This window comes from Solanum pennellii, chromosome 1, assembly GCF_001406875.1.
Source record: "Solanum pennellii chromosome 1, SPENNV200".
In the NCBI taxonomy this organism is placed as follows: domain Eukaryota; kingdom Viridiplantae; phylum Streptophyta; class Magnoliopsida; order Solanales; family Solanaceae; genus Solanum; species Solanum pennellii.
Genome location: NC_028637.1, coordinates 42,409,517 through 42,481,605, shown reverse-complemented (window position 1 = coordinate 42,481,605; position 72,089 = coordinate 42,409,517).

Sequence of the window (72,089 nt, the reverse complement as noted above, 5' to 3'; positions counted from 1 at the left end):
GATTACAATGTATCTCTACTTGATAATGAGACTAGAGTTCATAAAAACCCTTCATATTCCTTAACCATGTGCTAAATGGGATTTGTCTTAGTTCTACACTTGGCAAGTAGAACACCCTCATCAGAGTAGATTAGAACTCAAGAATCCATGTCTAACTATAAATGGACTATGTCAGTTATTGTCTATTCTCATCATATGGGATACCTAATAGCATTAGAGAAGTTCTATGAATTCAAGGTGGATGGGACTCTATCTAGACATTGCACAATAGGATTTGAAGGTGTTAGTTAGAGTCCCTATGTCTTCTCCAAGACCGTGCTTGAATGTCATTATATGATGAATAAGTCTTAAATGAACTAATGAATTTAATGACAAAAGTTATAAAAAGAATTTTAAATGAATCAGTACTTATCAAGAGTAGTTAAGGTGTGAAGAGGGCATAAGGATGGTCACTTCGTATCTTACCGAGATAAGTCTTAAGAATGACTCTATATAGGGAAGATGGTTGATTATGTGGACCTGATATAAGCCTTAGGTAGTCTTAATCATTACATAGGTAATCTTGAAGAGGTCAATCATGCATATTATCTTCTTAATTTACTTAAGTAGGTCATTTGATAGCCTTTGGAAGAACAATGTCATATTATCTATGCTTTGATGTATTAAGTGAGAATGACTATATCTTAGATAGTCTATAGGATCTCTTAAGTGTGTGTGTAAGGGATTGTATGGGTGTTCGGTTCACAACTCACTCAAGTGTTACTTAGAATAACCTTTGGTAGAATAATCTCATGTTCATATGTTTGTTGTCTTGTATGTGTGTGTTGATCTCATTAATTGTGCTCTTAAGGATCATTTATGTGTGCCTAGTGAGGTTATATGGCCAATATCTCTTTGTCTTACTTAAGTGAGTCTTATGGTAGCTTTTAGTAAGAGGATTACATGGTAGAAGGTCTCTAAATTGAAGCTAAGGAAACATCACTGTAACAGTGAAGTAGTTAAATGTACAGTGAAGTAAGTTACTGTATTGTTGCTTCTAAATATATGATAAATGGTCTAAATGATTCCTTGTGTGTTTCTATGTTGTTAAATGTTGTTCTTATGCTTATAGTATGATGTTTTAATCAAAATTAATGAAAAACATATATTTACTAAATGTCCCTTTTTCATGGTTTTTACATGGTTTACACATTTAGTGAATCTAATGTGCTAACCCCTTCTTTTCCCTTTTTGACTTAAATGTAGGGAATCGAAAATCTTGATATGGTATGGTGGATGAATAGTTTTCTAAGGGTTTAATATGAAGTATTGGTGAGTCCTCATCTATTCGAGGACAATATCCACATGTTCTTTTATGTCATATCCTTTATTTTATGTCTTGTATAGGCTTAGACCCATGTTTTATATACTCCAATGTTTAGATGGTTCATTGAGATGTTGTAAAGCTTAAATGTTTTAAATAAAAGTCTTCCTCTTTCGTATTGATTATGGAAAGAGTTCTTCGTGTGTGAAGAAAGTTTTAAATTCTTACTCATATTAGAATGTTTATTATGCAATGAAAGATATGAGTGGCTTTGATGAGGCTTCTTGAAGTCTCATTTGCCGTGTTGCAACACAATGATGTTCTAACTTCTACGGTGTACTTGCGGGTTGTTACAAATTTGGTATCAGAGCCAGGTTTAGGAGTGTCTTAGTTGTCTCATGAACCACATCTAGTAGAGTCTTCTTCATAATGTAAAGTGCACCACATTATGAATAAGAGGCTATCGGGTTCTAGGAAAAGTTTCACTTCTTCATTCATCTTATCGTGCCTAAGATCTTTGTATATGTGACTCTCCCTTGTTTCCCTTGTGTATTGGTCCATTGACGGTGACTTTATTAAGAATGTGTTGAGGGATAGAAAAGATGAGATGTGACTTGTTAGATGAGGTGTTAAAGATGGTGTTGATGAACTTAGGTTGGTTTAGTTACCTTTTTGAAAGGTAGTGTAGTTGGAAAAAAATGGTATGGTATATTGTTAGAAATGTGAAGGAGTTAATATTGAGATGCTTTGAAGTTGTTTAAGACATAACCATGGAAAGGAAGGTGAGGAGATTTGAAAGACTAAAGGTGGGGATTTTTTTGGTAAGGGGGATGTAGTGGTTACATGATGAGACCTTTGAGAGTCTTTAATCTTGAGGAAATTGACTTTGATGAGAAAGCATTTGTAAGGTTTAAGGTGCCTTAAGGGAGTTCTTTGTAGTAGATGTTATGTTGACCTTAGAATGGGTTTATCTTGAGTGGGGAGTATGCTGAAGAGTATGGTTCTTGGGAGTGAGGTACCCTTAACTTTTCTTTATATATTTATTCAAGCCTAAAACAAAGAGTTCTTAGTAACTTGATTATGTAGGAGTCTATTGTGAAAAATGAGTTCCAAACATTCTCCTTACAATATATATGTTTTGGTTGAAGTTTTGCTGAATGAGAAAATGAGTTTTCATGCATGGTATCTTCCTCATGGTCCATGTGCATCTAGTGTAGGTTGCTAATTGTTTCATATAGATGAACAGTGAGAATGTATAAATGATTATATGAGATGTATTTGTTGAGAAATTATATTGAATGTCTTAAGTGTTGCATTGTTAGATTATGAAGCATGTTCACTGTAAGTTGCCAGGGATTCTGCTCACTGTAAGGTTTTGAAAAAAAATTGACTAATTCTGTCTTTGATAGAAATATTATATAAGGTGGTTTGAATTGATGTATATGATCATTATAATGAATATATAATGAGGTTTTGCTAATTTGACTTAAAGATATGAGCCTTATGGCATAATGAGTTGTAGAATTTATTCTAGTTTCTGTTGTGTTGTGATTCTCTTAATCTAAGTTGTATAATGTGTTGTATGGTGTTGTCATGAGCTGCTAAGTTGAGTCTCTAATCTTGGAAGTGTTCGGAGAGTGGTAAGTGTCACTCGAGGAAGAATATTATCAAATTAGGGGAGACTATAATACCTCCGAAAATTACTTAGGTGAAACTAGAGCCTAATATGGTTCTCATGCCACGGCACTCTCAGAGTGCAACCGGCGTACTCGACCTCTCGGAGGTCTAACACAAGCCCTTTCATATCGTTCATCGCATATACATAGTGAAGAGTAGTGAGGTATTAAAATTTTTCACAAAAATATTCATAGTCTTTAAAAAAAAATTCATATAATATCATAGGAAATACTAAGTTTCAATCTCATCAAAGCTTAGACACGATATTACTTTGGGACACTGACCACACACAATACGATTATAGAAATACTTAGTCTATTACAGTAATACAATAAAGAAAGAAAAGACATTTTTTCCCTCGAGCCAAATGAGGCCATACTTCAACTTAGCTTGAATAATGCTACTATCCAAGTCTTGCTTCTAAAATGCTCCTCACCTACCAACCACCATAGAGATAGACAAAAGCATGGAATTAGTACAACCACTTGTACTAAGTATGGCATAATGCATAAAAATCATGAAAATGGACATTCATTGGAAATATGCATATTTTCATTTAAATATCTTAATATAATCATACAAACAACATTTATCAACTTAGAAACACTTAAGACAACATTTTAAACCATTTATCATATTTTTGGAAACACTTTATAGTAAATGCACTTCACTGTACATTGATGTTTTTCACTGTTACAGTGAATTTACTTACCTTCACCTAAGACACCTTGTAGTATGTCCCTACCTCACTACAAGTTATCCTAAGACTCATTAAGTAAAACAAAGAGATACCGCCCATACACCCTCTCTAGGCATGCCTAAATGATCCTCAAGACTACTTATAATGAACCACATACACACTTACATGACACCATACACATGAACATGAGGTTCGTCTACGAAAGTTGATTCTAAGTCTCACTTGAGTGAGTTGTAAAACGACCACCCATACAATTGCTAACACACACACTTAAGAGATTCTATAGACTACCAATGATCAAATCATTCTCACTTAACTCAACAACAACATATAGATAATATGACATTCTCTTTCCAAAGGCTAACAAAAGACTTACTTATGTAAATCAAGAAGATAACGTCTATGATTGACCTCTTAAAGATTACCTAAGTAATCCTTAAGAGTACGTAAATTTATATCATGTCTAAATATTCAACCATACTCCATAACTAGAGTCATCCTTATGACTTATCTAGGTAAGATACGAAGTAACCATTTTTATTCCCCTTTTACACCTTAACTAGACAAATCTTAAGTACTCGAGATACGTACTTATTCATTTAACATACTTTATTGCTTAAGTCATTATATTCATGAGTTCATTTAGGACTCATTCATCACATAAAGACATTCAAGTAATGATCTTGGACACGACCTAGAGACTCTAACTAATACCTTCAAAGCCTAATGTGCAATATCTATTTAGCGTCCCATACCACCTTCTAAACTTCATAGAACTTCTCTAATTATAGTAGGTATCCCCTATTATTAGAATAGGCAATAACCGACATAGACCATGATAGCAAGATATGGAATTCGAAGTTCTAACCTACTCCGATGAGGTTGTTCTACTTGCTAATGGTAGAACTAGGACACATCTCATGTAGGAACATTGTTAAGTAATATGAAAGGCATGCTTTGTACTCTAGTCTCATCCTTTATCTGGAACTACTTCCCATACCATACTAACTCGGTGCTAGCCTATGTTCTCACACAGTAATTTTACACTTAAGGTTCATATAAAGGGGTTTCCATATCAATTCCATAACCCAATTACATTTACCCTACAAAAGAGGTCCTCTAGGGATACCTTTAAATGGCGAGAAGAAGCTCATGATGAATTTACTAGGGTTTTACATGATGCCGTTCCAGTCAGTCAACCTTAAGTCTATCATTCCTTTACTTAAAGGATACCATTACGGCTTTTTATATCATTATTCATACCCTTACCGCTAGGTTCAAGGTTTCACATAAAAGACTCTCTTAACATCATTTAAGGTCTCATGTCATTCAAACGTAAAAAAAATAAGAGGCTTTAGCATCCTAAATCAAGGCATCTCATATTGACATTCATACATGCATCAAGTAAGGGACACAAGTCAAACAAGACAAGACACAACATACTTCACCTTAACATATATTACATGTAATTCCAAAGGTACATAGAAGTAACCATATCCCCTTTAATTCATATTATACATATTATAAAGTCATCAATATGACCATCATAGACTCACATACTCAAGTGGAATAACCAAGCATCAACCCTAAGACTATACACACAAAACAATAGTAATAGTCTTACATGCTCAACTAAATAACATCAATAGAAGAAGAAACATAAATTCACATTACTTATCATGTAGGTATATATATATTCATATTTCATATAATAAACTACACAAATAATCATAATACTTAAAGTATTTGCATACAAGTCCATGATCATTATAATACATAAAGTAACGCCGACAAGGCCACATCAAATGCAAGTAAAGCACATAACACCACAACCATAAGTGGACCATACAAATAAAAACATAATTAAAGTCTAAATAACATAAAAAGGGTAATTAGGACATATTAACACCACTTCATCCTCAACACCTCAATACGATGCTAAATCATCCAATTCAATACCATAAGCTTCTTACCAATGGCCATGAACATCAATTCAATATAAAAACTATCATACTCAATGAAACTAGGTCAATTAAATAGAGATTCATCAATATAATACAACATAGTTATCAACTCAATACAATTATTAGATCAATCAATAGCCCATAAAAAAATACACTAGAATTCATAAGCATTAAGTCTATATTAAGTAACCCATGATTTATCAATACATGGTTTCGTAGGTTAATTAAGTTAAAATCATCGAGTTAATAAAAAATCATTCAATAATCATTTCTTAAAAACCTTTAATGCAAGAACCCATTGATAGATCATGAAATTGGACAATTCAACTATGAAAACTTTATAAAATATCGTTTACAATTGGGCTCCTTGATGAATAGAGTTTCAAGAATCAAAAACCACTCCTCTATGAAGATAATTCTTCAATTTGATGAAGAATATCCACTAAGATCTCCAATCCAAACCCTTCCTTGAGTTTTGGCTCCAATGGAGTTCTAAGGAATTTCTAAGGGAATTTGGGTTTTGATTTTGATGAATGAAATCTTCTAAGTGTTAAAGAATATATACATGATTAAAATACCCAAAAGACCCTATATGAATCTCCCTTTCTTTTAGTTTTGCGTAGAGTGAATTTACAATCTCACCCTAACATTATAGTGAACCTACGCAGGAGAACAGGATCACAAACAGATGGCCATCGATGACACATCGCTTGACCAACGGACCATACTTTTTGTCCGTTTTGGGATAGAGGCTGGTCTTTGGCCTCTCCTCTCTATCGCCTAAGTTCCCATCGATGAGAACTCACCTACGGGATGTCGATTGACCCACTGGGCGTCGATTGCTATCCGTAGGTTGGCTATCTTGGACAGTCTTGGCCATCAATCATGGGTCATTCCTCAAGGACCCTTGGATGATCCTTGGGGATGTTTGCCTGGACGTTTCCAACCCATACATGTTTTTACATGATTTCATATCCTCTCCAATAAATTTAATAAAAAATGAACACGTAAACTCAATGAAACACGCATAGACACACTAGCTCGTTTCCAAGGCAATACTTTCGAACATCTTTGACGTTTGACCTTCAAACTTAAAGAAACTTGACACACTGCCTATAAACACTATAATAACTAATTTAATGACCTTATAAACTCATTAATCTCACATAAACATATAGAACCACATATGAGGCACATAGGTGACCTAGTCGTCGAATGTCTTCGTTGTTTCTTGACGTTTGACTTCTAATGCCCCTAAACTCCTAGACATTGACTCAATACCACATTATAGAACAATTTAGGACCTTAGACCATCATAAAAAATATTTTACTCTCTAGTTAACCTAAGTAATTTTCGAGATATTACAGGTTGTTTTGGGTGTTTATGGGTATAAGTCAAAAAATTCTCATTTAAACCCTAGCACCTAAATCAAAACACATTCCCTCCCAAAGTTTCTTCAAAAACCACCACGAGAGCTCAGGGAGAAGATAGATCTTGAGGTTGGATCTTCAATGGAGTTTCTTCTCCAATTATCATTGAATTATTTTAATAAGGTATGAGAGTTTTCATCTAAATAATTCTATCACCGTAGAGTCAATTTCAAAGATGATTTTCAAAGCTTTCAAAAAAATGAAAAAGTACAATTTGAACTCTAAGTCTTGGTTTCTTGAATGAAATGTTTTCAAACATTAAGATATTATATTATTGATGTATAATTGATGTTTTCCAATGAAATTATTCATGAACCCTTGACTCTCTCGAATCTTCCAATTTTACTAAAATATGGGTTATTTGATCATGCTTTGATATTAATGAATTCATATGTAGATTTTATGGGCTTTTGATTCATGTATATATTATCATTGTATGGTTTATAGGTTTTTTCAATTTGATCATTTGAGTATTGTATATTCTTTGGTCTATTGAATATTATGCTTATTGAATTGATATTGATTTAACGTTTATGAATTCTCTAGTGTAGTTTTATATGGCCTATTGAATAATGTAAGGATTGTATTCAATTGATGTATAATTGGTCTTAGATTGATAAATCTATATTGAATTGAACTTGATTTATTGAGTAGGATAGTTTATTTATTGAATTGATGTTCATGGCCATGGGTAAGGGCCTACTGATATTGAATTGGATAATTTAGCTTTGGATTAAAGTGGTGAGATGGAATGGGTGGTATGTTGACCGAACTCTCTAAATATTATATATTGCTTTTTTAATATAATGATGATTTGTATGGTCCACTTATGGTGGCGTTACTATATGAATTGATGTTGCCTTGTCCGCATTACTTTAGGGAATATTATGATCATAGCCTTGTTGCAACTACTTGAAGTACTATGATGATTTGTGTATTCGAGTTATGTGAATTATGATCATGTCTATATACATGTGAAGTAATATGAAAGTATGTGTTACATCTATTTATATTAGGAGATCATGTTAGACTAGAACAATGTGCTTATATGTGTAGTATTAGATGTTCGTGCATGAATGTACCTACTTGACTATATGAGTCTATGATGTTTATATTGATAATGAAATAGTAAGGTATAGGATGAGATAAATATGATAGGGGTCATTCCTAAGTGCTACAAAGAACGATATGCTATATTGAATAAAGTAAAGAATGTTGTGTCTTGTTTTGGTAGACTGGTGTCCCTTATTTGATACATGTGTGAATGATCTGAGAATAGAGATGTCTTGACTAGGAAGGATTAATGAACCCTTGTCATGCATGAATGAATGATATGTGAGACCTTAGATGATGTTACGAAGGTGATGTACGTGGAACCTTGAACCTAGTGGTAAGGTAATTAATGTTGAAGTCGAAGAGCCGTAATGGTATCCTTCATGTAAAGGAATGATAGACTTAGAGTTGAATGGCTGTAACAACATCATATAATGCGTAGAAAAGTCCTAATGAGCTATCTATGTCGCCATTGAAAGGTAGACCTAGTGGACCTTTTTAGTAGGGTAAAAGTGATTAGGTTATGAACTAGATAAGGAACCTCTTCAAGTGATCCTTTAGTGTAAATTACTCTATGAGAACAAATTCTATCACCGAGTGATTATGTCATGGGAAGTAGCTCTACTTGAGAAGGAGACTAGAGTATAATGTAGCTCTACTTGAGAAGAAGACTAGAGTGGATGAAAGCCCTTCATATTCCTTAACCATGTGCCTACATGAGATGTGTCCTAGTTCTACCCTTGAAAAATAGAACACCCTCATCAGAGTAGGTTTGAACTCCAGAATCCATGTTTATCTATCATGGACTATGGCACTTATTACCTATTCTCATCATGTGGGATACCTACTAGCATTAACGAAGTTCTATGAAGTCTAGGTGGTGGTATGGGACCCTATCTAGACATTGAACTATATTTTTTGAAGGTGTTAATTAGAGTCCCTAGGTCTTCTCCAAGACCATTAGTTGGATGTCCTTATGTGATGAATGAGTCTTAAATTAACTAATGAATGTAATAACTTAAGTTAAAAAAGAATGTTAAATAAATAAGTACTTATCTAGAGTAGTTAAGGGTTGTCTAGGTAAGGTGTGAAGGGGGCATAAGGATGGTCACTTCGTATCTTACCTAGATAAGTCTTAAGAATGACTCTAGTTAGGGAGATGGTTGACTATGTGGACATTATCTATACCTTAGGTAGTCTTAGACATTACTTGGGTATTCTTTAAGAGGTCAATCATGGACTTTATCTTCTTGATTTACTTAAGTAAGTCTTTTGATAGCTTTTGGAAGGAGAAGGTCATAGTATCTATGTGTTGATATATGAAATGAGAACTATTCTATAATAGGTAGTCTATAGGATCTCTTAAGTGTGTGTGTGATGAATTGTATGGGAGGTCTCTTCACAACTCACTCAAGTGAGACTTATAATAACCATTGTTGAAGAATCTCATGTTCATATGTTTGTTGTGTTGTAAGTGTGTGTTGAACTCATTATATATGGTTTTAAGGATCTTTTAAGTGTGCCTAGAGAGTTTATATGGGCGGTCTCTCTTTGTCGTACTTATATTAGTCTTAGAATACCTTTTAGTGAGAGGATTACATGCTAGAAGGTATCTAAAGCGAAACTAAGAAAACTTCACTTTAACAGTGAAGAAGTTCACCGTATAGGGAAGTAAGTTGTTGCACTGTTTCTTCTAAAAATATGATAAATGGTCTAAATGATTCTTTATGTGTTTCTTTGTTTTTAAATGTTGTTATTATGCTTATTGTATGATGCTTTAATCAAAATTCATGAAAAACATGTTATTTACTAAATGTCCCTTTTTCATGGTTCTTGAATGGCTTCCAGACTTACTTCATCAAACGTGCTAACCCCTTCTTTTCCCTTTTTGACTAAAGTGTAGGGAATTAGAAGTCTTGATATTCTATGGAAGATGGATAGGTTTCTAAGGGCTTAAAATGAAGTATTGGCGAGTCCTCTTCAATTCGAGGACAATACCGACATGTTCCTTTATGTCTTAGTCTTTATCTTATATCTTGTATTGGATAATACCCAAGTTTTGTATACTCCAAAGATTAGATGGTTTAATGAAATGTTGTAAAGGTTGAATGTTTTAAATGAATGTCTTACACTTTTGTATTGATTATGGAAAGAGTTCTTCTTGTGAAGAAAGTTTTAAATTCTTACTCATTTTAGAATGTTTATTATGCAATGAAAGACACGAGTGGCTTTGATGAGACTTCTTGAAGTCTCATTTGTCGTGTGGCGGCCAAGGATGCTCTAACTTCTAGGGTGTACTTAAGGGTTGTTACAAAGTTGGTATCAGAGCCAGGCTTAGTATTGTCTTAGTTGTCTCATGGACCACATCTAGTAGAGTCTTGTTCATAATGTGAGGCACGCCAAATTATGAATAGGAGGCTATTGGGTGCTAGGAAAAGTTTCACATCTTCATTCATTTAATCCCACCTAAGAGATTTTTCTATGGTGACTTTATCTTCTTTCCCTTGTGTGTTGGTCCCTTGAGGGTGACTTTATGAAGATTAGGTTGAGGGAGAGAAAAGAGGAGATGTAACTTGTTAGATGAAGTGTGAAAGATGGTGTTGATGACCTTAGGTCGGTTTAGTTACCTTTTGAAGGGAAGTGTAGTTGGAAAATAATGGTAAGATATATTGTTAAAAATGTGAAGGAGTGCTTGTCGATATGATTTGAAGTTGTTTAACACCCAACCGTAGAAAGGAAGGTGATGAGATTTGAAAGAGTAAAGGTGAGTTTTTCATACTAAGGGGAATGTAGTGGTTAGATGATGAGAACTTTGACAGTTTTATGTCTTCATGAGATAGACTTTGGTGAGAAAGCATTTGTAAGGTTTAGGGTGCCTTAAGGGAGTTCCTTGTAGTAGATGTTATGTTGACCTTAGAATGCGTTTCTCCAAAGTGGGGGGTATTGTTAAGAGTATGGTTGTTGGGAGTGAGGTACCTTAACTTTTCTTTATGTGTTTATTCCATCCTAAATTAAAGAGTTCTTAGTAACTTGATTATGTAGGATTCTTTTGTGAAAAATCAGTTCCAAACATTCTCCTTATGATATACATATTTTAGTTGAAGTTTTGTTAATTGAGAAAATGAGTTTTCATGCATGTTATCTTCCTCATGGTTCATGTGCACCTAATGTAGGCTGCTAATTGTTTCATCCAGATGAACAGTGAGCATGTCTAAATGATTATATGAGATTTATTTGTTGAGCAATTATAAGGAATGTCTTAAGTGTTGCATTGTTGATTATGAAGCATGTTCACTGTAAGGTTTTGAAAAATATTAACTAATTCATTCTTTGATGGAAAACTTTTTTAAGGTAATTAGAATTTATGTATATGAGCATGACAATGAATATAAAATGAGTAAAGGATATGAGACTTATGTCATAATGACTTGTTTATTCTAGTTTCTTGTGGTGTTGTGATTCTATTAATTATGTGAAATTCATGTTTCACCCTTGATTGGGTGTTGTATGGGTTATGTGATCATGCTTTGATATTAATGAATTCAAGTGTAGATTGTTATGGGCTTTTGATTCATGTATAGATTATGATTATATGATTTATAGGTTGTTTCAATTTGATCAAATGAGTATTGTATATTCTTAGATCTACTGAATTTAAAGATTATTGAATTGATATTGACTTAATGCTTATGAATTCAAGTGTGGTTTTCTATGGGCTATTGAATCATGTAAGGATTGTATTTAATTGATGTCTAATTGGTCTAAGATTGATAAATCTATATTGAATTTACCTAGATTCATTGAGTATTATAGTTTATGTATTGAATTGATGTTCATGGCCATGGGTAAGGGCCTACTAATATTGAATTGGATAATTTAGCTTTTGATTGAAGTGGTGGGATGGAATGGCTGGTATGCTTCCCTAACTCTCTTAATATTATGTATTGCTTTTGTATTATAATAATGATTTTTATGGTCAACTTATGGTGGGGGTGCTACGTGAATTAACGTGGCCTTGTTGGCATTACTTTATGCAATATTATGATCATGGCCTTGTCAACACTACTTGAAGTACTATGATAATTTGTGTAGTTGAGTTATGTGAATTATAAGCATATATATCTACATGTGAAGTAATATGAAAGTATGTGTTACTTCTATGTATATTAGGAGATCATGTTAGAATATGACTATGTTCTTATATGTAAAGTCTTAGATGTTGATTCATGCCTTTTCCTACTTGGCTACATGAGCCTATGATGGTTATATTGATAATTATATAGTAAGGTATAGAATTACATAAAGATGATAAAAGTCATTCAACATGCTTCAAAGAATGATATGCTATATGGAATAAAGTAAAGAATGTTATGTCTTGTTTTGGTAGACTTGTGTCCCTTACATGATACATGTATGAATGATATGTGAATATGTGATGTCTTGTGTAGGTAGTCTTAGTGCACCCTTGTCATGCATGAATGAAATATATGTGAGATCGTAGGTGATGTTACGAAGGTCATACACGTGGAACCTTAAACCTAGTGGTAATGTTATGAATGTTGAAGTCGAAGAGTGGTAATGGTATCCTTCATGTAAAAGAATAGTGGAATTAGGGTTGAATGGCTGGAACGGAATCATATAATCCTTAGGAAAGTCCTAATGAGCTATCGATGTCGCCATTGAAAGGTAGCCCTAGTGGACCTCTTTGGTAGAGTGAATGTGATTGGGTTATGAACTAGATAAGGAACCTCTTCATGTGATCCTTTAGTGTCAATTACTCTATGAGAACAAAGTCTAACACCAAGTGAGTGTGTCATGGGAAGTATCTATAATATAGAAGGAGACTAGAGTACAATGTAGCTCTACTTGAGAATGAGACTAGAGTGCATAAAAGCCCTTCATATTCCTTAACCATGTTCCTACATGGGACGTGTCCTAGTTCTAACCTTCGCTAGTAGAACACCCTCATAGGAGTAGGTTAGAACTCCAGATTCCATGTCTAGCTATCATGGTTTGTGTCGGTTATTACCTATTCTCATTATGTGGGATACCTATTAGCATTAGAGAAATTCTATCAATTCTAGGTGGTGGTATGGGACTCTATCTAGACATTGCACAATATGCTTTGACGGTGTTAGTTAGAGTCCCTAGGTCCTCTCCAAGACCAGTACTTGAATGTCCTTATGTGATGAATAGGTCTTAAGTGAACTAATGAATTTAATGACTTAAGTTAAAAAGAATGCTAAATGAATAAGTACTTATCTAGAGTAGTTAAGGGTATTCTAGTTAAGGTGTGAAGGGGGCATAAGTATGGTCACTTCGTATCTTACCTAGATAAGTCTTAAGAATGACTCTAGTTAGGGAAGTTGGTTGATTATGTGGACATGATCTAACCACTGGGTAGTCTTAAGCATTACTTATGTAATCTTGAAGAGGTCAATGATGGACGTTATCTTCTTGATTTACTTAAGTAAGTCTTTTGATAGCCTTTGGAAGAAGAATGTCATATTATCTATGAGTTGATCTATTAAGTGAGAATAATTCTATCTTAGGTAGTCGCTTAAGTGTGTGTGTAAGGGATTGTATGGACGGTATCTTCACAATTCACTAAAGTGATACTTGGAATCTCCTTTGGTAGAATAATCTCATATTCATATGTTTGATGTCTTGTAAGTGTGTATTGATCTCATTATATCTGGTCTTAAGGATCATTTAGGTGTGCCTAGAGAGGTTGTATGGGTGGTCTCTCTTTGTCTTACATAAGTGAGTCTTAGGATAGCTTTTAGTGAGAGTAATACATCCTAGAAGGTCTCTAAAGTGAAGCTAAGATAACTTCATTGTAACAATGAAGAAGTTCACTTTACAATGAAGTAAGTTACTATAATGTTGCTTCTAAAAGTATGATAAATGGTTTAAATAATTCCTTATGTGATTCTATGTTGTTAAATGTTGTTTTTATGCTTACAGTATGATGTTTTAATCGAAATTCATGAAAAGCATATTATTTACTAAATGTCCCTTTTTCATGGTTTTTGCATGGCTTTTATAGTTAGTGCATCTAATGTGCTAACCCCTTCTTTTCGCTTTTAGATTAGAGAGTAGGGAATCAGAAGTCTTGATATGCGATGGAGGTGGGATGGGTTTCTTATGGTTGAAGATGATGTATTTGTGAGTCCTCATCGATTCGAGGACAGTATCCACATGTTCCTTTATGTCTTAGTCTTTATTTTATGTCTTTTGTGGGCTTAGACCCAATTGTTATATACTCCAATGTTTAGATGGTTCAATGAGATGTTGTAAGGGTTTAATTTTTAAATGAAAGTCTTCCGCTTGCATATTGATTATGGAAAGATTTCTTCGTGTGTGAAGAAATTTTTAAATTATTACTCATTGTAGAATGTTTATTATGCAATAAAAGATGCGAGTGGATTTGATGAGACTTCTTGCCTTCTCATCTGCTGTGTGGAGACACAAGAATTCTCTAATATCTAGAGTTTATTTGCGGATCGTTACAGAAGGTAGGTTAACTATTGTTCTCATGATATGGATACTACAATGCAAATGTGCATAAAACAGTTTATAGCAAATGTCCAATTCCTTAACTATGTGCCCCCATTGGAAGACTAGCTAGTGGATCCACCTACAATACTATGTTCATATATCGTTCTACCTGGGTTAGTACAGCACCTTCTTTCTGTGTAGGGTTTCATGACACGAGATTTCATGTTTAGGTCACATGGTCTATTTTTGGTTATGAAGAATGTTCTCGCAAGTAAATGAATTACTGAAAGTATTAAAGTTGGAGACCAACTAGGGTGACTTAAGAGGTACTACTTAGTGTAGGTAAAGGTATGGGACTTTAACTTTGTATTCCACATTTTGGCCTAGAGGAGTTTCCTATGAGGAGTTCTTATACACTTACGTTATGAATGAAATGCATGATGTTGGTTCTATATGATGTTGCTCTTATAGGATGTTGGTTTAATTTGATGAACATGATATTGGTTAAAATTGTTATGTATAGTGATAAATACACATGATATGATGTTATATGAAGTATGGGTATTACTTATGGTCTCTTTTATAGTTTACTTGGTTTATGTGGGGTTGTGGGGCTTCACATGAGCATTGCACTTGTCGGCTTGGGTTGGGATTGTAAGGGTCTAGTATGATTTGATGATATGAACTTTAGAACATGAAATGTTTGTATGACTTTATGATGATATTATTATAGTTTATGAATATTAACATGCCTTAATAATGTTATTACTATTGACTTATATATGTTCTTGTTTGTTCATAAAGGCTTTCAAAATGCTTAATTTACTATTATATAATGATGGTGATTGGATTATTGGATAAATTTTGTGGAATTTATGGTGATATCCTTAAGCATATTCTTGGAAAACATTGGTAAGACTTTTAATCTAATGAATACTTTACTTCAAGTATGTTTGTCTATTTTTGATGATATTCAATAGAAGTATGAATATGTGAATAGAATAGGAATATTATCATATGATGAATGTTATGGCATGTTATGAATATTTTGAATGTGTGATCATGATAGGGTTATGATCATGCAAGATTGAAAGTTATTCTCTTGTGTACCTTATTATTATGACTATGATGTGATGATCTCACTAATGTTGGGGTGTGATGAAAGGAAGTTCTCATTCTAAACCTAAAGAGAGTGACATGATTATACAAGGTGTTAGTCTCCTAAGTCCTATACTATAATCTAATGTTAAGGATGGCTTAAGGACATTTCAAAACGGACTTTATCTTAGCACCAAGCAAACTAGATATGACAGGTGTCCCTTCCATATAGGGAATCTAAGGTAGGTTCACCATTGTTCTCATGAGATGGAGACTACAATGAAAATGTGCATAAAAGAGTTTCTAGCAAATCTCCTAGTTTTTTAACTATGTGCCCCCACAAGAAGACTAGGTAGTGGATCACCTAGAATGATATGTTTGTCTATGGTTCTACCTTGTAAAGTAGCTCACCTTCTTTCGGTGTAGGGTTTCATGATACCGGATTCCCTTGAGCTTAACTTACATGGTCTATTATCGGTTATGGCAATTTTTTCTGAATGTAAAATGAATGAATGAAAGTAATAAAGATGGACACTAACTAGGGTGACTTAAGAGGTACTACTTAGTGTAGGTCAGTTTATGGGACTCTACCTATCCATTTCCCATGTTGTCCTTGAGGGGAGTTCTAGGAGCAGTTCTTATGCACTTATGTTATGAATGAATTGCATGATGTTGGTTCTAGATAATATTGCTATTATTTGATGTTAATTTCATTTGTTTAACAGTATATTAGTCTAAATTGCTATGTATTATGATATCTACAAAAGATATGTGATTTTATATGAATTATAAGAATTTCTTATGCTATCTATTCTAGTTTACTTGATTATGTGGAGTTATGGGGCTTCACATGAGAATCGCACTAGTTGGCTTGGATTGGGATTGTCAGTAAGGGTCTTGTATGTTTTGATGATATGAAATCTAGAATATGACATGTTGATATGAGTTTATGATGATGCCATTCTTGTATAAGAATATGAACATATGTTAATGATGTTTTTATTATTTACTTGTATATGCTCTTGTGTGTACATAAAGGTTTTCAAAGTGTCTTATCATATTTTTTAAGAAAATGTCCCTTCGTGCATATATTCAAAGGTTTTACCTGGATATGTTTCCACACTTAGTACATGTCGTCTTTACTAACACATATTCTCTCTATTTCTACAATTATGTAGGTTCGGGCCGTTATAGAGCTTTAAGGCCAATTTCAAGAAAGACTTGGATATTTTCCCAAGTTATTGGTGAGTTCTAAAGTCCAAGGATGATGCCACTATTCTAGCTTTACTATTGACTATGTCTAAGACAATTGTTCTTTTCTTATCTTTTGAGACTTTGTTGTAAGTCCTATATGAGGCATATTGTAATAATGTAATGGCTATGTCCCAAACTTTGTAATTCTCTAATAGATGGCTATGTGTGAGATAATAATAGACTATGTTGATGAATTTTACTATGTTTCTAAACATGAAGTCCATGAAAACATCATATAATGATAAATGAGAAGTCTAAGTATACTTCATATGCGATGTTTGCAATTTTCCACATTTTCTATACCTATGATATGCCATGATGTATGCTAAGGTCTAGTCTAAGGCCTCTTCGAGGACGAATACACCGATTACATCTAGGCGGTGCTCCCCTGTCATGACAATATTCATTGAAAAATACATTGAATAATACGGAAAGTTAAAACTTTTCAACAAACAATATCAAAATCTTTAATTTAATGAAAAATAGAGTATCTAGACGTCATTTTATAAACCATTTAAGTAAAACATAATAGTCTCCAATAAGGACCATAGGCCTTTACCATAAATTGAATAATAATTGGAAGTACATGAGTAGTCTATTACAAAATAGAAAGAACATAAGTGGCTTCATGTTGTCTTCAGACTTGAGGACATCCCAAAGTCTTGGAGATTGCAATCCAAGCCTTCCTTTTTAAGAATAATAACCTACTAGCTAGAACCTACATGTGGTAGAAAAATAAGAGAATATGACTTAGTACATTCAACTTGTATTAGTATGGAAACCATGCCATTAAAATCATTTTAACATGCACTAAAAGGAACTTTTGTTGAAAACTTGCAATTTTATGTTAGAAGCCATGATGCATATTCAAGTAAGACAAAATTTGTCCATGACATAAGATTAAGAAACATTTCATGATATAAGTAACCTCATACATATACGTAATTCATATCTCACATAATTGAGTTCAATTAAAAACATGCCATGAAGACACCACTGATGACACTCTTTCATGTTTACTTGTGTAATGTACATACGAAGTCACATACCCCAATATATACTAACAAAAGCCTTGAAGAAGACATAGGTGTAATCACATACAAAATCAACATCATAATAGGTGAAATCAACCTAACATCATATATCGTCCATCATGCATAAAAGACTTACATAAGAACGAGTCAAGGAACCCACTTGTACAATGCATAGCTAAAGTCTCGTACACTTACCTACACTAAGTAGTACACCTCAAGAATCCATAGTAAGATTTCATATTCATATTGGTAAGTCATATTCGTATCTCTGTTCATATTCGTAAAATATAGAGAGATTACCCATAATCGACATAGACAAGTGAGATAAATCGAATCTGGTGTTTTACCCCCACACCTAAAATAGGTGGTTTACCTGCCTAAGGTGAAACAGACATCCCTAACTATAATGTGGATCCACTAGCAAAGTCCTATGTGGGAAAATAGTTAGGGAACAAGGAGATTCCTACTAGGAACCCAGAATTGATAAACGTAGAAGGTTTCATCTCATGAGACAACATACTTTATTGGGAACCTAGACATGCTAAACGTAAAAGGAACCAATATTTGAAGTTGGACTTGCTAAATGTAAAATCTTCTATCTGATGTTCATGATCATTGGGTGCTAAGCACAGTTCCCTCAAAAGTATCATTAAGCCTTTAGTTAATCATTTCTTCATAAAGAATGTCTTAAGGCCTCAACTTCTCATATAGTGTATAGCTCAATAGTTCCAAAGATGACAACAACCCTTTCATTAATGGAAATAAGAACATGTGACAACGTCCTACATATCATATTCATATAGTGTTTAGGATAATTTCCTCATATTAACACTAAAGTAACCATGTCATAACATAACATTCATATAATAGCATAATATTCATGTTCATAATATATCGTAGCATAATATTCATGTTCACTGCATATCATAGCATACTTGTTCTTAACTAGGGTTCTGGGTAAGAAGTACAAGTCTCCAAACCACAATTCATAATTCAAGTAAACACCTCCACCATAAGTGGATCAACAAGTCAACATTTAACTATAATCAAATTGAAAACCTTCATTCATAGACTTCAAGGATTTCTTCAAGATTCAACCCTAACTTCATGATATTCATTCATCATATAAGGTGACATCATAATAAAATATTGAACTACATAGAAACATACTAGATTAACATCATCCATTCATCAATCAAAGCTTACTAGTATTTAAAGTTGAAAAAGAATGAACATTCATGGGTGTTGTGGGGATTTGCTCAAAAACCATATACATTAGGTTACAACTTTAGGAGATGGGGAAGCTACTGTAAAAATGGGCGAACAAAGGACCACCAAATGGGGCAGCTCTTTAGGAGATGGGGAGGGACAATGGGAGAATCGCAAACCCTTAGGCGACCCTCAGCCTACTTCACCTTTGTTACAGTAGTTAGGAATAGTGAGGAGGTTGTCCATTAGGCAAAATGCCCATTTGAGCGCATCGCCAAGGCTCATGGGCGAAGCTACTGCCAAACGCCGAATGGAGTTCAGGTAAGATTTTTTTTCCTTTAGATTTTATTAGATATTTTAGGGTCCTACCCTTTACCTTAGATGCTTAACTCTTCCCTATAGATCTTATTTAAGTTCTAAGCATATCCATCTACTTATTCACAAGCTCAATATAAGACTTCATCAGGCTACTACGCTACATGTTTAGGCTCTATCATATGTCATTAGATTAACAGGGTGTTACATTATCTCCCGGTTGGGAACATTCGTCCCCGAATGTCGACCAAGATACTACAATATGCTAGAAATTCTAAACCAATAGTCCAACCAGCATCTATACCAAAATGTACAAATACTTCTAATGAACAACTCTTCATAACCACTTACATCAAAGAAGAAAACTTTAACTCCAAATAAAGGCATGTCAAAGCAATACGAGGAAGTAAGAACTTCATATACCAACTCATTATTTATGCAACATATTATATATCATGTTCATAGGAGTAACTACCTTCTCCAATCAATGACAAGTTCAAGATCACTATATGGATTCAACATGTCACTATAACACAATCTAGCATATTCATGAATTCACCTCGTAAGTCAACTATTATTTATCATATAAATTAAGCAATTCAACTAGAGGGACAAATAATTCATGAGAAACTTCAAGTTATGCAATACATATTTCCTCACATGGATTCACACCGTATACAAAAATCACTGACAAACTCATATGATACACATAGTTCTCAATTCACTACAAAACTCCAGAGAAACTACTTATCTCAAAAATGAATAGAAGTAAGAGGGAAACGATGAGGTTAACGGGAGATCATATCAGCGTCGGCATATAGCACTCTAAACTAGATTGTTCTTCATATAAACAAAACAGAAACTACCTCTTTATTCCTCAACCTCTTCACTTGCAGTACTAAAATCTCAACCTGGACTTCTTCATACGAAAAATTTTCATTAACTACTAAACCTTCTAGAGGAAGGATAGATACATGATAACCTATGCATTTCTTAAGCACTGAAACATGGAAAACCGGGTGAACTAGAGCCAACTTATTTGGCAAATTCAACTCATAGACAACCTTTCCAACACTCTTAAAAATATCATATGGTCCCACATATTGGGGACTAAATTTCCCCTTATTTCCAAACCTTATTACCTCTTTCATGCAGAAGTGTTCAAGTAGACCCAATCACCTACCTCAAATTCAAGATCCCTGTTTATATTGTCGGTATAAGAATTTTGCCGACTTTGGGTCGTCTTCAACCTATATATAATAGGTCGGACATTCTCAACAGCCTCATAAACTATTTTGGGAATGATAAGATAACACTCACCGATTTCAAACCACCCAACTGGAGACCTACAACTCCTCCCATAAAGGGCTTCAAATGGATCCATGTAAATAATTGAGTGGTAACTATTATTGTAGGTGAACCCTATCAATAACACAAACCCTCAACATATCCTCTATGGTTTTGATGGTTCGTTCTGCTTGACCATCTGTTTGGGTATGAAATGTGGTACTAAGTTTCACTTTCGTACCAAGGACATATTGGAAAACTTTAAAAAAATAGATGTGAATTTAGCACCCTTATTCGAAATTATGGACAAGGGAACCCCATACATCCTCACAATATATTTAATATATATCTTGGCATAGTCTAACGCTGAATAGAATGCCTTGACGGGAATAAAATGGACTGATTTTGTCATTCTATCAATGATGACCCAAATAGAATTGTATTATCTTCGTGTGCGAGGCAAACCCACAACGAAGACATATTAACATCCACCCTCTTCCAAGTGGTAATACCTATATTTTGTGACAAACCTATCGGCTATAGATGTTCAGTCTTGACTTGTTGATAATTCGGACACTTGGCAACAAAATCTGCTATATCCCTTTTCAAGACATTCCACCAATAGACATCTCGTACATCACGGTACATCTATGTGATTTCCAGATATACAAAATATCAGGAATCGTGAAACACTTCCAAAATTTGTTTTCTCAAGTCATCCACATCTGGAATACACAACCTACCTTGATATCTAAGTACCCCATCTCCCCTTTGGGACAATGCCTTCATGGATTTATTAAGGACGGATTCTTGAAATTCCATCAAGATGGGATCAAGGTGTTGCTCAGACTTCACATGAACTACTAAAAAAGAATCGAAGAGATGTTGGACCATAAACCACCCCTTGGAGAATCTATTAGTTGAACTCCCAACCCGTTCAACCTATGCACATCACAGACTAACTCCTTCTCGTCTTCTACATGTGCCACACTACCCATGTACATATAACTTAAAGCATATGTAACCACATTGGATTTGGAGGGATGGTAAAAGACGCTTATATCATAGTCTTTCAAAAACTCTAACCACCTTTTTGCCAAGGATTCAAGTTATTTTGAGTAAACACATATTGGAGACTTTTGTGATCGGTAAACAAATCTACATTGACCCCATGATGATAATGTCTCCATATTTTCAAGACAAACACTATTGCCGCTAGTTAAAGATCATGTGTTGGATATGTCCTTTCATGGACCTTGAGTTTCCTTAAGGCATAAGCTATCACCTTACCGTGTTGCATGAGAACACAACCCAACCCTACTCGAGAAGTGTCACAATACACTACAAACCCTTCATTTCCTCCAGTGAAGGTCAATAATGAAGCGCATGTAAGATTTTTCTTCAATTCTCGAAAGCCTTTCTCACAAAATTCCATCAACTCAAACATAGATTTCTTTTGGGTTAGGTCCACCAAAACTAATCAATTGAGGATAATCCTTCAAAAATCTCCTGTATTAGCTGGCTAAAGACAAAAAGCTTGTAATATTGGTTGGGGATAAAGGTCTAGGCTATTTGTTGACCGAGTTCATCTTCTCTATCTCAACCTCTATACCCTTGCTTGACACTATGTGGCCTAGGAATACAACAAATTTGAACAAAAACTTGCACATAAAAATTGGTGATCGTTGAGGGATTGAAATAGAGTTCTAAAATGGTTCATGTATCATCCACACTTCTAGAATATACCATGATATCAGCGATAAGCACAATGACGAACATGTCTAGATATTTCTGGAAATCACTATTCATAAGGTCCATAATTGCCGTCAGGGAATTAATTAGACAAAAGGACATCACAAGAAACTAATAGTTCCTGTACCTAGTTTAGAAAGCCATCTTAGGTATATCATCCTCTCTCACCCTTAGTCGAGGTCGCCCAAACAAAGGTCAATCTTTGAAAAGTGACAAGACCATTGCATTTGATAAAACAAATTATCAATTATTGGATGAAAATACTTATTCTTTATACAGACCTTGTTCAATTGGCGATAGTTATACACATCCGTAGGAACCCATCCTTCTTTTTCACAAATAATACCAGAGCACCCCTTCAAGATATGCTTGATTGAATGAAACCCTTGTGTACCAAATCCTTGAGTTGAGCTTTCAATTACTTCAACTCGGTCGGGGCCATGTGGCAAACAGGGATCGATATGGGTTAGTATCTGGGAAAAGATTAATGCCAAAATCTATATCCCATTTGGGAAGAATCCCGGGCAAATTATTGGGAAAGACATCAGGAAACTCCCCAGTTCATGGAGTGACTCTAATCGAGGGACCTCGAGTTCAATATATTCTACCCTAACAATGTGATAAATGCACCCCTTTGCAATCATATTTATAGTTTTTAGCTATGACACAATTTGACCTCTAGGCATAATGTTTCCCCATTTGCAATCTACAATAGATTCATTACGGAATTTAAATCTAACTACCCGAGTTCTACAGTCAATAGAAACATAAGATGTATTCAACCAATCAATCCCCAATATTACATCAAAATCAAGCATGTCTAGTTCTACCAAATCAACTAAAGTAACTCTATGAGATAATGATATAGGATAGATCCTATAGACACTCCTTGCTATAATCGAGTCACCAACCGGGATAGACACCTAAAAATAGTTATCTAAGACATCGAGGAGTACATCGAATTTCATAGCCACTAAAAGAGTTACAAAAGACAGAGTGGCACCGGGGTATAGCAATGTATAAATAAGAATACTTCAATATACTGGTAACAACATCCAGAGAGATCTTTTGTTCACCTCAGGATTGGAGAGCATAGAAGCGATTCTTCTTAGGAGCATTGGAATGGGCACCACTTACATGTGCTATTTTGTTCTCCCTCCCTTGAACTTTCAACATAGGGCAATCTGTCCTCATATGAACACTCTTCCCAAAAGAGAAGCAATTACTCATACTAACTAGGCACTTTCGTCTATGTTTCTTACCACACTTTTCACAACTAGGTATTTATACATAAGAATACCACTTTTTCCTCCTTTTTGCTTACGCTTAGACACCCTAACTTTTGGTGACCCTTGAGCATTAGAAGGGACTTGGTTAGAAAAGCTCTTTATAAACCTTGGCTTGTCTTGGATCTCAAATTTACCCTTTGAAGAAACTCCATCATTGGACCTTTCCCTCTTGGCATCATTAGTCTTCTTTATAAGCCTAGTCTCCTCAAATTGTTGGGCATGCACCATTAGACGTGAGATGTACATATTATCATGAATATTATTGACAACATTCTTTAACAATGGCATAGGACACACCCGTCTGAAAGTGACTCATTACAACTCTAAAATTAGAAACCAAAGACAGATCATAGTTGGAAAACTTAGTGAACTTCAAAGTATATTCTTGAACACTCACACCCCCTTGACGAAGGTTGATGAATTCTTCAACTTTAACCTCCCTTTTCTCCCTAGGGAAGAGCCTATCAATGAATGTCATCCGAAAGGCGTCCCAAATTATGGAACCCGCTCCTACAACCTTATTGTCTTTCTATTGAGTGCACCATGATTAAGACACGTCATTGAGTCATACGAGGCTAGCTCGGCATTCTCTTTAGCAGTTAATCCCATAGTATGCACAATATTATAGATCTCGTGTAGAAGGTCTTGGGGATCCTTATTTACCTTAGACCCAAAGAACATTGGAGGGTTCATTATTATGAAGTCCCTCAATATCAAGGATATGGTACTCTCACTTGGTTCACACGGAGATCAACCTCCCGATTCACTTGTGCCATCACATCTTGACCTTGTGCAATTATGGCTTGAGTTTGAATGTCCATAACTTGAGTCAAGGTCAGGAAAGCCGACCTTATCTCTCCATCCGTCATAACTAGAGGATTGACCAAAACATGTTCAACTTGAGGAAAATTTGGAAGGACTTGATTTTCTTGGGGAGGAACTCCCTCATTAGCAATCTCGTCCTCGACTCTCCTCGCGGCTTCCTTCCTAGTAGTAATTTTCTATATGCACAAGATAAGCATTAGAAAAAAAGGACTTCATAGCGTTAAGAATCTTAGGCATGACTTCAAGAATAATAAAATAATGAAAGTTCCTAAATGTCCAAGAGAGTCTCATTCATAAGTATGGTGCGGCTCACACCCATGTACAAAACTTTACTTGATGAACTTAATGAGACATCAATTCTACTATTATCCCAGAACCTTATTCTCTGATACAAAGTCTGATACGACCTGAGAGCACCCCCTAGTCGTAATATGACGTACTTGACCCTGAAGGGGGTCTCATTCAAGACCTTAGCATAGTCTTCATAGCATAAGACATTGAATAGTTCGGAAATTTAAAACATTTCAACAATCAATGTCAAATTATTTTATTAAAGGAAAAATAGAGTCTCTAGATGTCATCTCATAAACCATCTAAGTAAAACATAAGAGTCTCAAATAGGTACCATAGCCCTATACAATGTAATGAATCATTATAAGAAGTACATAAGTAGTCTATTAAAAAATAAAAAGAACATAAGTGGCATCATGTTGTCCTCGGAACTTGAGGACATACCAAAGTCTTGGAGAATGCAATCCAAGCCTTCGTTCACCACAATAACAACCTACTAGCCCTAACCTGCAATTGTTAGAAAATAAGAAAAATAAGGGTTAGTACATTCAACATGTACTAAGTATGGAAACCATACAATTAAAACTATTGAAATATGAACAAAAAGGGCCTTTTGTTGAAAACAAGCTATTTCAAGTCAAAAGCCATAATGCATATTCAGGTAAGGCAAAATCTATCCATACAATAAGATGACAAGACATTTCAAGATTATAAGTAACCTTATACATAGCCATAATGAGTTCAATTAAAATAATTCCATAAAGACACCACCCAAGACCCCCTTTCAAGTTCACTTGTGCAATGTACGTATGAAGTCTCAGACCCCCATATAGACTAAGCAAATCCATCAAGAAGACATAAGTATAATCACATACAAAATCTACATCATTATAGGTGAAACCAACCTAACATCATATATCATGCATAAAAGACTCATACAAGAACTATTCAAGGAACCAACTCGTGCAATGCATAGGTAAAGTCTCATACCGTTACCTACACTAAGTAGTACCCCTCAAAAATCCCTAGTTAGATGTCATATTCATATTCATAGTCTGATTCGTATTTGAGTTCATATTCGTAAAACATATGGAGATTAACCACAACTGACATAGACCATGTGAGCAACATAGAATCTGGTGGTCTACCCCCACACAGAGAAGAGTTGTTTCACTTGCCTAAGGATAAACAGACATGCCTGGCTATAAAATTGATCCACTAGCTAAGATCTTGTGGTCACATAGTTAAAGAATAAAGAGATTTCTATTTGAAACCTAGACTTGCTAAATATAGAAGGTTTCCATCTCATGGGACAACATACTTTATTGGTAACCCGGACATGCTAAACATAAAAGGAACCCATATTGGAAGATAGACTTGTTTAACGTAAAAGTTTCCATCTGATGTTCATCTTCACTCGGTGCTTAGAACAATTCCTTTTAAAGTAAGTATTGGTTCATAATGAATTCCTTAAGGACTAAACTACTCATATAGTGTATATCTCAATGATTCCAAAGAAGAGAACAATCCATTCATTATAGAAGCAAGAAAATGTGAGAATGTTCCTCCGCATAATCTTTATATAGTTTTTGGAGAGTTACCTTTTTATTTAACATATCAACACTAACATAATATTACCATAACATAACATTCATACTATAGAAGAATATTCATGTTCATAACATATCATAGAATACTTGTTCATAACTACAGTTGTAGGGAAAAGGAACAACGCTCCACACCAAACTCAAATTTCAAGTAAGCACCTCCACCATAAGTGGATCAACAAGTCAACATTAAACTATAATGAAATTGAAAGCCTTCATTCATAGAATTCACGACTTTCTTGAAGATTCTACCTTAATTTCATGATATTCATTCATCATATAGGTAACATCATAATATATTATTGAATTAGATAGAAATGTACTAGATTATCATCCTCCATTCATCAATCTAAGCATACTAGCGTTTAAAGTTGAGAAAGAAAGAAACTTTATGGGTTATATGGGGATTTATTCATAAACCATATACATTACATGAATCCATACATGAACCTTCAGATACAATCATAAATAATCAATTTAGATCAATGGAAACAAGTTTAGAAAGAGACCGACGAAATTGATTGAAAACCTAGAATTTGGGGAACTTTGAAATCCATATATGAGAGAACCTCTTGGGTAATATATCCCAAGAGTGAATAGTTTCCATCCCTCGTATCAATTTCTTGAGAAACGATCAAGAGTAGTTGAGTTCTTGGTGCCCTAGTTTAACCTTGGTCTTCTTTAATGTTGTAAGAGAGAAAAACATTACAAGACAGATTGAGTTTCTTTTAGTTGAGGTGGGAGTTGATAATTGAAGGAATTTGACCCTCTAAAGTATTTATACTTAATAGGAAAAGAGGGGAAAAGTCTAGTTTCACATTTTTAAAGTATATCTAAACAACCTGACCCTCTAAAGTATTTATACTTAATATGAAAAGAGGGGTAAAGTCTAGTTTCACATTTTGAAAGTATAGCTAAACAACCTAACTTAAAACTTAAAACTCACCTAAGTCATGTTGTAGGTTGCCTTTTGAAACACCTTGCCTCTCCAAACACTTAGGCAACACGCCTTTTTCTCCTTTGATTTCCCATGTTAATAGTAGCTTCCCCAAATAGGGCAGATCACTGGGCTATGGGGAGGGACAGTAGGCGAAACATCAACCCATTGGGAAACCCTCTACCCACTTCGCCCTTTGTTACGGTAGCTAGGACTAGAAATGAGGATGTCCATTAGGCATGCTCATGAGCGAAGCTACTTCCCATTTTCGAATGGCCTTGAGGCAAGAATTTTTTTTCCATTAAACTTTGTTAGATAGTTAAGGGTCCTAGCCTTTACCCTAGATGTTTACCTCTTCCTTATGGATCCTAGTTAAGTTCTAAACATATCCGAATAGTTATTCACAAGCTCACTATAAGAATTCATTAGGATACTAGGCTATATGTTTAGGCTCTACCATAGGTCACTAGACGTACGGGGTGTTACAAGAGCAAACACTACCGCTGCCAACTCCAAATCAGGTGTTGGATAATTCCTCTAATGCACTTTCAACAGACATGACACATAAGCTATAACTTTCTGTCATGACCCAAGAGTCCCCCCCCCCTCCCCCTGTGTTGCGACACAACGTATTCAACCTCGAAGGATTCTTATACAAGAACTTAGCATTCATTCATCACATAGGCAACAAAAATAGTGCAGAATTAAAAAAACTTTTCTCAATAAAACCAATGAATCAAAACTCATTTATAAAACAAAAGAATACTAAGTCTCGCCATAGCCATCTTAGACCCAATTTCAAAGTACATACTAGGGACACGGCCCTTTACACAATAAAAAATTCTAAGGTCTTGTAAAAAGTCTTAAACATGAAAGCTCGAACATATGAGGAAATATCAAAGAGTTCTTGAGAGAACTTTAATCTCATGCTCTACGTCTTCCTAGCTCAATCACTTACCCGCACCTACACTTTATAGAAAGATAGAGGAAAATATGGATTAGCATTATTAAGCACTAAGTATGATTACCATACAAAAATATTCTAAGAGGTACATTTATCTGAGATATATGATTTCATGCAATTTTTTATAAAACCCATAGCCACGTGTGTAAGAGACACATTATAAGTCAATATCCACATATAAGACAAGATCTGCATGGTAAGTACGCTCAACTATTACCAATATTCAACACATATTCCTCTTTTTTAAATAGATCGTTTCACCATCTTATACCCTCCATTTAGAGTTACCCTAAAACCCATGTAATTAAGACAAGGAGGGGAAGCCCATACTACCTTTTAATACCACACCTAAGTATTCCTCAAGACTAAAGTAGATGAGGACTTTTCCTTTTTTAACCTGACCCAATAAGTCAACATTCGTTATTACAGACATTTAATGTAACACGTCATATCCAAAACAAACCAGAAATCAACTTTTTGAAATTTGAGGTGAAATCTACGATCACCATCTACGGACCATAGTCTGATCTATGACCCGTACAGTGGGTTCGTGGTTCACAACTCTAGCCCCTCCCAAAACTTAGCTTAGAAAAATCGGCTAACTCTCGGCCCACGGACACATTTACAGAGCATAAATCCAACTACAGTCTGTGGATTGAGACTCTTTCTACCCAGCCTCTAATATGAACTACGGACTAGCACAGACATCTATAGTCTGTAGGTCTTACTGTAGGTAAAGGTTACCATTTAGTTAGGGACAAAATATTGATTGGGTCAATATCAAATGGTGATAACTCTTGGCACAAAAGGAATTAGGCGTTCTATGACCTATGATATGATAGATAATTGAATCATCTTTCTAACGCCGTCGAGTTTGATAAAATCCAATCTTCGAGTTAAAATTTATTCACATTTTAGTGCATACTTGCCGAGAACAATCAAACGACGACCATCGATTGAATGACGGCCCGTCACCCGATCCGTTGATTGCTACTACGGTAAATAATTTAGGGGTCTTTTGGTCTTTTCCTACTTCATTTCACCCCTAAGATACGTTGTTTAAATCTAAATCATGATATTTTAGTCATTTTAAGCCTAAAAACAAAACTCAAACTTACCTAATTCAAATCATTAATCAAAACTGAGAAAAATAGAAGCAATAGAGGAGAAAAAGGCCAAGAACCCTAGTTCAAGAATGCAGCAAGGTTCCATCAATTCCAGAACCAAATCAAAAGATTTCTTAGTGAAATTCAACACCAGGTATGTGAGATTTCACTAGTTCATTATTTTGACCCATTAGATCCCTAGATATCAGTCAGATTCTTGATTCTGTTATCATGATTAGACCTAGGGTTTCTATAACTTTATTAGATTATCACAAATTAGTTATTTATATGTTCCAAATCAGATTATCATGTTACTACGCAGTTTATTTCATGAATTTCAAAAACCTATCAATAAATTTCTTTAGTTCTTGAATTGCACATGCTAGGTTAGATATTTTAGTTACTTCAAATATATATGCCTTAGTTATTAATGCATCATTATCAGATTAATTGTTGTATTTTCAGTTGCATGTTCAGATTAATCTATCTTGTATTTACAAAAACATAGTCAAAATTAGTTAACCACTAAATTCACTGGCAATAGCATAATACTGAGTTGTACTAGGGTTTAGCGTACCCAAATACTCCTAATACTACTAGCCAAGTAGGTTCTAAGCCTCCTCTGTGGGCATCAGTTTAATGATCACGCTAGCATGACTTTATACCTCTGACAGATAATATTGGGTCCTCTCGATAGGGCATATACATCGAGCTCCACATTTAGATCATGTGGTTTTATTATCGGTTATTAGTATCTCCCATAGTTCAGTCAAGATCTATTGCATTGACCATATTTACAGTTCAGTTAGTATTCAGTCTCAGCATGTTATAAATTTGGTCATTGCATCCAGTTAGCTCACCATTCAATCTATCATGTTCAAAGTATTATACTTGCAATTTTGCTAGATTAGTTATGTATTATTTCCGCTTTGCTCTATCCTACATGCTCCATACGTTTCAAGTACTAACGCATACATGCACTACATCTTCTAGTGTTGTAGGTTTAGGTTCTCAGTATCCAAATCACGCTTAGATTGATTCCCAATCTCGAGTTCAAAAGAATTAGTAGTGAATCCTCATTCTCCAAGGAAAATAGTCATGAGTTTCTTTCCAATATTTGTAGTCCTTTAGCTTGAGTTTTTGCTATACTAAGCTAGGGTTTCTCCAGCATTTCTAGTCAGTTAGAGGATATTTTTAACCTATTTAGTTTCATCTTAGTATTGAGTTAATATCTTTTTTGTATTAAAATCATCATTTTTCATATATCTTAGTTATAGCACATGGGTATTTCCCCACCTATTTATTTTAATTATGATTTAGTTTTCGCACTAGTTTATTATTTTTAGTATGCTCATGATCATGCCAACGGGGTTAGCTTGGGATCATTTTGTCCTCGGTCCCGTGTCCGTGTCTCAAGGTTAGCTCAGAGCATGAAAAACTTGGTATCATAGCACTAGTTGAAGTGTCATAGAATGTCTGAAAAATCGCACTAAGTAGATTCATTTTCATGGGTGTGAAGTGCACCACATCTAATTAGAGGGAAGCAATGAAGTGTTTTAGAAAAAACATCTCTTTCTTGTTACTCTTATCGTGCATAAGGTATGATATAATTCCATTCTAACTCGTTGTTCTACTTTTCATATCATGTCTCCTCGTAGAGCTAAAGCCAAGAATGCAAACGCAGCTCCTCTATTCCCAGAACACGAAGTCTCCAATGTTGAGTTCAAGAACGTCATTCAAATGTTGGCTTAGACAATGGCCAACCAAACCAATCGAGTTCAAGCTCCTGTGAATGCTAATAGTGGATCATCAGCAACAAAGGTCCGTGAATTTTTTAGGATGAATACAGCTGAGTACTTTTGATCATAAACTATTGAGAATCCCCAAAAATTCTTAGATGAGATCCAGAAAATCTTTGAGGTGACGCAGGTCACTGGGAATAATGAGGTTGAGTTGGCATTATACAAATTGAAAGATGTTGCTCATATCTGGTACACTCAGTGGAAGGAAAATAGGGTACAGATAGAGCTCCCATAACTTGGGATTGCTTAAGTGAGACCTTTTTGGACAGGTTTTTCCAAGAGAGTTGAGATAAACAAAGGCCCATATATTTATGAACTTAAGGCAGGGTAACATGATAGTCCAAGAGTATGGTCTCAAGTTTAACCAACTCTCCAAGTATGCTCCTCACATGGTTGCTGACTCCAGGGCTCAGATGAATAAGTTCTTGTATGGACTACCAGTCAAAATAGAGTGCAGAAATGCTATGTTACTAGGAGACATGAATATCTCTAGGCTTATGCCTTATGCTGAAGAGGTTCACGGTGATAAGCTTAGGGAACAGGCCAATCATAATAAGAAGTCTAGGACTGGGAACTATGACTACTCTCCGTAGAATTGGAGTGATGGAAATTGCTCGAAATTTCAGTAGAAGTCTTCGACCCCAGCCCCTTTTTCTTCTAGTGTTTCATCCTCCAAGATCAAGTATGATTAGAAGGATAGGGCACGAGGCTCTAAGTCTCCGGGAAGTGTTTTAGGCACCAAGTCTTACCACACTTGCGCTAAGTGTGGTAAGAACCATCCGGGTGAGTATCTCAAGGTTAAAGAAGATGTTTTGGATGTGGTCGATATGGTAAAAGATTGAGGGATTATCTTTCTAGACAAGGTCAATGAGGTAGGAATGCTAGATCTTAGTCTACAACTTCAGCATCAGCAGCAAGTCGTCCGACTCAACAGGGTAACTCATTTGGTACAGGTGGCGGTCTGTGCCAGAACAGGTTGTATGCTCTTTTGGATCGCCAGGATCAGGAAGGTTATCATTATGTAGTTGTTGGGATGTTACGAGATTTTAACATTGATAATTATGCATTGTTAGATCCAAGGGCTACTCTCTCCTTTGTAAGTTAGTCACATCCGGGATTACCCCCTAGATGTAACCGGCGTCGTCATCCTCTTTGAGGACTAAGAATAGCCTCCTAGATTACATCATTACATTCATAGGTCAAAATACGAAAAAATTAAAACTTTTCATTACTTCTACTTGGAGGTTTACATAGACCTCTACATACACGCACACACACACACACACACATACAATTTTATTGCACATAAGTATATAAAAGATAACATAGTCAAAATAGTCATAATATTCATCTCTTTTCATAACCATCTAATAAGAGTGTAAGAACTTGGGTATAACCCATACATAAAACTAAGAATGCCTCACATGGGCTATACAATGATTCATACTAAATGGAAAGAAAGAAAGATAGAAGTCTTTAACAAAAAAAAAACCATAATCTAGATAGTGGCATCACCCTCGAAAATTGAAGACCTACCCTACATGGATGATCAAGATACCCAAGTATTCTTCAAATTTGACTCCAAAATTCCTTCAACTACCGGAACTTAAAATGTTGGGTAAAAGGAAGAAATGGGGTTAGTACACCACTCTTACTAAGTATGAGACCATATGCACACATATATAAAAACATACTAAGAAAGGGGGACATTTAACTAAAGTATGCATTTTTCATTTAAAACCTTTATGCACATTCAACAAGACCATACCAACCAATAATGCATGTTTAGTAAGTCATAGGAATGTACATCACAAAAACAACAACATCAAGTCTAGTCAAGTCAACATGCATATCATATCATTGAATACATATTCAAGTAACTCTATCATCAAGTCATGTTAACAACAAGAATGTATGAGAGTACATCTAAACATAACAAAAGCAAGACCATTACCCATGAACCGTTATCAATTCAACAACTGCAATTACCAAGTAAGGCCCCATAACCTTACTCAATCAAGTAACCCAACAAGAATCATGACTAACATCCTACTTCTCATAATATCGCATTTAAGAGTACATATCATCTTACTTTAATTATATAAACCAACACATATACATAAGTGAGACTAATCATCATATAGTATCAACTATGTGCAAGTTCATCATATACATATCATATATCATCATAAGCATAATCATAAATAAGAACATCAACCTAAGACACCCCTCAAGTCTAACTAGTGCAATGCTTAGGTAGAGTCTCATACCCCTACCTAGACTAAGCTATACCCCTTAGGTTACCACAGTTAGAGTTCATTACTTTAGTTTGTTTTACCCTTTGGGAACATCTTGACCTAACCGACATAGAACACATGAGCTAATGTGGAATCTGGTGTCATGGAACCTCACACCGAAAGAAGGCAGACTACTTACGAAAGTAGTACCTAATCATGAAAATAGCAACTACGTGGATACACTAGCTAGTATTCCTATGAGGACAACATAGTTCAAGAACTAGGAGATATAGTCTCCAATCTCAAGAGTACATTAGTGATCCTACCTTCCTTATGTTGGAACGGACACTCCTCACTCTAGTTCACTCGGTGCTAAGCTAGAGTCCCTTTTTGAAATGTCTTTAAGCCTTTATTATCAATCATAGTTTAGTTTAGGTCATAGAGTTTACCCCCTTATATAATCATCATCATAATAGCTTAATAAGAATTGCATAAGTATAAATTCTTTCATTACAATTCAGATAGGTGAGGTTAGCAGATTAACATCTTTAAATCATGATAAATTACATTGGTAAATCATTCACCATCCTTATAACATTTACATCCTAAGACAACACCTCACAATCATAATCAAGACATTTCAATTAAAAACCATACCATCCTATCAATCCTAATACAAGTCATACCCCAATACAACATCATGACTTAATCACAATTAACCACAATTTTAAGTAAAGGATAAGGGTCATAAGACTTACCAAGTCTCCTCCATAGTTCATCATCAAGGTCTTACCATAAACCCTCAATTCTACCCAATGTGGGTATACATCATCATAAGTCAACAATCAACATCATAAACAGGCTAGAAGAATCACTACATCACAATTCAATACTAGATCATGGCTTAGGACAAGATACTTATGTCAATTCACAACATACTTTATAACCTAGATTATCTTATCAAGAACTCGAATTTAAGGACTAAAAATCACCCTAATTTATTGATGATCAGTAAAATAACATCATCTAGTAGTAATTCAATCAATAACTAAGTCAATTGAACCAATACAACCTAATTCATATCCAGATCAAAACCTAGGGTTAAGGGTTATGGGTCATATTCTACAAACTTTACCAAACAATCAAGATATATCATAATTAAGTTAGAATACATGTTAATCTATTCATATTATACAATAGAAAACATAAAAAAAAACCAATTCATAACATAATTTTTGAGATTTCGAAAGACCCACATGAAAACTTAACCTTTGAAAATACTTTGAAGTTACCCTTTGAGGAAAGAGGTCTTAAAGGTGAATTATATCCCATACCTCAATGTTTGATGAAGAATTGAACCCTCCCCTATCATGGTGTTCAGTGGTGTCTTCCAATAGAGAGAGAAAGAAGAGAGTAGGAATAGAGTTTTGTTTTAAGAGTTGTAATTAGTCTAATGGGGTTGGGGTCTTTATATGGAGGGTTTAATTAAGTTAATTAACTTCCCTTAATCCCTAAATAACCACAAAACCCCTTAATTATTTTTTTAAGACTTAGTTAAAAACGTACAGGAAATTATAGGCCCCATCGACGAGACCACGATCAACGGATCGTTGGTCCATCGACGGTCAGGCCCTCCATCCGTGCTGCACATCCATATTCTTAGTCATAGACTACGCAAATGAGTGCCTCAAATTAATTGGCTAAGTGTTGTTCGACGTATGGAATCTACGCCCCATCGATCAACACACGCTCCGTCGTTTGCCTCTGTAAGTGAAAACTGCCTAGGCAGTCTTGGACCAAACATACAAGGGTCCTCCTCAAGAGACCTTGGTCTTTGAGGAGTCGTACCCAAACGATTCGACTACGAATCATCTTAAACACATGCTATAATCCTTCCACCAATTTGCATCATTTTCCGAATTTAAAAAGCTAGTCAAATAGGCTAAGGTACGCTAGTACCTCCTTGAACTACTTTCCGGACGTCATGGACGTTCTTTGATGTTTTGGTTTGTAGACTTCTTAAATGACTTATATACATTAAAATGTATCTTAAAACAGTGCATAAACCTTATGACACCTATGTTATCCTCCAAAACACGTCTTGGATTTTCACAGTGTTAGATTATCCCCCCCCCCCTTAGGAACATTCCTCCCCGAATGACACCAAAATATTTTTGAAGGAAGGAATAGACTAAACACTAGCAGCACAACCAACAACAATACATGACAATATCAACTATATCAATTACACAAGGCAATTGAAAACTTCAATTGCCACACATAAGGCTCAACATTATGAGGAATATCCTTCTCACAACAACATAAGCTCAACTTAACATTTATGAGTCAATTATGTCGGATTTCAACTTAACAACACGCCACATATCATTTCATGAAGACTCACTATATCAAAAAGCACAATATGACTCATAATAAGAAAATTTTCAATTTCAAGTACAAATGCACAATTTTTCAATAATTCACTGTAAAGACATCAAAAATGCACCTTTTCCAAAACTTAACTAAAAACCAAAGCAACTTCAATTTTAGTCATTATTTTTATTATTAGTTAGAACTACTAACCTTAGTTTACAAATAGATGGGGATAACGGGAGTTCATGTCGGCCTCGGCTTCCCATGTTGCACTCTCAACTAGGTGATTCTTCCATAACACCTTTACAGAAGCCACCTTTTTATTTCTTAACTTCTTGACTTGCTTATCAATGATTTGAACCGGAACTTCCTCATAAGAGAGGTTATACTTCATACCAAGACCCTCAATAGGAAGAAGAAACTCGGGATCCCCAATACACTTCTTAAGCATGGGAACATGGAAAACTGGATTAACTGAAGCCAATTCACTAGGAATTTTCGATTCATAGGCAACCTTACCAACCCTTTGTAAGATTTGATGGGGACCCACAAAATGGGGACTCAACTTCCCTTTTTTACCAAATCTAACCACCCCTTTCATAGGCAAAATTTTCAAATACACTTTATCACCTTCTTCAAACTCCAAATCCCTTCTCCTATGATCGGCATAAGACTTTTGACGACTATAAGCCGTTTGAAACCAATTTCTTATGATATGAACTTTCTCCAAAGTCTTATAAATTAAATCAAGACCAAGAAGCGAAGGCTCACCCACGTCAAACCATCCAATAGGAGACCTACACCTCCTACCATACAAGGCTTCATAGGGAGCCATGGAGATGGATGACGGAAAACTATTATTACAAGCAAACTCCACCAAAGGCAAATGCTTGTCCCAATTTCCCTTGAAATCAATAATACAACCTTTAAGAATATCCTCAAGAGTTTGAATAGTATGCGCCGCTTGACCATCCATTTAGGGATGAAAAGCGGTACTTAACTTCACTTTAGTACCCAACCATTCTTTGAATGACCTCCGAAAATTGTGCACCCCAATCCGATATGATGGATAATGGAATACCATGGCGACACAGAATATAATCTATGAAGGTACTAGAATAATATTCCGCCGAATAAGTAGACTTGACGTAAATAAAATGAGCAGACTTTGTCAACCTATCAACAACCACCCATATAGAGTCATATTGCCTTTGAGTCCGAGGCAAACCTACTACAAAATCCATATTGATGTCTTCCCACTTCCAAGTAGGAACTTGGATTTCTTCTAGTAAGCCACCCGGCTTTAAATGTTCGGCTTTCACTTGTTGGCAATTTGGACACTCAGCAACAAAGTCCGCTATGTCTTTTTCAGACCTTCCCACCAAAATACTTCCCTAAGGTCATGGTACATTTTTCTCGAACTCGGATGAATGGAGTAGTGGAACACATGGGCTACCTCAATGATCCTGTTCCTCAACCCATCTACATTGGGAACACAGAATTTTCCTTGGTACCTCAAAACACCATACTCTATGAAGAGAATGACCCATTAAGCTTACCAAGAACTGATTCCTTCATCTCCATCAATGGTTATGAAGGTGTTGTTTAGACTTCACGTCAACCACTAAGGATGACTCAGAGTTATGATGGACCAAAAACCCACCATTCGAAGAATCTTCCAACCTCACACCCAACCTAGCAAACCTATGCACATCTTTCACTAGGTCTTTCTTGGCTTCATCTATTTGAGACACACTACCCATAGTCATACGACTTACAGCATCCGCAAACACATTGGCCTTGCCGGGGTGATAGAGAACACTCATTTCATAATCTTTCAACAATTCTAACCACCTTCTTTGTCGGAGATTCAACTCTTTTTGGGTAAACACAAATTGGAAAATCTTATGGTTAGTATACACATAAACATCGACACCATACAAGTAATGCCTCCATATTTTCAAGGAAAATACCACGGCCGCTAATTCAAGATCATGGGTTGGATAGTTTGTCTCATGCACTTTATGTTTTGTAGAAGCATAGGCTATTAACTTCGCATGTGGCATAAGCACACACCCCGAACCCACTCGGGATGCATCACAATAAACAATGAAATCCTTTGTACCCTTCGATAAAGTCAACAATAGAGCGGAAGTAAGCCTATTTTTCAACATATGGAATCTTCTGTCACATGCCTCCAACCACTCAAATTTCTTACACTTTTTGGTCAAAGCAGTAAAAGGAGATGCAACGGATGCAAGCCATCCACAAACCTCCGATAATAACCCTCTAAACCCAAGAAACTCCTAATGTCGGTTGGAGTTAATGGTCTAGGCCAATTTGTCACCGCCTCCATTTTCCTTGGATCAACCTCAACTCCCTCACTAAAGATGATATGACCAAGAAATGTCACCGACCTCAACCAAAATTCACATTTTCTATACTTGGCAAACAATTAATGTTCTTTAAGTATTTGCAACACCACCCTCAAATGGTTCATATGATCACCCTCATATTTCGAATATACCAAGATGTTGTCAATGAAGACAATGACAAATGAATCTAGGTAACTTCGAAATACCCTATTCATTAGGTCCATAAATGCCGCCGGAGCATTAGTGAGATTGAACGACATTACTAAGAACTCATAGTTACCATATCTACTTTAAAATGCCGTCTTTGGTATATTCTCACCTCTCACCCTAAGTTGGTGATAACCCGATATCAATTCAGTCTTAGAAAAGTAGCTTGCCCCTCAGAGTTGATCAAACAAGTCAGCAATCCAAGGGAGAGGATACTTGTTCTTAATAGTGACTTTATTGAGTTGGCGATAATAATTGCACATTCTTAAGGACCCATCATTCTTCTTCACAAACAATACCGGAGCACCCCATGAAGAAATACTAAATCTAATGAAGACTTGTCTAGCAAATCTTTGAGTTGAGCTTTCAACTCTTTCTATTCGCTGGAGCCACCTAATAATGAGGAACTGAAATGGGATTGGTTTCCGGTAGCAAATTGATACCAAAATCAATTTCCTTTTTGGGAGGAATACCAGAAAGATTATTAGGAAAGACCTCTGGAAATTCACTCATTACGGTGACCGACTCAATGGGAGGAATTTCAGAGTCTAAATCTTGGATTCTTACAATATGGTATAGACGACCTTTAGAGATCATTTCGCATACTTTCAAACAAGACATGATACGACCTCTAGGAATATAATTTTCCCCATTCCACTCTAAAATGGGTTTATTAGGAAACTAAAACTTCACCACCCTCGTTCTACATCAATAAAGGCAAAGCAAGCATGCAATCAATCCATACCCAAGATATCAAAATCAAGCATATCAAGTTCTACTTGTTCAACATAAGAAACTCTATTGGGAATTATTATACGACAATTTCTATAAACCCTTTTGCAACAACCGACTCACCTATCCGAGTAGACATTATAAATGGTTCATGAAAAATATCGTTCAAAATGTCAAACTTATCAGCTAAAGTAGCACCGGTATCAAGTAAGGCATATACGTCAATAGAGAAGACTTTCAACAAACCGGTCACCACGTCAGGAGAAGTCTCTTTCTCACCCCTAGAGCTGAGAGCATAAAAGTGGTTCTTGTTTGGAGCCTCATTTGAACCACTTGCTTGAGCTTGACCACTACCGTTGTCTTTACCCCTCACATTAGGGAAATCCCTAACCTTGTTCCCACTTTTTCAACAACCAAAATAATTTTCCCTTTTCTTAAGACAATCACCATAGTGCTTCTTGCCACACTTTCCACAAGTTGGCTTCATGGTTGGTGAACTAGTGTCCCTTCCCTTCTTAGGCTTAGGGTTAGACACCCTACCACCACTAGCCTTAGTGAACTTGGAAGGAACTTGATTAGAAACTCGCTTCTTAAATCTAGGCTTGTCTTGTATCTCAAGCCTATTCTTTGAAGAACCTCCATCAAAAGATCTCGCCCTCTTAGCATCCCTACTCTTCCTCTTAGCTCTTGCCTCCTCTACATGTTGCGCATGCACCATAAGACGGGAAATGTTCATGTTGTCATGTAGCATAGCCGAATGAAACTCTTCTTGCAAATCGTCTGACATGCCCATCACAAAGTGGTTCATTTCATCTCTAAGATTAGAAACCAAAGAAGGAGCATATTTTGATAGTTTAATGAATTTCAATGAGTATTCTTCTCACTCATACCTCCTTGTCAAAAGTTGATGAACTCCACGACTTTAGCTTCCCTTTTCTCCCTAGGAAAGAACCGATCAAGAATAACAAGTCATTGTTTTACTCCTTAATTGCCCATTATCCCTCCATTGGACATACCTTGCTTGAGCCACATCCTTGAGTTGATAGGTGGCTAGCTCGGCCTTCTCACTAGTATACAACCCCATAGCATATAAGATCTTGTAGATTTCATCAATGAACTCTTGAGGGTTTTCTTCAACCTTGGACACATATCAAGTAGGAGGATTCATTTGAGTGAAATCCCTTAGATGAGAGGCCATGGTATCCACTTGTTGATGTGCTTGAGGTAAAACCTCCCGATTAGGTTTGTCTGTCATGGCTTGGTCTTGAGTAGTGGCTGCTTGTGCTTGGGTAGTAATGTATTAGTCCATTTGGAAAAGAGTTGCCCTTATGTTCTCATCCGTCAAAGGAGGAGGATTCACCGGGGCTTGGTCATCATTCACATCTTCCTCAAGAGGAGGAACTTGATTACCACGGGGAGGAGCTCCCTCATTAGCAATCTCTTTTAAAGTCTTTGTGCCGCATTCCTTCGAGTATTCATTGCCTATAATCACAATAAAAGTATTAGATGCAAAAGAACACAATAAGTATACTAGAGTGGCACGATATTCGATTTCCAAGAAAGTGAGAGTTTCCTAAGCATCACATAGATTCCTATTCATAAGTGTGACGTGCTTCAAAATTATAAATATAAACCTACGTAGACGTGGTTGATAGAGACATCAACTCAAAGATATTAAACCTCATGCTATTATACAAAGTTTGTCACATCCGGGATTACCCTATAGACGTAACTGGCATTGTCGTCCTCTTTGAGGATTAAGAATAGACTCTTCGTTTACATAATTACATTCATAGGTCAAAACTCGGAAAAAATAGAACTTTTCATTACTTCTACATGCAGGTATATATAGATCTCTACACACAGACACCCACAAACACACATTTATTGCACATAAGTATATAGAAGATATCATAGGCATTATAGTCATAATAGTCGTCGCTTCTCATAACCATCCATTAAGAGTGTAAGAACTTGGGCATAACCCATACATCAAAATAATAATGTCTAACATCGTGTATACAATGTTTCATACTAAATGGAAAGAAAGACACATAGAAGTCTTTAACTAAAAACTCCATAATCTAGATAGTGGCATCGCCCTTGAAAATTAAGGACCTGCCATACTTGGATGATCAAGATATCCAAGTCTTCTTCAATGTCGTCTCCAAAGCCCTTCAATGACCAGAACTTAAAATGTTGTGGAAAAGGAAGAAATGGGGTTAATACATCACTTGTACTAAGTATGAGACCATATGTAAACATATATATAAACATGCTAAGAAAGAGGGACATTTCACTAAAGTATGCATTTTTCATTTAAAACCTTTATGCACATTCAACAAGACCATACCAACCAATAATGCATGTTCATTAAGTCATATGCATGTACATCACAAAAACAATAACATCAAGTCTAGTCAAGTCAACATGCATATCATATAATTGAATACATATTCAAGTAACTCTATCATCAAGTCATGTTAACAACAAACATGTATAAGAGTACATCTCAACATAACCAAAGCAAGACTATTACCCATGAATCCTTATCAAGTCAACAAGTGCAATTACCAAGTAAAGCCCCATAACCTTACCCAATCAAGTAACCCAACAAAAATCATGACTAACATCCTACTTCTCATAACATCGCATTTAAGAGTACATATCATCTTACTTTAAGCATATGAACCAACACATATACATAAGTGAGACTAATCATCATATAGTATCAACTATGTGCAAGTTCATCATATACATATCATATATCATCATAAGCATAATCATAAATAAGAACATCCACCTAAGACTCCCGTCAAGTCTAATTAGTGCAATGCATAAGTAGAGTCTCATACCCCTACCTAGACTAAGCTAGACCCCTTAGGTTACCATAGTTAATGTTCATTACATTAGTTCGTTTTACCCTTTGGGAACAACTTGTCCTAACCGACTAGTGATACGGTCAAACTTACTTCTCAAATAAGAAGTATAGCGGTCGTATCAAGTAAAGAACCCAACTAATGAGGTTGGGATCGTTCCAAGAGGAAAATAGTTCAGAATTAACTTCAATCTATTATTACTACTATTTAGTCAATTATTTCCTTGGAAAGCAAAGACAATAAAAGAGGTTTTTTTTAATTCTAAATGAATGAAAATAACTAGCTAAATTAAAGGAGACAACTAACAACTTCAAATTCTTTCCTAGTATCTTGCATGCAAAGTGATAAGTTATGTATTTCTAAATCCTTGGTCCGGCATCTAGAAAATTTCACTCCGCACCTTGGTTCGGCTACGTGTTGTTCTATACTAACCCTTACCTTTACCTCATATTAAGAATCGTATTTGATATTTGACTAAGTTATTACCTCGTACCAATCAATACTAGCTTATTAGATAGTATACACTAAATCTATGTTGATAATTCTTTTCCTATTATCTACCTCCTTGGTCCGGCAAGTAGCATTAAGGCGAGTTCTAACGTTGACCATCCGTTAAAAAGACTTCTAAGCGAAAGAATTATCAATACAAGCAAGACACTATTCTAGAATTGTTATTTTAGTTAGGTTTTACCGCATTATTCTTCTGCGGTTCTCTCAACCCTAGTTATGGAGTGTAGTTACCAATAGTCATAATCACAATATTCAAATATGTAATATATGAATTCATGCACTTACTTCAATGAGAAAGAATAAAATCCAGAAGCTCACTTGATTAATCAACAAAAATAACCAATAATCAATTACAGAAATTAATTGAAGACTAAAGATTCTCCGAAAGTGTAATAATAATCACCAAGTCTAATCCACAAAAGAAGCTCACCAAATAACCAAGACTCTAACCCCAAAAATGAGGTTTTTAGAACTATTTATAAAAAAATAAAAACCTAATTAAATAAGGACTCTATTTACTGGAAATATGTCATAACGCGGCTGGGTCGACGGACCTCGCGATGGATCGTCGTGGTCACGACGGGCCGTCATGGACTTTGTCGTCCCATATTGTGCAATTTCTTCTGCTGCTCTCTTCACTACCATCGACGGCAGGTATGACGGATCGTCACAGGCACAATGATCCGTCGGGGGTCTCCGTTCCATAACACTTGAACTCTTGGAATTTGGGTACTGGGACTACTTCTCTAATCTTCATGACGAACCAGCAGGATGGACCTTCATGGCTACGACGGTCCGTCACGCACTCCGTAACCCAACACTTGGTCAGACTTCCCCATCTTCCTTCAGCAGCTGCACTACGATGCCACCTACGGACCGTCACGGGCACGACGGACTGTCACAAGCTCTGTTGGTGGTACTTTTCTACATTTCTTTCTCAAAAACTTCCGCATTCAACTTTTAGACAGATTTCCTTGAAATAAAGAGAAAATTACATAAAAATTAGTACAAAAAGGCTTTTGGACACACTAAAATTAAGGAAAAGGTATTAAAAATACCATGAAACCACGGTATATCAACACCTTCAACTTAAATTCGTTGTTTGTCCTCAAGCGACGCACTAAGACTCAATACAAAATCTTTGTACAATAGTATCCACATTTTATCTTATGCAATCATTTGTCTATCAATCCCGATCAGTCTCATCATATTTATGCATGCTATCACTATTAGGCTTGAATTATGTGGAATCAGACCATGACACAGACTCACCATGCACTAACACCTATACTCTTCAATTTCTCACTGAGGTGCTAATATTTCTGGTATTGCAACTAGTGTCTTCACTTCAAAAAAATATCCTCATTTTTCACACAACAATTTCAGTTTGAGTATAAGGATTACTTTTCAACACTCACTCTCAGAACAGATTCACAACTCTTTCATACATATTGCCATAAGCTTGCCCTTATTTTCACTGCTTTAAGTTCGCTATACAACTTTTAGGATCGCGATAGGACTTTCTTAGCTTGTAACATTTGCTCAGGGTTTGGTAGGGTATATTTAGGTATACTTTAGTGACTTTTTGCCCTCCTTGATATATCGTCTAAACATACCTCTTTTCATCATTTTATTTCTCCCAATTTCTCATATTATTTTACCTTGCTATTTTCCCTTCTTTCTTCATTTGTGTAAGTGACTCTCTTCTTTTCTTGCTTGTATTTATTGTATTTTTTTATTATTATTTCACTTTTGTTTCAACTGATTCTTGAGTTACTTTACTTTTGTTATTTCAACCCCACTTTCTAGAGCATTCCTCATAATAGCGACCCTCAACTCATGGCTTTGCCATGAGGCAAAGTATACAATACCCAAAGTTGGGTCAGTGCCATAAAAAGGTTGTATACTGCATTAGCCACCCACAACTTATGCTTTTGGCATAAGCTGAGGTGCACATGTCCAAGGAGGGACCAGGGCCAACACATTATTCCCAGAAAAGATCAGTTGGGGTGAAAAAGAAAGGTCTAGTTTAAGATCAAATCATCTGGATCAAAGAAGGATTAATTTCATTTGGGTTTTTTTTTATCTTATTTAGGTTAACAATGGGCTATTTTGAACAAGGGCCTATGATCCTTTCCTAATTGTCTATTACAGCTTACTTTTAGCAGGACTAACCAGGAAAGTTCTAGCTCAGTAAAAATAGTGGACTATTCAAATCCTCCTCACACTCACTTGACATCTCATTACTCTACCAGATTATCAGACACCTAGTTTGAATTTTAGACTTAGGGTCATGCAGTGGTGTACCTCTATGTCATGCTTAGAGCCCACATTTATCAATTACTTGCCTAGTCATGCATCATTTTCATTTCAATAGGATATCATTTTAGTCATCATGCTTTAGAATTAAACTATGTACACAAGATATAAACATGCCGATTAAATAGTAAAAATAATCAATCTCTTGGGGAAAAAGAACACATGCAAGAAAACCCCAAAAGAGAATAGTGAATTGGGCTACTCAGAATTCACCCTAGCACTCACTTTCCATTTACCCCACCCCCAACAAAAAGACATGCAATTGTACCCAATGCATAAAAAAATTGAAATACAAAAGTGGTAGGTGAAGCAAACTTGGGGCGCATAGCGCCGACGATCAGCAAGTTGGTGGTTCCGGTTCCCCGGAAGCCACTACCTATGTAATCTGGACACCCTCAGTAGTGTTCTCAGCATCAACAGCACTATCAGCAGTGCCTCCCGCTATCTCCACATATCTTGAGCTATATGCCCCAGCAGCTGACTCTACAGCCCTCCACTTACGCGACTCCTCATCAGCAAGCGAGGCTCTCCTCGCAGCCTCCATCTCACGGCGCTCCTTTTTCTGTGCTCGAGCCTCATCCTCCTCTCGATCCCTACGCCTCTTGGCATGCTCTCGAAGGAGGTGGTGGAATCTTAGAAGTGGCTAATAAGGCTGCCATCACTGTTTCCTCAGTAGATCTGCAGAAGGGGCCTCAGACTCGGGCACCCTAGCCTCTAAGATCATATCGATGTCTACGCGAAGACTGTCGACCGCAGCCTGAAGGGTCGACACATCCACGGGAGGTGCTGGCCGGGCTAGCACCCGCAACTCAAAAGCGTCCAAGCGCTGATGAACTTCAGCGATCTTCCGCTCTGTGTGCAGGACCATTCTCAGCTCCAAGCTCTCTTCTGCCTCAGCTATAGACCTCTGCATCCAAGACTGGATGTGATACAGAAGTGTAGCCATCTGTGCCTTTAATTTCTGGACCCTAGCAAGCGGGACCAGAGCGGGGAAAGGGGCTGAGCGAGAGCATCTCAGGGCAGTGCTACTACCCGGGATAGACTCGACTGGGGTAGTGTCAGTGGATGTCGCCTACGTAGACCTGCGGGCCTGGGCTACCGTATCATCCAGATTGTCACCAAGTGGAGGCAACTCAGGATGGGGCCCTCTACGTGGAGACAACTCATTGGCCTCATTCCTGATGAGGCCAATATCAACAGAGCCCATCGGGGTCTTGAGCTGATCAACATGCCATATAGGCACACCTGCGGACCGGCATAGAGAAAATATCATGCATGGGAAAGGGTATGTAGTTGTGACCTTAAAATCCCTCTCGTGCATAAACGCCTGTAGAAGCCAAGTAAAGTCCACCCCAAACCCGGCTATCATCGCCGCCATCAGTACTGCACGATCCCACATGACTATATTATCAGCGGCTGTGGGGGAAAGGCAGTGGCAGACAATCAACCATAAAAACTTCATCGTGAAGGTCAGGTTAGCCTTCTTGATGGCTCCCTTCAGCTCGGTCACCCAGTCAGCACCCTCTCCATCAACAGACAAGTGCATGGCCATCCACCTCTTGGTGGTCTCTCTCAGCTATGGCTCACGCAAGAATTGGCCATCTTTGACAATTTGCCGCCGGTAATCAAACTCGGCGGTTAGAAGGGTCCGGTTGGCATCAACATCCTCGCCGTATAGATGCTGGTGGATGGACGATAGGGAGATATCAACCTGAATACCACGTACTCGGACATGCTCCAGTGGGGCATGTTTGGTGGGGGAAGCCCGCCTATCAATGTGTGATTAGAGAGTAGCCACGTAGGAGGCGTAGAACTCCTGGACCAACTCTTCACTATAACAGCCCAACGAACGCGCTGTCCACTCCAGTCAATGTCTAGAGAAGAGATTGTGGATCTTTGGCATAGTCGGGAGACTTCCCGTAAGGACCCTCCGCTCCAATGTAAGGGTCCGTTTCATGGCTCCTTTATCATTCAGAAACTTTGTGTCTGAATATACTTGATACTGCCCGTCGACACACCACCAGTTGGGCTGGCCGGCAACCGGGGTCAGAGCACGAGTCTGTAAGCCGGGTGTGAATTCAGAACTGTCAACCTCATCAGACGAGGCAGACTGTGCAGCTGTTGTGGGTGCTGGGATCTCAGCAGATCCAAAGGCTTCCTCCGACCACGAAACTCCTAAGGACCCAGATTCTCCTTCTTCATGAGTAGATGACCCAGAAGGTGTGCCGGTCAGTGTGCGCTCCTAATCAGACTGGGAGGCAGTGCTACGCCGGATGCCACCTTTTTGTTCTTAACTCTGGCAGCACGTGCAGCTTGGGATGGGGTGGAAGTGCCTGGGGGCACGTATTTGGGGTCACGCTCATCATCAGAGCCAATGACCAGGTGGACAGACGGGGCGACAGACTTCGATCGCCCACGTGCATAGACTCGATCTTGTTTTGGTTCCATAATAGATAGTACATATAAAGAATTGATATTAGTACTAGAAGGAGAAAATAAGACAAGCAAAACGACACAAAATAAATAAAAGATTCAAGATGTAATGAAGTTCTATAGTAACAGTGAAGGACGACGGACCAGGTGACGGCTCATTGTCAATACGATGGACCGTCATGGGGTCCGTCATGTATTACTTGAAACTATGTTTTGTGGAGACCCCTGACGGAAAGTCTCTGACCGTTATGACGGACAAGTAGGACGGACCATTGTGATTATCACGGTCTGTCGTCGATGCCCGTCGTGGGACACTTGTAAAAAAGTATGGAGACCCTTAGAAGAGGGGTCTCTGACAGTCATGACGGTTATGCAGGACGGACTGTCAAGGGTATGACGGTCCGTTGTAGATGTCCATAAGAGGACACTTTGAAAAAGTTAGAGACCCTTAGGAACAGGGTCTCTGACAACCAGAACAGTTGTGCAGGACGAACCGTCGTCGGAATGACGGTCCGTCGCATGTGTCCGTTGGAGGACACTTAGAAAAAGTGAGAGGGTGACCCTTAGGAATAGGGTCGCTGACAACCATAACGGTTGTGCAGGACGGACAATCGTGGGAACGACGGTCCGTCGCATGTGTCCGTTGGTGGACACTTGGTGAAATTTGGACAGTGGGGTGTTGGGGATGTTGTGACGAACCCTATGAAGATTCATACTAGGTACCACAGTCCGTCATCGGGGTCTCGTTCTGTCATTCAGTGACAGAACTGGGGATGCCACAATCATCCCCTATGACCCAAATGGAATTTTTAGTGTTTTAACCTACATGTGTCTAACCCAAATACCTAGTAAACTAGCAATGCTAAAGCACCTATTTTTAGAGTTTTAACAAGGCAATTTGGAGGATTCTCAACCTAGGTCAGACAGAATATGTATTACAAAATGAACCCATCAATAAGAAATAGGCTAATACTAATTGATAAATAAAAATGCAATGTAAATGGGTAGAAATCAGAGACACATAACTGAGAATTGAGAAAAACAAGCGAGGAAGGTACTTGGTGATCAAGTAAAGAACCACAGCAGTAGACTCCAACTAGTAGAGACTGGATTTTAAGGAATTGAGGAATGTGGGAAAATGATCGGTTGAAAGAGAGGTAGGAAGTTAGAAGTTGAAAAGGGAGGGAAATGGGAGGAAGAGGGAAGGAAATGAGTGAAATGAAGAGGGTGGGGGTTATAAATGTTAAGAACATTTAAGAAAAAATAGCCGGGTCGGGTACGCTTCATTAATGGCGCGACGAGTCCCCGACAATGGTCCATCGCAGTTCTGACGGTCCGTCGTTGGTTCCGCCGCGTGTGCCCTAGTTTTGAAAACAATAGAAAAACGTACCTGGCACAAAGGAGTCATGCGATGGTCCGTCTCATGCATGACGGTCCATCGATGTATCCGTCAGTGACTGCTGCAGAGTGATTTTCTGCAGAATTTCCTAGTGATGTGCCTGCAAATTTAAAACCCATTAGTAGAAAATACGACCATTACTAAAAATAAAAACTATAAGTGTTGGGTTGCCTCCCAACAAGCGCCTGATTTAACGTCACGGCACGACTGAGGACACTTGATTACTAAGACTTTATCAAGATGGCATGCCTCTATCACTTCATTCACCGATGTAGTATGACCAAAATAGAGTTTTATTCATTCTCCATTCACCTTAAACCGCACTCCCTCCTTGGTTTCTAACTCAACTTCTCCATGAGGGAATACTTGGGTAATCAATTAAGGGCCAGGCCATTTGGAATTGAGCTTGCCCGGAAGCCAACGCAACCTAGAACTTTCTAAAAGCACCAAATCCCCAACCATAAACTCTTGTTTTTCAATTTTTAGGTCATTATCCTTCTTTATCTTTTCATTGTAGGATATAGCAGATACCTATATGAGCTCACCACTCTGCCTCATGGACCTACAAATGTTGAAAATGGTTCAACCAAAATTTCATCTGCCCCTTTTCCATATCAACTAAGGCTCTACCCGTAGCAAGGAATGGCCTCCCAAGAATAATAGGCACTTCAAAATCGACTTCACAATCAAGAATAACAAAATCTTCCGGAAATATGAAAGATTCCACTTTTACTAACACATCGTGGAGTATCCTTATAGGCCTTTTCACTATTCGATCAGCCATCGGTAGCCGCATCGCAGTGGGCTTTGGGTTACCCAAACCCAACTTCTTTTAAATCGAGGGGGTCATGACATTTATGCTTTCCCCCAAATCACATAATGCTTTCGCAAAATGTAATGACCTGACGGTACAAGGAATAGTGAATGCACCCGGATCTTCTTTCTTTTGTACGAGAGATCTTATAGCAATAGCACTACAATGCTGCATTCTGTCAACATCCTCGAAAGTGACCAATATTTTCTTTGTAACCAGATCTTGCATAAACTTGGCATATCCGGTCATTTGTTCTAGAGCTTCTACCAAAGGGACATTGATAGGAAGTTGCTTTAACATTGTTAAAAAAAAACAGATATTTACCATCCTCGGTCTTTTTCACTAATCTTTGAGGAAAGGGGGGTAGTCTAGGCATGGGAATTACCTTTATAGGGACTTCTGCATCTTTTCCAGTGCTATGTTCTGCTTCACCACTACCCTCTACCACCTTATCATTATCATTTCTCACCTTTTCCTCATTAAACGGCATAGGTGGGTCAATGGTTTGCTTACCACCCCGAGTAGTGATTTTCATACAGTGTGCATCATTTTTTGAATTTTAAACAGTGTTGCTAGGAGGAGTGCCCGGTTGCCGTGTGTTCACAGTCGCAGATAATTGGGTCATTTGCAACTCGATCTGCTTAATCGATATTGCATATGTATCGACTTTCTACCCAATACCCGCTAAATCACTCGTTAACTCTTTAATGTGCTCATCATTAGCATCGAACCTCCTCATCATTTTGTGCAACATATCCTCAACTCGCGCCATACTATCTCCACCATCCCTAGGAGTAACTTCACGATTTTGAGGAGAGACATAGGGCCCATTATTATCATTTCTGTTACCGTAGTTACCCCTGTTGAAGTTGTTGTCACGGTTGTAGTTTCCATCTCGGCCATAATGACCCTCACGGTTATAGTTACCATGATCCGACCTTGGTTCCCTTGACCTTGGCGCCAATTATCCTAATTTGAGCCTGGGGCACTCGGTCGGAAACCCCCCGTCTACTCATTTACTACATAGGAATCCTCTACATAATAGCATTCCTCATTTGGTGGTGGTGGGTTCGACAAGTAGTTAACTTCATTTATCTTTTCTGCACCCCAGTGATATGTTTTAATACCAACCAAAGCTCAGTTCTCATCTAAGCCATCTCTTCATGAATCTCATCTGTGGCTGGGTTGTGAGTGGATTGCACTGCGAAGGTGTTTCTCCCAGTATCTGACTTCCTAGTACTCCAAGTTTTATTGTTTTGGGAGATTTTCTCTAACTTTTCAGGAATCTCAACATGAGGGACACTCCCCATAAGAACCACCCGCTATAGTATCCAACACCGCTTCATTATTATTATCATATCCCCGATAGAAGTATTCCTTCAGTGACTCATCATCTATGCGGTGATTGGGGACGCTTCTCAAAAACGAGGTGAATCTATCCCAAGAACTACTAACTGACTCTGCTGGTAGTGCCACAAAGTTGTTCACTCTGTCTTTGTGGTTTAGTTTCTTGGAGACCGGTAGTAGCGTGCTAAGAAAACGTCCCTTAGTTGGTTCCAAGTGAAAATTGAGTTGTAAGGGAGCTCAATAAACCAAATAGCAGCCTCTCTCGTCAGTGAGAGAGGAAACACTCTTATCCCTATTACATCCAAGTCCAAGTCAGGCCTCCCTACACAGCTTTTACTCACTGCCCTTACCTTAGCTCTATGGGCATGTGGATCCTCAGAAGGTAGCCCTGAAAACAAACCTCTGGCAGTGAGCATTTGCATCAGGCTACTAGTTACCACAAAGGTGCGGCCTGGTGGTAGAGGGGGCAAGACAAGAGGCCCATCGGAGTCTGCTATATTGTCATAGCCTCTGCAGTGTTCTTGGGAACGTGGAGCGGGGTTCTGTCCCCTCTGTAAGTTCTCACCCGGAGCATCGTGTAACAACTGACCATGAACATCAACCGGAGCTGGGATGTTCTGGTTTGGATCATCATCATTAATACCCAAGTTTTGATTCATGTTGCGTAGTGTACGCTCTAATTCGTAATCGTAGGGAAACAAGGGTTCTCTTCCTCTCCGTGTATTTGGCATACGAGGAAGATGGTTCTTCAAAAATCAAAAACAATAAAACAAAGTAAAATCAAGAAAATATTGACTAAACTATAGTAATAAGTTTAAGTTAATCAAAAATCTACTTTTCCCGGCAGCGGCGCCAAAATTTGATACGCTCAAACTTACTTCTCAAATAAGAAGTAAAGCGGTCGTATCAAGTAAAGAAACCAACTAATGAGGTTGGGATCCTTCCAAAGAGGAAAATAGTTCAGACTTCCCTTCAATCTATTATTACTACTATTTAGTAAACTATTTCCTTGGAAAGCAAATACAATAAAAGGGGTTTTTTTTTATTTCTAATTGAATGGAAATAACTAGCTAAATTAAAGGAGACAACTAACAGCTTCAAATGTTGGAGTTTAAACAATAAATAAAAGTAACTAGGGTTTACGTGTTCCCCACAGGTTCATAACTTGATAATTCTAACTATAACAATTCTTTCCTAGTATCTTGCATGCAAAGTGATAAGTTATGTATTTCTAAATCCTTGGTCCGGAATCTAGAAAATTTCACTCCGCACCTTGGTCCTGCTACGTGTGTTGCTATACTAACCCTTACCTTTACCTCATTTTAAGCATCTTATTCGATATTTGACTAAGTTATTACCTCGTACCAATCAATACTAGCCTATTAGATAGTATACACTAAATCTATGTTGATAATTCTTTTCCTATTATCTACCTCCTTGGTTTGGCAAGTAGCATTAAGGTGAGTTCTAACGTTTGCCATCCGTTAAAAAGACTTCTAAACAAAAGAATTATCAATACATGCAAGACACTATTCTAGAATTGTTATTTTAGTTAGGTTTTACCTCATTATTCGCATATGGTTCTCACAACCCTAGTTATGGAGTTTAGTTACCCATAGTCATAATTACAATATTCAAATATGTAATATAAGAATTCATGCACTTACTTCAATGGGGAAGAATAAAATACAAAATCTCACTTGATTAATCAACAAAAATCACCAACAATCAATTACTGAAATTAATTGAAGACTAAAGATTCTCCAATAGTGTAATAATAATCCCCAAGTCTAATCCACAAAAGAAGCTCAAATAACCAAGAGTCTAACCCCATAAACGAGGTTTTTAGAACTATTTATATAAAAAATTAATTAAATAAGAACTATATTTTCTTGAAATATGTCAAAACATCGCTGGGTCGACAGACCTCCCAACGGATCGTCGTGGTCAGGACGGGCCGTCATAGACTCCATCGTCCCATACTTGTGCAATTTCTTCTTCTGCTCTCTTCATTACCCTTGACGGCAGGTATGACGGATAGTCACAGGCACAACGATCCGTCGGGGGTCTCCGTTCCATAACACTTGAACTCTTGGAATTTGGGTACTGGGAATACTTCTCTGATCTTCATGACGAACCAGCAGGACGGACCGTCATGGCTACGACGGTCTGTCACGCACTCCGTTACCCCACACTTTGTCAGACTTTCACATCTTTCTTTAGTAACTGCACTACGATGCCACCTACGGACCATCACGGGTACGACGGACCGTCACAAGCTCCGTAGGTGGTACTTTTACGCATTTCTTGCTCAAAAACCTCCGCATTCATCTTTTAGACAGATCAAATAAAGAGAAATTTACATAAAAATTAGTACAAAAAGGCTTTTGGACACACTAAACTTAAGGAAAAAGTATTAAAAATACCGTGAATCCACGGTATATCACATAGACAACATGAGCTAATTTGGAATCCGGTCTCATGGAACTTTACACCGAAAGAAGGCAGACAACTTGCCAAAGTAGTACCAAAACATGAACATACTACGTGGATACACTAGCCAGTATTCCTATAGGGGTAACATAGTTCAAGAACTAGGAAATATAGTTGGGTCCCTCTTCATGCATTGTCGTATCCCATCTCAAATATACATTAGTGATCCTACCTTCCCTATGTGCGAAGGGACACTCCTCACTCTAGTTCACTCGGTCCTAAGGTAGAGTCCCTTTTTGAAATGTCTTTAAGTCTTTATTATAAATCATAGTTTAGTTTAGGTCATAGGGTTTACCCCCTTATATAATCATCATAATCATAGATCAATTAGAATTACATGAGTATAAATCCTTTCATTACAACTCATATAGGTGAGGTTAGCACATTAACATCTTTACATCATAATAAGGCACATTGGAAAATCATTCACCCATCCTTATAACTTTACATATTAAGCCAACACCTCACAATCATAATCAAGACATTTCATTCAACATCATACCACCCTATAAATTCTAATACAAGTCATACTCCAATACAACATCATGACTTAATCACAATTAACCACAATTTGAAGTAAAGGATAATGGTCATAAGACTTACCAAGTCTCCTTCATAATTCATCATCAAGGTTTAACATAAACCTTAAATTCTACCCAATTTGGGTATAAATCATCATAATTTAACAACCAAAATGATAAAAAGTCTTGAACAATCACTACATCACAATTCAATACTAGATCATAGCTTAGGACAAGATACTTAGGTCAATTCACAACATACTTTATAACCTAGATAATTTTCTCAAGAACTAGCATGAAAGACTAAAAAACACCATTTTTTGATTGATGAGTATAAAAAAACATCATCTAGTAGTAATTCAATCAACAACCAAGTCAATTGAACCAATACAACCTAATTTATATCAAGATCAAAACCTAGGGTTAAGGGTTAAGGGTCATTTTCTACAAAATATACCACAACATCAAGATATATCATAATTAAGTTAGAATACATGTTAATATATTCATATTATCCAATAGAAAACATAAACAAACCATTTCATAACATAATTTTCGAGATTTAGAAAGACCCACACGAAAATTCAACTTTTGAAAATACTTTGAAGGAACCCTTTGAGGAAAAAAAGGTCTCAAAGGTGAATTATATCCCATACCTTAATGTTTGATGAATAATTGATGGTTAAATCTTCCCTTTAAATCCCCCAAAACCCTCCCCTAGCTTGGTCTTCAATGGTGTCTTCCAATATAGAGAGAAGGAAGAGAGAAGGAAGACAATTTTGTTTTGAGAGTTGTAATTAGTCTAATGGGGTTGGGGTATTTATATGGGATTTAATTACGTTAATTATACTTTAATTAATCCATAACTAACCACCAATAACCTTAATTAATTGCTTAAGCCTTAGTTAGAAACGTTCAGGAAATTACAGGCCCCATCGATGAGACCACGATCGACGGATCGTTGGTCCATCGACGGCCAGGCCCTCCCTCCGTGATGCACATCCTTAGTATTGGTTAGAGAATATTAAAATGAGACCCTACAATGAATTTTCTAAGTGTTGGTCATTGAATGGCATCGACGCCATGACGATCAACATACGCTCCGTTGTTTGCCTCCGTAGGTGAAAACTTCCCAGGCAGTCTTGACCCCAACATACAAGGATCCTTATCAAGGGCCCTTGGTTGATTCTTGAGGAGTCACATCTGGAAATTTCGACTGTGAATCATCTTAAACACATTTTAGACACCCTTCCACCAATTTTCATCATTTTCCAACTTCAAAAACTAGTCAAATAGGCTAAGGCACACTAGTACCTCCTTGAACTACTTTCCGGACGTCATGGATTTTCTTTGACGTTTTGGTTTCTAGACTTCCTAAATGATTTATATTCATTAAAATAAATCTTAAAACATTGTCTAAACCTTATGATACCTATGCTAGGCTCTAGAATACGTCTTGTATTTTCAAAGTGTTACAAACTCCTTACATTACAGTCAAATTCAGTGTTAGTCAAGAAACTCTGTTAGAACCTTTCTCAGTCTTAACTCCAGCTGGTTACCCAGTTATAGCCATACGGGTATACAGAAAATGCCCATGTCAGAGTCTCTCAAAAATTCACCTCAACATATCTTATAGAGTTACAAATGGTAGACTTCGATGTCATTCTATTCATGTATCAGTGACATTCCTTTTATGCCTCAGTCGATTTTAGTACTAGGATTGTTTGTTTTCAGTTCCAAATGAAAAAATCTTAGAGTGTAAAGATAGTATCTTAGCGCCTATAGGTCGATTCATTTCTTACCTTAAATTCATAAAGATGATATCTAAGAGTTATGTCTATCATCTAGTTTGGATCAAGGATTCTAACTCTGGAAACCCAACTCTTGAGTCAGTTCCAGTGGTCAGTGAGTTTCCAGATGTTTTTCCAAAAGATTTTCCATGAGGTCCTCCCGAAAGGGAAATCGACTTTTGAATTTATCTCCTTCCAGATACCCGCCCTGTTTCTATTCCACCTTATAGAATGTCTCCATCAGAGCTTAAGGAATTTAAAGACCTTCTAGATAAGGGTTTCATTAGACTAGTATTTTGCCATTGGGTGCGCTAGTATTATTCATAAAAAAGAAAGACGGTTCTCTCAGAATATGCATTGACTATAGATAGTTGAACAAGGTCACAGTCAAGAATAAGTATCATATCCTTAGGATTGATGACTTGTTTGACCATCTTCGGGGTGCAAGTGATTTATCAAAGATAGAACTCAAATTGGATTATCATCACCTTAGAGTCATAGATAGTGACATTCAGAAAACAACCTTCAAAACTCGGTATGGTCATTATAAAATTGTAATTATGTCATTAAACTAAATAATGCTCCTGCAGCTTTCATTGATTTGCTGAACAGAGTGTTCAAACAGTATTTGGACTTGTTTGTTATCGTGTTTATTGATGTTATCGTCATTTACTCTAGGAATGAGGAAGAACATGCCAGTCGTTTGAGAGTTGTTCTGTAGACTCTCAAAGATCGCCAGTTATTCGCTAAGTTTAGCAAATGTGAGTTCTGGTTGAAATTTTTCGCTTTCCTTGTTTACATTGTAACTAGCGAGGGGATGCGACTGGATTCGTAGAAGATAGAAGTAGTGAAACAATGGCCCAGACCTACCTCTACTACAAATATGAGAAGTTTCTTAGGTCTAGCAGGTCATTACTGGAGTTCTGTGAAAGGATTTTATCCATAGCCTCACCATTAACTCGGTTGACTCAAAAGATGGTCAAGTTTCAAAGGTTAGTTGATTGTAAAAAAGTTGTAGAATTGAAAACTAGATTGACTACAACTATGGTCGGGACTCTTCCAGAGGGTTCCGATGGTTAAGTGATCTATTGAGATGCATCCAGAGATGGCCTAGGTTTTGTGTTGTTGCAGCAAGATAAGGTTATAGCTTATGCTTCGCCGCAGCTTAAGGTGCATGAGAAGAACAATCCAACTCATGACCTCGAGCTTGAAGTAGTGATGTTTGCACTCATGATCTAAGACACTAGTTGTATGGCGTTCATGTAGATGTGTTATGTATTCACCCAGAAAGAGTTGAATCTTTGCTAGAGGAGATGGCTTGAGTTTCTTAAGATTTATTATATGAGTGTGCATTACCATCCTTGTAAGGCAAATGTAGTGGCAGATGCTCTTAGCAGATTATCTATGGGTAGTGTAGCCCATGTTGAGGAAGAAAGGAAGGAACTAGTGGAGGATGTTCACAGGCTTGCTCGCTTGGGAGTTTGTCGTATGAGCATATCAGACAGTTGTGTAACAGTTCAAAATGGGGCAGAATTTTCTTTGGTAGTGGAGGTTAAGGAAAACCAAGACAGTGATCCAATCTTGCTTGAACTTAAGAGTGCAGTCCACACTCAGAGCATGGAGGTTTTCTCCCAAGGGGAAGATGGTGTACTTCTCTACCAAGGTAGAATGTGTGAACTGATGTGGGTTAATTGAGACAATATATTCTGGCAGAGGACCATAATTCCAGATATTCTATACATCAGGTGCCACTATGATGTACCGCAATCTGTGGGAAGTCTATTGGTGGAATGGTATGAAAAAAGATATAAAAGATTTTGTGAGTAAGTGCCCCAACTGCCAGCAAGTCAAGGTAGAACATCAGAAACTAGGTGTTATTACCCAAGAGGTTGACTCTCCTACTTGGAAACGGGAAGTGATCAATATAGATTTCGTCACAAGGTTACCTCGTACTCAGAGACAACATAACTCCACTTGGGTGATAGTTGACAGGATGACTAACTCTTCTCGCTTTTTAGCGCCCAAGACTACAAATTCGGTGGAGGACTATTCCAAGCCTTACATTAATGAGATAGTCAGGTTTCATGGGGTTCCTTTGTCTATCATCTCAGATAGATGTCCTCAAATTACCTCTTATTTTTGGAAGTCATTTCATCAGGGTCTTGGTACTCATGTTAACCTTTGGACAGCATTTCATCTGCAGACGGATGGATAGACAGAGTGTACCATTCAGACCCTAGAGGATATGTTGAGAGCTTGTGTGATCGATTTCAAGGGTATTTGAGATTATCACCTTTCTCTTAGTGAGTTCAAATACAACAATAGCTATCATTCCAGCATTCAGATGGCCCCTTATGAGGCACTGTATGGGCGTAGATCTAAATCTCTTATTGGTTGGTTTGAAGTAGATGAAGCAGCTTTGATAGGACCAGATTTAGTCCTTTATGTTATGGAGAAAGTGTACTAATTATAGATAGACTTAATACAGCCCAAAGTCATCAGAAATCTTATGCAGATGTCAGGAGAAGGGAACTAGAGTTCCATGTTTATAATTGGGTCTTCCTGGAAGTGTCACCTATGAAGGGGGTGATGAGATTTGGCAAGAAAAGGAAGATCAGTCCTAGATATGTAGGACCTTACAATATATTGAAAAGCACTGGGAAAGTGGCATATGAGTTAGAGTTTCCATTAGAATTAGCAGCACTGCATCCGGTCTTCCGTATGTCATTTTTGAAGAACTGTGTGGGTGATCAGCTTTTGTGGTGCGATTAGAGAGTTTGGCTGTGAAAGATAGACTTTCTTATGAGGATGTACCAACTGAGATTCTTGATCTTCACGTTAGAAGGTTGAGTAAAAAAAATTGCTTCAATCATGGTTTTGTGGAGGAGTCAGTCCTTAGAGGGAGCTACTTGGGAAGCAGAAGCAACCATGAAAGTCAAGTATCCTCACATCTTTCCTTCCGATTCCATTCCAGCTTGAAGTAGTAGTTCCTCTTCAAATTTTCAGTCATTAATGCATGAGTTAAACCTTTGAATCATGTTCCCATAGTTTGTACTAAAATTTTCATCGTATTTGCATGTTCTTGGAACTCAATTCAGTCGGAAACTCGTTCTAAGCTTTAGTGGTAGGGATTGCAACTTTTTCCATCTATTAAATCTAGTTTAGCCATCTATTAACACCCTGTAACCAAAACAAATAATAAATAAACTTTCAGAAGTTTCAGGTGTACCGACCGTAGTCTAATCTACGGCCCGTACTGTGGGTCTGTGGTTCACAACAGTAGCCCCTCTAAATACTCAGCTCCGAAAAATCAACGAAGTCTCTGCCCACGGATAAAAAATACGGTCCATAAGTCAGACCACGGTTCTTGGTTTGTAGCCGTGGATTGAGACTCCTGTTACCCAGCCTCTTACATGAACTACGGACAACCAGCACTAACCGTCGTTAGATCTACGGTATGTAGATTTGATCGTAGGTGAAGTTTATCAGTTAGTTATGGGGAAATTGTTGATTGGGTCAACATCAAATGGTCATAACTCTTGGCACAAAAGCCATTAGGTGTCCTATCACCTATGATATGATAGATATTTGAAAATCCTCTTTCAAATGCCGCTGAGTTTGCTAAGATCCAACCTCCGAGTTAAAAGTTATGCCCATTTTAGTGAGGCCTATCAAGCATAGTCAAAAAATGGATGAAACAACAGATCGTAGATTGAACGACGGCCAGTTAGTCCAATCCATTTATTGCTCCGACAGCAATTAAGTCAGAGGCCTTTTGGTCTTTTCCTACTTCATTGGACCCCTGAGATATGTCGTTTAAATCCTAAATCATGAGATTTTGTTAGTTTAATCCTAGAAACATAAGTAAAACTTACCTAAGTCAAATCATTAATCAAACACATAAAAAATTAGAAGCAAAATAGGAGAAAAAGGTTAAGAACCCTAGTTCAAGAACACATCAAGGTTCCTTAGTTCCATCCCCAAATCAAAAGATTTCTCTGTGGAATCCAACACCAAGTATGTGGATTTCACTAGTAGGTTCCTTTCACCCATTAGATCCTTAGATATCAGTCAGATTTGTGATTCCTTTATCATGATTAGACCTTGGGTTTCTAAACTTCATTAGATTATCATAAATTTGTTATTTATATGTTCGCATGAATTTCAGAACCCTAGCTAAGTATTTCTTCAGTTGTTGAATTACACATGCTAGGTCAGATATTTCAGTTATTTTAGATATACATGACTCAGTTATTAATGCATCATTACCAAATTAATTATTTCATTCTCAGTTTGCATGTTCAGATTGAGCTATCCAGCATTTACAGAAGCTTAGTCAAAATTAATGAACCACTTAATTCATTGGGAGTAGCATAATACTAAGTTGGACTAGGTTTTACCGCACCCAAATAGTCCCAGAACTACTTGCCAATTAGGTTGTAAGTCCCCTCTGTGGGCATCAGTTTAGTGATCACGCTAGTATGACTTTATACCTCTAGCAGGGAATATTGGGTCCTCTCGATGGGGCGTATACATCGGACTCCACATTTAGCTCATGTGGTTTGATTATCGGTCATTAGTAGCTCCCACAGTTCACTAAAAATCTATTGCATTGACCATATTTAAAGATCAGTTAATATTTAGTCTCAGCATATTATAATTTTGTTCACTGCATCCAGTTAGCTCAGCATTCAATATATCATGTTCAGAATATTATACTTGCTTTTGTGCTTGATCAGTTATGTTTTGTTTTTGCTTTGCTCTATCCTACATACTTATTACCTTTCAAGTACTGACGCATACATGTGATACCTCTTCTTGTGATGTAGGTTCAAGTTCTCAGTATCCAAATCACGCTTAGATTGATTCCTAATCTCGAGTTTAATAAAATCAGTGGTGAATCCTCATTCTCCATGGACAAAGTCGTGAGTTTCTTTCTAGTATTTTCAGTCCATTAGTTTAAGTTTTTGGTAGACTTAGCTGGGGTTTGTCCCAGCATTTCTAGTCACTTAGAGGCTATTTTCAGACATAGTTAGTTTCATCTTAGTATTGAGTTAATATCTTTTTTGTATTAAACTCATCAGTTTTCATATATCTCAGTTATAGCAAATGGGCATTTCCCCACTTTTTTGTTTTAATTATGATTTAATTTTTGCAACAGTTTATTATCTTTAGTATCATGATCATGCCAGCAGAGTTAGCTTTGGATCACTTGTGGTCCTAGGTCTCGTGTACGTGTATCGGGGTTAGCTAGGGGTGTGACATTTAAGGAGACTTTCATGCATTTAGGGGACTACACATAACAGTTAGGGAACTCATTTTACCACCTTCTAAGACTAGTCGTGCCATGTTTTGATGGCATCCTATACTACTACCTACACCGTTGTAGAATCTATCAAGTAAGTAGAGTGCACATCTCACATGATGGGAATAGGTGTTTACCGACATAGACCAAACTCTTTAGGCATGGATTCTGGTGTCATAAGACCCTACACCGTGGATGGTATTCTACTTTCCAGTTGTAGAACTAACACACAACCCATGTTGGCACATGGTTTAGGGATATCCAAAGATGTTCATTGAACTCTTTCCTTTTCTACAGGAAGAGAAATCATCTTAACCATATCCACATGGTACTAGACTTAGTTCTCATAGAGTATTTCACATGTATGTACTAGAGAGGGGCACAATCTTTAGATCTAGCCAACCCCTAACACTTTTACCAACAAGGAAACAGTGCTTATATCTAGCCGACCAAGGTTCATTAAGGATAGCTCATTGACATTCTTAGAGAAGATTTTCTACCGTTCTGGCCCACCATCTCTAAGTCTATCAGTTCACACAAGAAGGAGGTATTTACCCTTAGGTCTACCGCTTCAAGGTTTTACATTCTCTTAGGGGTCTAGACTCATCATGAAAGGGCATCATACTTAGGTCTAACAAATTCAAGTCATATTATAGAATGCCTCATTAGTCATTTGTAGAAAGGGCACCACACATAGGTCTAACACGATTCTAGACATTTATTCATTCATTACTAAAGAAAAGGATGTCTAAGCCTACCAAGTCAAGATATCACATTTAACAACTTTCATACATCAAGGACATGCACCTATTTTTACCAACTCCAATAGATTCTATTCAAGAAGATATCATGTATCAACAAAAGGAATCTAAGTCTACCAAATAAAGATACAACATCACATTATAAGGATCATTCACATTTTATCATCCTTACATATGAACATTAACAGAGAAAATACTTTTCATCACATTACATTCATATTATACTAGATCACCCTTATATCATATGATCACCTTCACTTCATACATTCATATAAACCATAACATGATAATACTTCAATTCAACGTATAATGTCATCATACATGATCTCAATACGTATATAATAAGTAAACAGCTCCATCATAAGTGGATCAACCCATACAAGAACAATTCCAATATAGTAAGAGAATTAGGTCAACATAACCTTCACCCAAGTCATGATCACCATTAATAAATTCTACAACAGTTCATCATAATTAGATATAGATAACCATAGATATCAAAAGTACAATACAATCCAAGCACAATTCAAACAATATCCAATCATAATCATAAAACCCACTTTATAAGTCAACTTTTGAAATTTAGTGAAATCATGGATTCATAGAGTTTTTTTGTCTTAAAATCATCGATTAGAAATCAATATAATCATATTTTATCAATTGAATATGTTTGATGTAAAAACCCATGAGTTTGAGTAAGAATTGGGGTTTTTTACAAACTTTGGATTCTTGAAAACTATTTTGAGATTGACTCTAGGGTGAAACATTCCATAGAAAAGGATCACCGAACCTTATTGGTCAAATCCTACACAAAATTGAAAAAGAAATTACTTGAAATCCAAATCCTAGCTTGATCCTTGATCCTTGATCCTTGATACTTGACCTTAACCTTGAATGGTGTTCTAGAGAGAACTATTTGGGAAGGAAGGGTTTCGATTTAGGTGTTGAAGTGTAAATGAGGGTATAATTGATTTATTATACATAATGTACCTAAAAACACATAAAATAACCTCCCATGTATTTACTTATCCAAAGGTGGAATTTACCAAACCACCCTTGCCTTGGTTGAACCGAAGACAACAAAATAGTGGTGACTTACGAGCCCCACCTACAGACCGTAGGTGGGTTACAGGCCATCCTGGTCGCTCGTGGTTTTGGTCAGAGCCTCCTCAAATGGATTACAAAGCTCCACAAGTAAATATGGTCCTACACCCTCTACCTACGGGGCATCACTCCACTTACTGACCTTAAGTGGCCCTCCATAAGTCGCACTTCTTAGACAGTTTTAGGGTTCAACTTTGGGTCCTCCTCAAGGACCCTTAGGGTGGTGCTTGGGGAGTCGTACCCGGAATTTTAACACCAAAAACTCTCCACTTAGATACTAGGGTCTCTTATATAATCTTTGGACTCCAAAATACATACCAACTTTCATAACAACACACTAGCACCAAATGACTAGTGTCTGAATGTCATGGTCATTTCTTGACATTTGACCTCTTAAACCACAAAACCAACTTCTAGAGTCACTTGTAGTCATATAAAAAAGTTCACAAACTAAGAACTAACACGTGAAGCTCTAGTTAATCCTATTTAATTTTAGAGTTATTGCACATTCTTATCCAACATCAACACAACACCCAAACCAAATGAGAAGAATCAGAATAAAAAATAAAATCTATAACTTCCACCCATAGTGTTAGGATAGGTGTTGTTGTGAAGAAACTCTTGAGCTTTTGAAAGATATGCTCACATTTTTCAGTGCATTCAAATGATATATCATTTTTGGTCAAACTTGTCAAGTGATTGGCAATAGAAGCAAAGTTATTCACAAATCAACGATAGTAGCTAGTGAATCCCACAAAACTCCTAATTTTAGTAACAAGGCTAGGACGATCCCTATTCTTAACCACCTAAATATGTTGGGGATCTGCCATTAGCCCTTCTTTTGAAACTACGTGCCCTAAAAATTCAACCGAAGTAAACCAAAATTAACAACTTAGAAAATTTATCATAAAACCTTTGTTTTCCAAGAACACCCAGAACAATACAAAGATGGTCGGCATGCTCTTTCACATATTTTGAGTAGACCAAAATTCATAAATAAATAGTATGACGAATGAATCGAGAAATGTCTTGAACACCCTATTCATTAGTCTCATAAAGGCGGCGAGCATATTTAGTCAAACTAAAACACATAACTAGAAACACATAGTGCCCATAATGGGTTCTAAACGTCGTCTTTGGCACATCCTCATGCCTAATTTTAACTAATGGTAGCCAAACTTAGATAAATGTTGGATAAAATTGATTCACCTTGAAATTGATCAAAAATATCATCTATTGAATATAGAACCCTATTCAATTGTCGGTAATCCATACAATTCTTATACTACAATCCTTTTTCTTAACAAACAAAACTGGAGCATCCCATAGGGAAGCACTAGGATGAATAAACCCCTTATCAGGAATCTCTTGAATTTGAGTCTTAAATTCTCTTAATTTCCCAACCCAGTCTAGATTCGGATCATATTGGAGTCATTAAAGTCTAGAGAAACCAACTAAAAATTGGGTGATATAATTATGAATTTGATCATATGAGTAGATAGACAAGACATTAAGGAACTTGTAAGACATTACGGTGTTGAATTTGAGCGAGTAGAACTTCTGAAATTGATCTTAGCATGAACAGGTAGTTTCTGAGTGTCATTGGTGGAAGGTGTGTTCTGAAATGGGGGCCTTGGAATTATTAAAATATCTCATTGTTTTCATGCAAGACGCTAAGGCGAGATGTCTGTCGCCTGGGCAGGGCTGTTGTAGCGAGGTGACTGCCTCCATGGCGGGGAAGACGCAACCTAATGTCGAAAATAAACCTCAAAAACATTTTATTCAACAATTTTCGAACTTGAGAGCTAAGGAACGAACCTAGGGATTTTCTTGAGTTTTTAATGAAGAAGAATGAAAAAGATTACACCGTTGTTTCTTTTCCACAACTCTCATTAGTCCTTCATTTTTCCTCTAGGGGTAGAGGTATAGTTCTACTTGGTTCGGTACAAATCATACCTTTGCTCTAAAATGTGTATTCGTATTGAAATTGTTGTATTTATACTGGTAGAGTTGGATTTATCATTAAAAAGAAAGAACTAGTCCAACTGGAGGCACTACCAAAGGATTTGTATAAGCTTACAATGTTGAAACCATTAGTTCACTTTCATAAATCACGGACATTAAAGCATATCGATAATGCTTTTATTTTTAGTCTATGTCTAAACCAGAGATTATACTAACTCTAGGGTATTATCCATAAGCTATAAATTTTATTGTCTTACGTCTACCCAATCATAGCATCAATTAAATATCTAACAGGGAAGTGTGAATTACCCATCAATTAGTAAATAAAATCATTACTTTTGTATTTAGAAACCTGAATCACGTCACTTTTTAGATAAGTCAATAATTAGATAATCACGTGATCTTGATAGCTTATTTTTTTGTGAATATAGAAAACTTTACTTTACACAAATCATTGTTTGTTGGAATTTCATATTAATTACTAAAAGATATCGTTTTGGTTACAAAATATTCTTTTGGGAAAAGGTAGAAGTACCTCCCTAAACTATGACCCAAATCTCATGTGCACAACCTAACCAAACTAAGGTCCTATTACCCACTGAATCAAACCAAGTCACTTTTTCTTTTGAATATTTAATCAAAAGAATATATTTCTTTATTTTTGTCTGTGAATTAGAAATTCGGGCAATGAATTTTTTTGACCGAGGGGAATGTAATAGGAATCCCTCAAGCCCCATAGTTCTAGCATAGACGTTTTTATTTACATATACTTATATTAATTTTGCTTTTTGGACATATTATTACTGGTCATGATTTTCTTGCATGTTTTAATTGTTGAACTTTATTAAGTCTTAACCTAGATGTGTAATCGCACCTTTGTCTTGACTTTAGAGACATAATTGTCTTCTTTGCATCATGCCTAATTATCCTTTTTTGAAATAAGTCTCTACTCTAAATGAATACTTACTTACTCAGCGGAAGACTTTACTTAACAAGATAAACTCAAACGAAACTTTAGAATGTTATAAATAATACATTCACTATCCAATAAGGCAAACTCAGTCTCAACATAGGATTATAAAATGAAAAGACTAAAGAACTAACATCGGACTATCTGTGAAGCCTCTAAAACAAAGTGGAATGTCGGGATGAGACCCTTGATCATCCAAATAATGAAATACTGAATTCAAGTAAAAGGAGTCGTTTGGAAATCAAGGAGGTTCACCAACTGACTTTGAATGCTCAATTGGATCAACGAGGCGCTGGGTGCTGATCCTTGCTACCTGCTTCTCCATCATAAGATGATGCGTGTAACTTGTATCAGTATATTTAATGTATGAGTATGCGATTTGGAATGCTAAACACAACATAGGGTTGAAAACTATCTGAAAGGAACTGTTACCTTGGCTTTACTCAACCCCCGAATAACTAAACTTAATATAAAGCAATAAAGCATATGCAATATATCGAAAGCTTGTAAAAACAGTGGAAAATAATGCAGTTCGGTAAAGAAAATTCAATAACAAATTCAATTTTACTCATATAATAAAGTAATATAACTTAAGTGGGAGATTACCTAACTGACAACCACCATTATGAGCCTAAGTGGTGATACAATGTCTTCCCTACGCTGCCAAAATTGTCTTATACTTTGTCGTCATAAAGAACGCCTTAACTAAGTCGATCCACTAGTACATGCTAAAAAGCGACTTAAGGATTCATCTAAAAAGTATGATCATTTACTACCCATGATGGCTACATTGTTTATAGAGGATTGAGTTAATGTGAACTCGCATCCTCATATTAGTGGTTAATACTACTCCCAAAATATACTTTGCTCATAAGTTCAAAAAAAAACTTCTTTTTTTGTTTTGAGATAATTACACAAGACATATCTTAAAAGCTCTCTAAGAATCGATATTCCTTTTCTTGCTCAAATGTGAAAATATTTTTTTAAACTCTTTTGAAATACATAATCCCCATATAATTCTTTGAAGAAAACTTCAATCCTTACTCTTTACTCAACTTGAACTTTAAATCATAAAACAAAATTAAAAAGTTTGATAAAGACTTTTAAAAACTTTATAAACTTCTCTTTTACTTGCTTCTTAACCTCTGTACTTGAGTTTTAACTTTCCTTGAATTGAATTATGGATTCATGTTTCGTGATTATTTCTAGGTGTCTACAAGTCATTTCGAGTAGTTAGAATCATTGGAAATTATCAGTACACTTTTGAAGGACTTAAACATACTCAAGGATGAAAATTGCAGCGTGCCAGTTCATCCCCTCGGGCTCTATGGGGGTACGTCATGCCAGCCCTCCTCAGGCAAACCTGATAAACTTTACAACTCACTTTCTGACTTTAATTGGAATTTTTTGGTTCTTTTTCACAAATTCACTTGAGAATCAAGTACCGAAGGCACATACACAAAGTTCTAACTCAAACAACTCAAGAAAACAACACATTAATATCATGAAATTCCTTAATCTCGACTCATGTTCAAAGTAATTTAAGAACAAATACCAAGAACATTAAAATTCCATTCTTTTTCAAACGAATTTGAGTTTAACCAATCATGTTCAGCACGTGAGTGAAGAAACCCAACATTATGAAAGTCTCACATACTTGTAGGATCAAATACTTGATGAAACCCGAAGTCAATTCCATACGAAGACGATAAAATCTTGATCTTTCTTCTCCTTTCTATTTTCTCCAAGCCCTAGCTTGAGTTCAACTTTTCTAAGTTGTCTAAAAAACTTACCCCAGTTAATCACCCTAAACGAATTAGAATAATATGGTACGGACAAGAACAAAGCACCCTTCAAAAATCTTGATTTGACTTTTCCTTATTTGGACACCCTAAAAACTCGGAATCGTGCAAACTTGGCGTCATTGGAAAGATTATACCAAGAACTTTCCTACAATATTTGTTACCTCACCTAAATCATCCTGATTTAGTATTTATGATCGTTTGAAGCTGAGCAAAACTCAACTTTAACACAATTCACCAATTTCCAGATCTTTACATTCTTTTCAAAAAAAACTATTTTCAATTTAGCTTCTTTCTAGTTATGGGGCGTTATAGATTAATAGAATTTATTTGAGATAGATTATTGTGTGTGTTCTTTAGGTACATGAATCTAAAGAGATACTGAGAAAAAGGATCAAATTAGTTGAATTAAGGTCAGAAAACAAGAGAAAAAGTTCATCTTTTTGCTGGACAATGCTAGCGCGACACTCCTGCATTGTGCACGGACGGCTGGGGTGATGCAACCGTTGTTGCGCTAGGAGATCTTGGAAGACCCACCAACAATGCGCCAAAAACTGGTCTCTGAATTTAGGGGGCTGGCGTGGCACGCCTGCAGTCTGCTAAATGGGTCCGTCCCAACCCGTTTTCATTGTTTAGCCTGTTTATGTCCTTCTAAAGTATACTGACACTTCCTCTTGATTCTAACTATGCTAAATGACTTCTGAAACATAGAAATCATCAATAAATGTGAATCATAATCTTTAATCCATAAATTAAAATTCAAGAAAAGTTAAAAGCTAATCCTAGAAAGTTCACAGTCTTTTTAAGATATCTTTTGCAAATGTTTTAAACTTGTTTTAAGACTTGAGTTTTGAGTTATGTGCTAATTAAGAGTAACAAATGAAGTTTATTTACTCAAAAAGAGTATATGGAAAAATAAGTATCCCCAATGAGTAAATTTTATCACATAAACAAGAAAGGAAATATTGATTTCAAAGAGAGATTGTGAGTCACTTTTTGAGTAAATATCTCAAACCAGAGAAAGAGTTTTTCGTTTCAAAACATATGAGCTATGTATTTTGAGAGTAGTAATATGAACCGATATGGGAATCAGTTCATCACAACTCAATGTCTTTATAAACCATGTTATCATCGCGGGTAGAAAGAGTCATACTTTTTAGATTATTCCGTGGTGTCTTCTAGCATAGACTAATAAAACCACTTAGTGAGGCGTTCTATATACCGGTAAGTTATAGGAAAGTTCTGGCAATATGGGCGAGAATTTGTATTATCACCTAGCTCATAATGATGGTTTTCTCTTAGAGAAACTCCCACAAAATTATATTTCTATACTATATATGTATATTGAGTTATTACTTACTATTCTAAATTCTTTATATGAATTGCATCTTTTTTTGTTGTTTATTTGTGCATTTGAGTTGAGTATCCAGGAGTTTGAGTAAAGTTATGGTAAGTGTTTCTTTAGAATTCCAATTCAAGATTATGTATTGTTTATAATTCCTCTTGCATGCTCATTCATTGAATGTACAAATGACATTTGGCCCTCATCATTTTATGATTTATATATTGGTAACAAGAATCATCATCCAGCGCCTCGTTGATCTAGTTGAACAGTCAGAGTCAGTTGGTGAGCCTCCTTGCTTTCCGGAGGATCCCTTTTTGTATTGTTTTTGGTATTTCACTTGTTAAGATGATCGAGGTTATTATCACGACATCCCTCTTAGTTTAAAGGATTCATAGACGTATAATTAAAGTTTTTAGTCTTTTAATTTCAGTTGTTTCTATGACGAATTTAGCTGCTATTTTGGCTAGTCTTATATTTCTTTAAATCATTGCATGAGTTATCCTTTGAGACTGTTTCTTCTTATTTATGTATTTTACTGAGAGTCTACCAAGGCCAAGGGAACCATGAGAGATTAACAACGTATCAATAGTAATTAGCACTCTTAGAATAGTGTTTTGTATGTATTAATAATTCTTTCATTTGAAAGTCTTTTTAATGGTGCGCAACGTTAGAACTCGACTTGTTCTTACTTGCCGGACCAAGCTGGTAGTCAATATGAAAAGAATTATCAACATATATTTAGTGTGATACTATCTAATAGTCTATTGTTTATTGGTGAGAGGGTGAAAAACTAAGGCATATTTCGATGCAATGTCTAATATGAGGTAAAGGTAAGGGTTAGTACATTATACACACGTAAAAGGACAAAGGTGTATGGTGAAATTCTCTAGATGTCGGACCATGGATTTAGATATGCATAACTTATCACATTGCATGTAATACACTAGGAGAGGGTTGCTATTACTAGTATTACTGTGTTATGAGCTTGTAGGGAACACGTATTCCCTAGTTCTTCTCTCGTATTGATAACAACTAAAGTTCAACTCTTGATCACTAATTAATTACACAATTTTTCAAAGTTGTTACACAAATCCCTCCTTTTAATTACTTGTTGTCACATCCGGGGAGTACCCCCTAGAAGTAACCGGTGGTCCTCGAACAGGACTAAGACTAACCTCTTATCATTCATCATTACATTTCATAGGTTAAATTGCGAAAAATTTAAAATTTTTCATCTGCTTCTACATTGAGGTTTACATAGACCTCTCGCTTACACATAATATATATATAGGGAGTTAGTTTACATAGACTCCTCGTATACGAAGCACTACATAGGCTTCTACTTTTACTTCACAAACATAATCTAGTAATATAATATCATAGGAAGTCTAGGATAATTCTCACATATAAACCATCTAAATCGAGTAAAACATTCGGGCATAGCCCTTACTTCATTACAATAAAAGCCACATATAGGCATATACTACAGTTTTCTTCAAATGAAAGAAAATGAACTAAATTGTCGTTAAGACTAAACAACATCCAATAGGTCGATAGTGTCATCTTCCTTGAAAGGTGAGGAGCTACCAAACTTGGAGAATGAGAATTCAAGTTATCTTCAAATGGCACTTCTAGAAACTCAACGGTCGAAACCTACCTAATTGTCGAAATATAGAAATATGGGTTAGTACTTACTTGTACTAAGTATGGTAATATGCACATAAAACATTTGAAAGAATGCATGAGAAAGCGACATTTACTTTTAGAAAACATGCTAAGTCATTTAGAAACCTTTAGTGCACATATAAAGAGCATATGCCACGTAAGGAATCACAATAGTATAAGTCATGTTCATAATCAATACAACTTAACATAAGAACCATGTATAACAGAAGACCGACATCATTAACGCATAACCAAGTCAACATGTATACTAGCATACTTGAATTCATAGTCAAACAACTCTAACATCATGCTATAACAACATGGCACATATAAGAGTTCATAATATTACATCATATGCAAGACCTCTACTCGTAACCTTCCAACAAGTCTACATATGCAATGACCAAGCAAACCCCATAACCTTAATCAACCAAGTAAACCCAATAAAGGACCATAAGCAACGACTAATATCACATAACATAGGCATTAAGAGTAGTCATCATCACACATGGCAATACAGACCAATAGCATGTTCATCCATGAAACCAACATCATCTAGGATCATTAACCTGTAAAGTTAATATATGCATATCATTTACTTAATATAACATAAGAACAACCTTCTAAGACTTCCCTCATGACCGACTAGTGCAATGTATAGGTAGAGTCTCATACCCCTACCTAGAGTGAGGCAAACACCTTAGATCACCCTAGTTAGTGTTCACTTTATTATTTCATTTTACTTTCGGGAACACTTGCCTTAGACAAAATATACGACAAGAGCTAAATGTGGAATCCGGTGTCATGAAACCTTACACTGAAAGATGTTAGACTACTTTCCAAGGTAGTACCAAAACATGAACATAGCATTCTGATCCACTAGCTAGTATTCCTATGGGGGCAACATAGTTCAAGAACTAGGAGATATACTTGGACCCTCTTTATGCACATTGCATTATAGTCTCCTATCTCATGATCACCATAGTGAATCTACCTTCCCATATTGGGAAGGAACACTTCTCACCACTATTTCACTCGGTGCCATGCTAGAGTCTCTTTTTGAAATGTCTTTAAGCCTTCATTAATCATCATAACTTAGTATAGGCCATAGAATACTAACCCCTTGTATATTCATATCATTATATCATTAGGAATCGTACGAGAATTTCCTTTCAGTACAACCCTCATATGTGAGATCAACACATTATCATCATCATGTCATAATAAGTCACATAGGCAATTCATAACCAACCTTGTATCATTACATATTAACATAATCTCACATCTTCACACAATCAAAAAATTTCAATTGCATCATCATACCAACACCTACTTAATAAAGCC